Source organism: Erithacus rubecula (genome assembly GCF_903797595.1).
Source record: "Erithacus rubecula genome assembly, chromosome: 2".
Lineage (NCBI taxonomy): Eukaryota > Metazoa > Chordata > Aves > Passeriformes > Muscicapidae > Erithacus > Erithacus rubecula.
In genome coordinates, this window is record NC_136685.1 from 8,584,554 (window position 1) to 8,656,642 (window position 72,089).

Genomic DNA, 72,089 nt, shown 5'->3' on the forward strand with positions numbered 1-72,089 from the left:
ATTATTTATTATTATGATTATATAATATATTACCAGTGTAATATATTTATAGTGTACCTATTAAAACCCTAAATCCTTCAGAGTTCTTAACTGCCAGTTCAATGTAGTCATGATCAATAACTGCCTACCATAGAAATGGAAGAGGAAGTAATTTGTTTTTGGCCCTTTCCAGTTGCCTGTCCTTTGGAAGGGTGGAGCCAAGGTGTTGTTACTCTCTTTTTTCTGTTTATTTCCTTCCCACCTGAGATGAAAGATATGAATGCTGTACCTGCCCATGTGTAATGCTAGGAAACTGGCACTGGGGAAAAAACAAAACTGAAATCCAGTTATGTCTGTCATGGTCTTATAAATCAGCACATATCTGAGCCATGAAACAATACTGGACAGAGCCACCACTGTGTCACCAGCTGAAATTAAAGAAATTTAAGGGAACCTATTCTTTGGAAGTGGAAAGATTTCAGTACCAGTTATTTATAGAGTATGATGATCTTGCAGTTAATTAGCAACCTTCACAGTGGCAGCTCTGTCAGCTGAAAAATGGACATGATAATAATGAGATTTTAATAAATTTGTACTGGTTCCTGGTAGCACTAGGACCATTATCTGGGAGGGGGACATAAAAGAATTCTTTTCTATATTTAGTTAGGAGTGCATTTAAACACCTGTTGGTGAGTGTATACTTGCTCACTCATTTATCTCACTTTTCTGGCTAGAGTTTATCATTCCCTCTGTGAATTTTTTTCCCCCTCTTATTTTTATCATCCGGTGGAGAATGAGGTGAGATGAGTACTTGTGATGTCTAACTCATGCTAGACAATGGAATTGCCCTAGATATAATGGCTCAGATTCAGTTTTATTGAAAACATTCCCAGCACTATCTCTTGGTGCTTCCTCTCTGTTACATGGGTGTGGAGGTGCCCAGACAGAGGAGACACTGTAGGTGCAAGTGCAGTGTAGTAGTTTTTAGCTGAAAATTACTTTGACAGATAGCCTAGTGGTTTTTTTTGCAAGGCCTGTGAAGTATTTGTACAGGGAGCAGGAGCCTTATCAACAGTGCTGACTCCACTGCCATTTATCAGTATTGTGCATGTAGGTTAGAACTGGTGTCTGTGAGTGAACGAACTCGAGCCTGAAACCAGTGACTGCCTGTACCTCCTGTTTACCTCAGCCCTTATCAGAGAAGTTATAAAGGAGCTGCTCTGCCTGAACTCATCCACATTATAAAGAAGCAGCAAGAAATACCACTTAGCTTTAATTGCCAAGATGCCAGATACCTGAACTTTGCACATAGCAAATCTCTGTTGGCTGCAACCTTTGCACAGCACAATAAATACGTCTGCAGCGTGGCAGCTGCTGAGCTCATGGAGTTAGTAACAGAAAAACAGGGAAACTGCTTAAGTTAGTCATGTAAAACTACACCTAAATGCAGGAGGAAACAACAGAAAATGTATGGTCTAATTTGCTGAATAAAACAAAATTAATAGAGGAAAAAAGCCTTTGTATTTCAGTATAATTAAATAATAGGAGCTTGAATTTTACTCAGGCACAAAAGTCAGTTGTAAATAAACAAAAAAAAGTACCTTTTGCCTGAAAAACCACTTAATATGTGCCAACTGTAGTGCTGGACTGATATGCTTTTTGGAACACTAAGACCAGATGACTAATTCAAATTCTGTTGTATTTGTTTTCGTCTGAAATGTTTTGGGTTGGGTTTTTTTTGTTTGTTTGGTTTGGGTTTTTTTTTTTTTTTTTGGTTTGCTTTGTTTTTTGGTTGGTTTTTTTTGTTGTTTTGGTTTTGGTTTTTTGTTGTTGTTTTTGTTTGGGGTTTTTTTTTTGGGCTTTTTCTGGGAAGTGCAAAGAAAATTCACGGAACATTTCAATAAATGTCACATTTGCATTTTTCAGTCAAGTAAACAGACCTAATGTTATAGGTTTAAGAGCTGGAATTTTAAGGAGAACTGCTCTGGAAAGAGAATTCCTTAAGGCACCCAGACAGCATAGTATAAGTGACATAAGTGGGACTGCTTGAAGTAGTGGCAAAAATGAAAAACTGATGTTTCCATTAGGTACCTTTATGTATCACAAGAGTCTTAAATGCATTTGTGAACTGGCTGTAGTCATCATTCTCTTTTTTTTGGGGTTTAATTGCTTTAGAAAAGGAAAAAGCAGAAAAAGCAGTAGTAGCTATTAGCAAATCACTATTCTTTAAAAAAAACTGAAAAATTCCAGGTGTAAGTTTCAGAAATATCCTCATTGTTAATTCCCAGTGTTCAAACTTGTGTGGTTTTTTTAACATTCATGTTTTACAGGGAGATCGTGTAGAATACTGTTCATGGAAATGCACTGGATTAGCCCAAAGCCTGAATTTCATCCATTGGCTTTCAAAGGGCAAGGAAGAAAAACACCTTTGGGTACATGATAGTGAATGCAGTTAGGATTTTAAGCAACTGAGTTCATTAGAATTGTTTATATAAATCTTATCAGCGCACTTACAATTTTGTGAGTGCTTATCATTTTAGTGAAAACTTAATTTGGTGCCAAAATGCTTTATGTCCCCTGAAGCATCAGTGTCCTGGCTTCTCCCTTCAGCTGTTTATGATTTACAAAAAAGGCATTTCAACCTCAGCTTCTCTGGGAGGTCAGTGCAACCAGGAGTCTCCCAGCACCTCTAACACACATGGACAGCATTTATTTCAACACAAAGTACAGGAGTCACAGACAGTTTCATCCAAAAGTACAGCTGGAAGAAGCATCAGAATTGTGTATAACAGTCTAGAGAGTTAAACCAACTGTCCAGGAAATGGAAGTTAGGATTTCCAGACTTTCCTCAGTCCATACATGTTCTATCTGACTTTTCTCCTCTTCCAGGTGACTGCTCAGCTCCATAGCTGGTAGGCAAAAATGTAATGCAAACCAGTCACCACTCCTCTTACTCAATAATGTAAAGAATGAATCTGAACAAAATTTTATTTTTATTCAGGTCTGTAAATTAGGTCTGTGTAGCATAGCCCAGCATTGCATGCTGTGTCAAAATTCTTACCTAGATAAGCAGCTGGGCAAGCAAAGAATACCAGGATAAGCTTTGTTTCTTACAAAGCATTGACAAAATAAAGCTAACACCATCTTTTCAATTTCTAAAGAGGTGGGAATAATAGTGATAGCATACAGATTCTTTGAATTAACCTTAATTAAGCTTAAAATACCACTTCCTGAGAAGGGATGCTTAATCTTACTTGTTCTTTAGTGGAAAAGACACTGTAGTCCTTCTACTTTCCTAAGTACACAAAATAAAAGCAAAGAAATTAAAAAGAAGCAACCAAAATAAATAGGGGAAAAAAATAAGAAGATAAGAGGAAACAAAATAGCCAAACCATAAATAGCTAAACTTCCAATGACAGCTGGCAGTGTTTCAAGGGTAAAAGGACAAGGCACTTCTTCTGGCTATTATTCTGGATATCACTATTATGAGGAAGAGACAGGGGAATGAAAAGCAGGCTGTGATGCAGGTAGGTATTCTGAAAAGGAATATATCACTTCAGATGATCTGAAGATGCAACTACATTAACTTCTTAATCTGGAGCAGCATGTGCTCCTAAAGAAAACTTCCCCTTGATTTGTTTTGATTCACATCAGAACTGTCTTGGAGTGCACAAACTGGATTCCTTTGAAATGAGGTTAAATCAGAAGTGCATCTTAAGATCTCCACTCCTTGCATTGTCTGTGGGGCCAGATCAAAACTGGTATGGAGTCTGCAGAACGTCCCTGCCATGGCTGAGTGCCCAGCATGGGCAGTTCTGGTCTGCGTGGTCACTCTTTTGGATGTGCAGCACTTGCAGGTGAAGGAGTAGAATGATAAATGCCCAGAAAGAAAGTACACCTTTCTGATGTCTATGATTGAGTCACAAAAGATTTGCCAGATCAGTGTCCAAGGACAGGAGGCTGAACATGCTCACTTAATCTCACAGGGTTTTTCTACTTTTGTGCTAGGCACCACATAATCCTGTGCCTTCTTATTGTCAATGTGTGGCAAACCCAAGGTTCAGTTCCAAAAGAGTACCATTTTGCAAGATAAATATGAAGTTCTTTCCGTAGTATTTGCTGTGTCCTCACATATTTTTTTTTTTGCCTGGTAGGAATGTGTGACCATTTTTTACTGCTTATGAAGCTTTTAGTAGTAGATGTAAAGTGCAGATAGAGCATAAGGATTGTAATCAAATTGTGGTCCACTTAAGAAATCCCTGGCCAAAATACTGTATGTATGAAAATAAAAATACTGAATATTAGTGTTCAGCTTTTAGCTCAGATAAAGACTCAATATGTCCTGGCTTCAGAAGTTATTTCATGTCAGCTAAGCTGGTCTTGCTGTTGACATATATATGCTTAACCCTATGGAGATGTGAACTTAACCTGACACTGAGCTGCATTTGCTGCAAGCTGGGAGTGAGCACATGGACAATTACTCTGGTAACTTGGCTTTTCAGCTAAACCTTCTTTCTGTTCCTTGTGGATAAACATTCATATGAAAAAACTCCTATAGCCATGTACCTTGCATATTATTTATTTTCTTTAAGGTAACAGGGATTTATATGCTTTATGATTCACTAAAGAGCAGTAGGAATGGTTCATGACCTATGCTGTATTAAGCTGCAAACTCCAAGGTTTTGAACCACAAAAGCTATTTTGCAATTTATGTTTAACAGACAATACTTCTTTTGCACCTCGTGGATAGAATAGTGTGGTACTCACTCACTGGCACTCATAGAAACAAATGGTTAATGGTGAGGATAGCAAAATAAGCTCTGTAGAAACAGTGGTCACCAAATCAATGTTTAACTAAAATAAATTTGCCCTAGATTTCTTTGGCAAAATAACCAGGACACTGAAAAACACACAGAAGTTTTCCCAGCACTTTTAATTCCCTTTTCATGAAAAATAATAGTTTAAAATTCAAGAAAAAGTGCTCCAGTCTCAAAAACACTTTGCTTTCTATTAGTATGTTTTCATGAGAAATTTTCTTAAATCTGTGGAAGGTTTTCTAGGAAAAGTTTCCTGTATTTGAAAAGCATTTAAAAACTCCTAAAATACATGGTGAATCTCTGCTTAAAAGATATTAGTTCAGTGTTTGCTTTGGGGTTTTGGGTGGGGTTTTTTTGTTTTGTTTAATTTTTGTGAGGGTTTTTTTGTTGTTGTTGTTGTTGTTTTTGGTTTTTTGGATTTTTTGTTTGGTTTGTTTTTTTTTTTTTTTTTTTGGTGATGCATCTTGAAATATTTCTGGCTTCTGCATAGTGTTATAAGGGAGCAGAAATGCAAAGCCACCACTGGGAGGGTCCATGGTAACAGGGTACATAACTACTTTTAGCAGAGGACTCCAAGAGAATTGTAATCCCAATAGATCCTGACTTTAAGTTTGGGCCAAAATCTATATTTCAGTAGCCTTTACCTGCTGTCACATATTTGGTTTGAGAGCCTCAATCTGAGCATGTTCTGTGCCAACCCTTGTCCAAGTCAGAGATCTATGAGAGTGCTGATAACACAAAGATAGAGCAACTGGGATTTTTTGGCTTAATCTCTTTCCTTAGCAGATTTTTGTAATGGAAGAGTAATGAAATCTTACAAGCCTGAAGGGTTCTTGAAGGCCCTTCCTAAGGCAAGCTCTACTGCTGTAAACAAAAACTCAAAGGATGAAATCCTGGCTCTCGTGTAGTTGATGGCAAAACTCCCATTGACTTCAATGGGGATAGGATTTCTTCCAAAGTGCACAGAGTATTCCCCAGTCAAAATGTAAGCACACTGGCTTATTAATAAATGCACAATAACACAGCAAGCCAAAGGCAGTATAAATACTTACACAGAGTGTGATTCAGTTTAAATGCCAATAACAGACTTACTTTTGGAGTCTGTGAAGGATCCAGATGCCACAGCTAAGATCTCTCACCTTCAAACATCTGGATTCACTGATTGCTATTCAAAAGGAAATAATTAATAAAGAAAAAGTGGCAGAGTGGTGCTATATATCTAATGGTACAGGACTTTATAGTGATTATGAGCTATTTTCTAGTGTTTAAGTAAGTGAGAACTGGATTACTTTTCTACAGTCCTTACTCTCTACCTTTTTCCAAGAGAAAGTGAAAAATAACAACTGGAGTTAACAGAGTGCATATGAAAATGTCAGAAAGTTTTAAAATTGCTATTTAAAAATATGAGAGATTAATTAATACCTTTTCCATTGTATAGCTATCTCTACAAATTAGCTGGCATTTATGTCTATGTTTGAGTTAGAGATGAGTATTCCACTATGAACTGCTTTATACAAAACAAGAACCCAAATCATACATGATCTGGAGGCATCTTTCCTATATGGATTTAACTGAGGCTGAGGGCAGTGGTCTGTTCATTTTCTCTCTATTTCAAAAAAGCACATCTGTTAATTGATACAAATGAGAAAATTGTCTTATATAACAGTTGAAATTTGCATGTTAATTTTCAATGTCTTATCAAAGAGGAATCTTGCAATCATTCTTCCTGCTTGTAAGTGCCACAGAAAAGATATTTCATGCCTTGGAGAGAAGGAGAGAAAGATGGAGAGGGAGAAGTCTTTTACATAAGCTGTTTTTTTTTGTTTTTTCAATCCTATCTTTGGAGGACTGGTAACCCTAACCAGGGGCTCCAGCAACAACCTTTAACAGTGACCTGATAAGCCTGTGAAGTAATCACCTTTTGTCTAATCATTTCCACTGCCATCCTATAATAAAAGCATTTGCAAGGCAGGCAGCTACTCACTAAAAAATTTTCTTTGCACTCATTGCTACGTGATTTTTAATTTAGGAAAACTGTTTTTACCAACTTGTATAATCATATGAAGTGTATCATACTAAGACTGCACTTGAAATTCTTCCATGTTCTTGTGACACACACCTTCAAGCAGTGCTCATTTCTATACTGCAGATATCAAACACGAGCAGATGCTGACTTCCTCAGTTGTAATTTGAGTGGGAAGCATCACACATGAACTCTGTAGTTTGTAAAGTGAACTTTATATTTTGTTTCTTCTTTTTTAATGCCCTTGTTATCTGTTAGGTTAACAAGTTTATGCTGTCTTTCCTTTGATCTTTCTGCTGTTTATCCCATGCACTTTGCTCCTTGAGCCCTTCCTCAGACTGGGCTCAGCTGGGCATGTGTCTGTGTAGCAAGGGCTGCAGAGCAGGGAGGTGATCTTGACCTCAGTAATCGTGGTTCTGCTCTCAGGCAGAGCTCAGAGCACCTTTGCTGCCAGTCAATCACCCAGCTTCTAAGGTGGGTTTTGCTGCTTTGTTTGACTGATAGCAACCTAAGATTGCCCTTCCCTCTATTTTACTGTTAAAAGCCAGAATTGATAATCGAATGGTAGCAAGACATGAAGAAATTAAAATCTTAGCAGATTTACTGATGCTGCAATAATTGATGTTGTGTATTTCTTTAATGTCTGAAATTGAAGAAATACATTGAGCTAACTTGAATGCAGATTCAAAAACAAAGTGTTTTTGATGACACTGCTTGCTTTCTCAGAGATATTCCATGGAAGCAGCTGCTGCTCCAAGAAGCAATTATTCTAAGCCTGTGCCTCTCCAGGGTTTCACGTGAATTCCCAGTCAACACATGACACACATTTCACATGCAATGAAATGGTATGTCAGGAGTTATTACTTCTAAACAATTTCATATACTTGAGGAAATTCCACCACTGGGGCTAAAAACTCTGAAAACTAATTTATTCCACAGTTTTTCAAATACATTAGTGAAAAAAAGCATCTCACTAGTGCCTTTTTAAATGCACCCCCAAAAAAAGAATGAAATGTGTCATCAAACATCACTAAGTTATTAAACTTTTGGTCAAAGAAGGCCAAAAGTTTTTTGAAAGGTTAATTTTTTAAAAAAATTTAGTTCCTTTTCAAAGTTAAGCTTCCAAGTCTGTATTAAGTATTGGAAACTGATTTTCATTCAATCAACTTCTTAAAAAATTAATAGAGGCTACTTGATTTTGAAAATAAATCTTTGTGATACTTACTTTAATTGGTTAACAATGCACTCATATTTAGTGCAGTGAGCAGCCTCATTGTAGTTATTATAATTTTTCAAAACCCTTTCCATCATTACCTTTTATGAGTTTGTCTATATCTATATCAGATATATAACTTCAGAATGTCTGCCGTTTAAACTGTGTTCATGACATAATGAGTTTTTCAAGTTGAATTTATGCCTGTGCTAATGTAGCACCATGTACATGTTTTCCCCCCACATCACCTGAATATCATTTCTTGATATAAGAATATAAGTGATATAAGTGATATAAGTGGCCAGCTATATGCCAATGGAAAAGAAATTTTTAAAATATTAATAAAAATTATCATAAATAATGGCAGCATAATAGAGAAACGCACACACAACCCTGCAAATGTGAGAATAGTCACTAATTTCTACTAGTAAAGTGTCAATATGCATTTACAACATTTAGTACTTTATTAAACTCTTTGCATTGCCATCACATTTCCAAATTATAACAAGAAAGATAAATTAAAGTTCACAGAGGGTTTTGTGAATTCTGCTGTCATTGAACAGTTCGTTGAGATGCTTTCTATTCCTTATAATTCTTTTCTTGACACAAAATTGTATGGATTGTCAAGTATATTCTAATATTCTAGAAAGTTGTTTTTCTTAAAAAATATTCTTAATAAAAACCACCACTGGAGGGAAAAAAAATATGAGCATTTTAAAAGAAAAGAGAGCAAAGGGCAAAATGGACCTGGCAAGGTGTGACTGCCAGTAGAGGTGGCTAACTCTTCCTGCTGAAGGAATAATCCATGGGAATAAATCTCTTTAAACTGTCCACCACTTGTTCCACATATCAAATAGTTCAGGGGCTATTATTTAAAACATTATTCATCTACATTAATTATTACTATGAAATGTTTAATAAACACTGTTTTTCGTGCAGACAGAATTGCTGGGAGCAGGCTGACTGACTTGGTTTAGAAGAATAACATTGTGACATTAAACCAGATACCTGATTGAAAACTGCTGTTTTCTACCAGTTTCAGTCATGCTAGGATAACAGGTCTGTTTTAATAATGTTTTGCCTTACAAAAGTATCTCTTTTTGTTGGAGGTGCAATGAAACCCATTACTTTAGTCAAGGCAAAATTTGATGAAAGATTTTAAGGGAAAGGGAAAAACTTATCCAACTGTAGAACAGTTAGTCTGACAGAAGTCCTAGATTTTTTGCTATGATTGGGTGCATTTTTTGTATATAACTGGTAGCCCTATGTACATCACTAATTGCAGAAATTATGGAATCTATAGGTCAAGATATAACTCTTAGGCACCTGATTTCCATTGGTAAACAGTTCTTGATGCCTTTGAAAATTTTTATTTTTGTCTATCTCTGTGGTTGTGCACTCCCTGATATAATCATGCATCTAAAAATGAAACATTAAAAATTCAATACTGGACCTGATTATTTCAATGTCATTAGACTTTGATAATGTCTGTTTTTCTGCATAGCTGTCAGCCATAGACATACACAGTTTTTTATTTCAGAAGTATTTCTGAATGCTTCTAAATGGTTGTTAGTAGGATTTTTTTGTCTTTTTGTTTTTCTAGAAACCCATTAGTGTTTGAGGAAAAATACCATTTGATGTTGCAATGAGTGTCTTCACCTTTCAGGGTAATGTTTAACCGTAGGTGTAAATGTACGCAAACAGAAAAGTTTCTCTGTAAGAACTCTCTAGTTTTAGTCTTAGAAGCAGACAATGTGTATTTTCATCATTCTCTTAATTATTTCTGCTTAGCTCAGTTCTGTGGCATTTCTGAAGAAAATAAATAAATAAATAAATAAATAAATAAATAGCAAAGGATAGTCAAAATCCTTAGGATCATAGTACTACTTCCTATCACAAGCAACTGTGTTTTCTTATGCTGGTCATAAATGTATTAAACTAGGCTCTATAAATGTTTAGATTTGGCTCCTTTAATGCCACTGTTTTTCTTCAAAGGCTCATGGACTAATGCATAGTTTCCAGTCTTCAACCTTGATGTACCACTGTCTGCTTTATTTTGTGCTTGTAGCAACACCATCCTTAAGCTTATATGGCTTTTCTCTCTTTCTGTGTCTTTACAGGGATCAATAATCACCTTCTTAGACTTTTCCAGGATAGAGGTGCCAGGCTGCTTCCTCTCTTCTTGAAAAAAAGACTTTTTCCTTCCATATTGATTTGTGTAGTCCTTCTGTTCCCATCTAGTTTAAATTCATGTTTGCTGAATATAAAGAACAAGAAGTGCTTAGAGTGTTCTACATGAAATCCCAGCAGTACCAGGGAAAATAAACAGTAATTACTGTTATATTCTAGTGCATAATAGTACCACCAGTAAAATACTTTCAGTTCTTCCTATCAGTTCCGTAATGAATGACCTTTGTAATACAGAAATGGATGCTATTCCTAACATTTGAATTCTTAAGTTAATTTAGTTCTTCCTAGGCCAGTTTCTGATCTTTTCTATGTTGACTATAGCCATCCCCAGAGAGATGTGATAGGATTCAGTCTGTTCTAGGTTTGCTGTTTGTGCTGGGTTGCTCCCCATCTCTGATGGCAGTTCCATTGTGAGTACCTCTCTTTATCTCTACAAAGTGTCACAGCAGTTCTGCTCCTCTGTGTGCCCCAAGCTTTGATAGAGAACTGAGTTTGATGCCAATTTAATTTTCAGACCAAGCTTAACAATAGTTTTCTGTCAACTACTTTTTTTCCTATCCTTCCTTTGCTTTGTTTATTTCTTGCAACATTCATACATTCCCTCGGAGTTTTGACACAACTCTCCCTCAACCTTCCAAGACAGAAATTTTTGCTGTTCCTTTTCCTAGTCATTGTTAATATTCTGTTTATTTTCATAGTATTTTCTGACATTTCTGACATGATTTATTCAGTTAGGTTGGGAGTTCTTCATTTCAAATCTTGTTCTTTTGTTTAATATGGAAATTCCAGAGTAGTATTGTTCTAAAGAAATCACATTCTAATTCCATGTGCTGCAGATCAGTCTCTTAATCTGATTTTTTTTCCCCTAACAATATTTTTTTTTAATAAATGCTCCTTGCTAGCTAAACATTTTGATTTCTAGGAATTAAAAGTCAATAATCTACCTATTTTCTTTCCCATTTCAAGTTTTTCTTCTCCTCCTTTGACATCAAAAGTCTCTGAAATTGCCCTAGAAGAATCATTGGAAATAAGACTTTCTTGACTGCTTTCCCTAAACTAAAGTAAATAGACTTGATTTACTATGAAACCAGCAGAATCATTGCTTTCCACTTCCTTACCAAGAAATTAATAGAAAGTTTTCCAGGTTGCCTCAGATTCGTATCTCATGTCCTTGCTTTTGTCTAGCATTGCATACACTTTGGTAACAAAATATGATGATTTGATGGCTCATTGACTAATTCTAGGTAAGGTGTTTCTGAGGTTTTTAGATCTTACCTCTCCTGGATTTGAGAGGAATTCCAGCATTTCTCCTCCCTGCTTTTTTTTGGTCCTTAGGTCATGGCATTCCCTTGTGTTCTCTGTATATTATCTTCTTGTCTCCTTGGACTCTACTCTCCCAGGGTACACTATCCTGGGAAGCTAAACAAAACAATGGCAATTGACCCTTACTTTTTCTCACATCTAAATAGCAGAATCAATAGCAGGGTTTAGTGCCCAGGCACTATTTCAAACTTCTCTCCTGTCAGGAATCATTCCCAGTACATTTTGCACGTGAGCACATCATGTCAGAGAGAGTTTTTAACAGAGTTTTTGATTTGATGGTCATGGACTGTGCTATGACCCTTCGACTCTGACCCAGAAAATTATCCTTGGCCCATTTTATGTGTGAGCTCATTTTTTAAAGTGCAAACAAACCCAACTCTTCTCATCACCCTTTTGCCAGACACTTTCTTGTTTGTGTCTTCCATATTCTCTACTACAGCAAGTGTTTGTCAAAGCAGTCTTTCTGTAGCAAGGGGTGTCTGAATTTCTCTTCATGCAAGTTGCTCTTTGCATTTCTGGGCATCTTTAGGTGTGTGAATCTTTGAGCATCAGATTCACTCTCCTAAATACTTGAACACCATCTTTCCACTCCTCAGATATTTTTCCTCTTATGCTCTACCTTTTTCAAATACGTAGCTTCATCCAGGTAGTCATCCAAAGATAATAAACATTCTAACTTTCTGGATCTACTCTCTCCTAACCATCATCACCTTCTCTCTATGGACCCTAACTTTAAAGAAATAGGGGGAAAATCTCATCCAAAGTAACCTGTTTGTAGTCTATTTGACAGCTGACCATTTGGTGTTTCAATCTAATCCTGTTTCTGTGCTTTGGCTGAGTTGGATGTCCATCAGCAGTGATTAAAGGCTGAAAATTTCCAGCACTGGTTGAGCTAAGAGCTGGTAAGTCCATATGTAACTTCACCTTGGAATAATTTTTTACCAAAGTGTAAAGTCATGGGAAAATTTCATGTACTTTCCCAACATCAATCTAAGTAGCTGAAATTCAACATTAGGTTTGATATTAATCCCATGAAACTGAATAATAAAAATGCTACCTTGAAATTTTAAGCACAATTTCTATTTCAAAGAATTGGGGAAGTTTTGCATTCTCATATTTACCTCCTTTAAACTCTACCATCCATCAACAAGTAATTTCATTCTACCCTCCACATTCTCCTTCAACTTATATTCTACACTTTTGGGTGTATCAGGAATTATTCCACTTAAGGTACAGAAAAGCAAATCTCTATCTATGTAAACTTGTTAAGAGAAAATTCTGTGTGAGGACATAGTTGAATCTTTTGAATTTATTTTCCACCACCACTAGAATCAGGCCTCATGAATTAGTATTTAGACTGTAAGATGGATTTTTATAGAATACAAAGTAGACTTACAGAAACAGCTACACGCTTTGCCCTCCAATGTAAGGTGATTCAGAGATGGATGCTGATGCTGGAAACTATCAGAAGGAGCTATAGAATTATCTTGCTCTGAAGGGAAATTATTAGTTCATTTGCTTAAGCATGACTACTTGAACCATTTCAAAACTGTTACCTGTGATGTAGGTGTCTGCAGGTAATCCAAATGTTTAGATTTGCATTATACTCTGTGGAGATCTAAATGTTTAATCAGATGAGCACCTAATGCAATCTGAGCTTCCTTGTGTTCCTCAACAATGGCAGCTATTTTATCAACAAGTGATTCTTAAACTTTTGATGTGGCAGCTGGGAACCAGACAAGATCCTCTAGGATATGAAATTACTTAAGGTATTGAAGTTTGCAAATACATAAATTACATCCTTCCTGTATTTTTGTATTGCTGTATCTGCCTGTTTCAGTATCTTTAGGCTGTATTCAGATCACCAGCTCAGTCAAGAAAAGAAATGTTCTTCTATGTCTTTGTGAAACACAACTTCACAGTCCAATTCCAGGGGGTAGAGCAAAACCAGGAGGTACATTAATAAATATATTTTAACCAGATATCTCAAAAGCTACATGTGGGTCATATTTATTCTTTGGTTTTGCTTAGTTAGATTAAGTTTTATGTTCAGGTATATTGCAAACTTTCAAGTTCATTGAATGAAAAAATTAAATAGGTCTGTGTATCTACTGTACTTTCATTCATGGTGGATTGTCTTGTTTGAGCTTCAACTGCTATCTGAGATGGCTGCAAATCTCCTGTAAAATCCATATATCATTTCCAGCCACCATACAAGTGTCCTTGATAGCCAGGGAGCTAAAAATACATTTGTTTGACACTGTGTCAGGAATGGATTTCACACACAGGCACCCTCCAAATGTCTTCTAGTACTACAAGAAGAGTAGACCCTCAATGCTTTTCATCTTTTCTCTGTATTTCTAATTGGTTTGTGTGCCCTTATCTTAGTTCTTCTTATCTCCTCTTCAAAGCACACAATTAGAGCCTCTTCAGTCTCTCTCAGATAAGAGATGGTGGCTCTGGCCTGTGTTTCTCTGACCCTTCTTAACTTCCACTACATGTTCCTTGAACTGGAAACACTGCTTGCTTTCTGTTACTTTTATTTTTGCTGTGGAGAACATATCATTGCTTTCATTACTATAGTACTGATATATTTTAACATCATTCTCCATTCTCTGTTCTCTTTCTTCATTTTTTTACTTCTTTTCTTTTTTGCCCACCTCTACACATTGATCAAAATTCTGAATTGCTCACAAATATATGCACATTCTCTGCCCCCCAAATCCTTACTGTTACAGTGGGATTCATCTCACCTGAATTTAACATCTGAATATTGTAGGCCTGAAGTCTACTCTACCCTAGGGCAGAGGGATATTTCAGGAAGCCCCACAGTAAAGCACTCTGAGGTTATGCATGGTTAAATGACACAAAAGCGGGCATTTTAAGGAGCTGAAAAGATGTATGATAAGAATCTGCTAGGTTGTTCTAGCAGAGGAATTCTGGAGATGATAATGGATTACAAGGGCTTAGTGAACAGGGAAATGAGATTTCAGCAGTATAGCACTAAAGCAAGGCTTAGCAAAATGCTAGCTGTGAGGAAGAAGTAAAGATAACAATGAGATAGTGTGCAGTATGGGTAATGTGCTGAAACAGAAAATGAGAAGAAGAAATGAAAGAACATTAGAAAATAAAATTCTTTAGGTGCAATTGTGGCAAAGAAAAATTAAACAGAGATACTGGATACAAGGGGAAAGATGGTGAAAAATCAAGGAATAGAAAGCAAAATGTGGAGCAGTCAGTAGAGAAACAGCTGCTGGGAACATCAGATGACACCAAAGGCAGCTTCAGAAGAGAGCCCAGTACTCATATCAGATGGATTAACATAATTCCATCATGGTCAACCAGTTCATTCTGGCAGATAAAGTGACTCTTATGTTACATGTCTATAAGGAATCCTTCCTTTTTCATTAAAATATGCCATAATTGTCATGCTGATATGTTGAAAGTGTATGTCAAAAACTCTAATTCAGAAATCTTCACTCTTGCCAACTAAATAAATAGTTAGAAGTTTTATTTACCTTGATTAAGCATGTTTGCAAAGGACTTAAAAAAATTAACTTCTGAAAGTTTTCTTTCTGTTACTAAATAACATCTAAACCAAATACTATTTGAATAACAAGATGTTCCTTTTTTTTTTTTATTTTCTGAGCTCCAGCTTCTATTGAAAGACAAACCTTAACCCATCTTTGCAGTTTATACCTTATCTTAGTGTTAAATGAAGTTTGGTCTCATTTAAGTAATCAGCATAATGAATCACTGCATTATTGATAGCAGAGACAGTTGGACAGTCATGCACAAACATAACACAAAATGTTCAATGTTCAGTGAAATCTTTGAATAAAGGAGTTTCAGCTTAAGTGTCAACTGTCTGCAGCTTATTATTATCCTCAGAGACATGTTTTCCACAGATGTCATGGACTGATTTTCAAACCCTCAGACCCCAAAACAGAAGGTCAATACAGAAGGAATTCTGTGTTCAATGTGATACTATAACCATGTAATTTGATACCTAAAATTGGAACCCTGATGAGATGTCAGTCCAGCCCCTGGGACAGCATTAAGCATGTAGGGCCAGAAAAGGGTAACATGCTTATTTCCAGCTCCAGCCTTTCTGACTGTGTGGTGGAGTTAAAAAGATCACAGATTTTACTGAGAAAAATGTGTTAATATTGGAAATAAATTTTAACCAAATCTTCAGATTTGGAGCTCCCTTGATTTTGTCAGAAGTCTGTTAATCAATGTATGGAAGTGTGTATCTGTAGACAAGAGAGGAAATCACCATTCCACATGTAAGATGTTTACAGTAGAACTCAAATTGCTGTGTGAAATTACAGAGACAAGTTAGTATTCTCAATAAATACACCTCTCTCATGCTGATACATATTCCATCAAGGTTATAGTTTATCAAAACTAAACTGAATTTTCAAGCATATAACTCTTACTAATATGGCTTTTAGGAGACACATTTCCTTCTTTGGAAATACAATAACAACAAAAAAAGTCTCATCCTATTTAGGAGGCTGATTTTTTTTTTCTTTTTAAAATCCAAACTGATAATGTCAGATTCAGATAAACACAGAATCAAAGAAAAGAAAAGAAAAGAAAAGAAAAGAAAAGAAAAGAAAAGAAAAGAAAAGAAAAGAAAAGAAAAGAAAAGAAAAGAAAAGAAAAGAAAAGAAAAGAAAAGAAAAGAAAATGTCATGAAATACAGCAAATGCTTTACTTACAAAAATGCATTAAGATGTATTGCAAAAGTTTTAGATTTGACAGCATATTTTAGATTATTTTTTCCTGTGTTAGGGAAGTATGTAAGTTTTTATTCATCACATGATTGTCCCATGAATTGTCCCATACAAGTAAGGATAAAATTATTTTATGCAAAAATTCTATTACCTTACTATTAAAATATATTAAAATGTATTTAAAATATTGTTTTCATTCCTGTTGTTGTATATTAATCTAGGCTGGCATATTGAGTTTAGAAAGGAGCTCAGACAGAGGGTAAAAAGTCCTGTCTTCTCAGATACCTTCTAAAAATGAAGAATTTTGGATATTTTCAGTGGATTTATGCTCTTTAATCAGCAAATACTCAGGTGTATGGGTAAACTGAAGATATTTCAGTGGTACAATCTATGTTTAGAGATAAAAGGCAGAGTTTTTCCTCAAATCTCTGTGACTCTCAACCTGTCCTAGAATTTAAAATCACAACCACTATAATAATGTTTTTAATTTTGAGAACATTTTTACCAGGGAAGGAAACTGAACCCACTCTTTATTAAGGTTACATTTTCAAAGGTGACCAGAAAGTGAAAAACCTTTGATGTCAGTACCAATAAGGTGCAGAATATTTTCTAACTTTTCAGAGCCCAACAGGTGCAGCTCATCCTCCAGGAATGAGAATTATTACCTGGTCAATATAGGGATTGAAGGTCAGTCCTCACCTGACAGCCATATCTGCTGTCGTCACCCTCTTGGCGTCATGAGTTTCATTTTCATTTGTGGAGCATCATGCAAAGGCACTGACTCACTTTTTTCTTCCTTGTATAGCATCTGCATCTTAGAAAAGGGAAAATTATGTGTGGAGGAGATACTGGGTAAACCTATTTCCTTGGCTGTCATGTTAGTTTTGTGGCCTTTGAGCACCTGGTGTGTGACAGGGGGCATCTCCTGCAGTATTAATTACTTAACATTAGGAGAAAGCTGATAGTGAGGGCTCCCTATGCTCTGTAAGGCAAATTAGTCTGTTTGTGGCTTTATTCCCTATTACTAATATGAAGATGGATTTTTTTTCCCCTCCCCAAGGAGAGCAGTGCCCTAAAAAGACTCAAGGATGATCTAGTAAAATTCCATGTCATATTGTGTAGTAACCTGTGTTGCACAATATCAACCAGTTGAAACTGATGGATCAAATTGATGGATCATCTCAGAGAGAGTGAAAGCAACCAGACAGACTTTGACTTTGAATGATTATTGAACAGCTCTCAAAAGCAGAAAGAAATATGAACTGCTCAGAATGATGGAAAAAAATGGGCTCCCAAAACAACAGGAAAATATTTAAACATTACTCCTTAGTGTATTTGTGAACAGCAGAAGCCAGCAAAAAGAGAAACAGCAAGGCACTATTACCATGAATGATAATTCTTACATTCAAAGCTTCCATTTAATTGAAGTGCAGAAGGCTCAGTATTTATAGTGTGATTGTTTGAGGAACATGGTATTTTATAGAAAATTGACATGTAACAGGTAAATATTGGAAAAGAAATAAGAATAATAATTTTTTTAAACCCAAAACCTAAAGAAAGAAACTGTTTCTGTTTTGATGTACTCAACTTGTAAGTCTGGAAAAAAAATTGAGGCTCTGAGAAAGTGGCCAGATGCAGAGATGAGGAAGAGCATCATAGCAAACACAGGGATGGTGTGAATTAATTTTGGGAAAGCAATTGGAATTTTGCAGTCAGGAATTTTTGCATCCTGTGTACATTAAAGCCTGTGGGGACAGCATGATCTCCAGCAGTATGAACATGATGGAGAGTTGAAACCATGGGAGAAATGAAGCAAAAAGTTGTACAGAGTTCCAAGTTGGAGTTCTGAAAAACCATGGCTCACTGAACCACTTATGCCATGAATACAATATTTTGGCAGGGCAGGCAATACTGAAACATTACAACCAGGACAGAAAGGATGACTAAATGCCAGTGGTTCAATGGAAGTTACTAGAACAGCAGCATGTAATTTCACTACAGGAAATCCCCAGATTGTCATTCTGAGAGTAAATGGGTTATTTCTTAGTCTCGCCTTTTTTGCAGATGCACTGAACATCTGTACCAGAAAGAGTATTATTAATACTAAAAGAGACAATACGTGATCAGTCTTCCAGTGGTGAGCTAAAAAGCAAGAATTTGAATAGAAAGTATGGACAAATAAGAAAGAAACAGGGAAAAGAATACTGGTTAGAAATGCATCAAGCATCACTTCATGATCTCACCTCGTTGATGAGAGAGAATAAATCAGAAGTTTGCAGCATCTTTGCAGGAATGTCTTGGCAATATTATAAACTGTATTTAGAGATCCAACCTACCACAGGTTTGGAAAGCAAATTTCTTTGCTTAATGACGGAACAAAATGGAGAAATGAGGATGTTTAGTACTTTGGAAGGAGAGTACGAATGAAAGGTTCGAAGGATTCAGCATATTTTCTTGTTAGTGCTAAAAGAAGTCAGACCCTTTGCCCAAGAATATACACAAAATAACTAAATAAATATGTAGAAAGGAAACATTTTCCACTACCTACAAGGAGAGAAATTCTGGAGGAGATGGCTTATGCCAAATATTTTTCTACTCTTGATGCCTCAGCAGGCTTCTGGCAGCATTTCTTAGACAAATAGAGGGGATGTTTATGCACCTCCAACACCTCCTTTGGGAGACACAGTTTCCCTCAATTGCCACTGGGCTATAGTTAGCACCATAGGTGTTTCACCAGAAAATACAACCATTTTTCTCTCATGAGGGACATGCTAAGACCTAAACAGATGACACTGTGAACTGGGGATCACAGTAGAGGGCTAAGACCAACGTTTCCCAAATAACAGAAGTTCTGGACCTTGAGCTGAATAAAGTAAAAATAAATGTGAGCTCCACAGAGTTCCACTCCATATTTCTTAGAAGACAAAAGAAGAAAGAAGGAAGAAAATAGACAGAAAATAAAGAATGAGAGAAAAAAGAAAAAGAGAAGAGAGAGGGACATATGGAAAGACAAAATGATACTTTGAAATATAAATAGGAAGGAATATAAGTAGCTTAGTACTAACTATAACTGTTTCTATAAATTGTCTATTTTGTTATCTTGCAAAATTCATTGAATGAAAACGAGATGCAACACTTAATAAAGTTTTTTAATTAATTAATTAAATAAGTCTTATCCTGAGACTGTGAAAAAACCTCTTCTAGGAGTACTGTCAAAACATCTGACCAATCTCCAGAGAGACAAGGAAACTTTCAGTATCACCACGCAGATGAAAAGACTACATTCTATAATATATCCTGCCATCTACAATATATGTGCATATATAATATATAAAAATATTTTTATACATACACTATAGAATAGATAATTAAAGGTCAATGGTATTTCTCTAATTACATTAGTATCAAGAAAACTATAGTTGACATTGGCACAACAGGCACAACAAAAGTAGCTCCTCACTAGAAGACACAAGTGTAGGAAGGAGTGAATTCAGATGAGTGATTTGATGCAGATTTCTCTGTGCAGTTGTGGAAAGAGGTGAAATCTGAAGACAGAGTTTCATAAAATAAATTGTTCTTTTAGGAAGCAAATCTAGATTCTGAATTTCAGGAGACCTACAGCTAAGATTTTTCAACAAATAAAGTGTTAATGCACAATGTGTTTTAGAAACAAAATTTAAACCCAAATCAGTTTAATAGGCTCAGCTAAAGTTTGAGTGTTAAATGAGTTTTATATTCAATTCTATACATGTAACAATTCCACAGTTGCTGAGGCTCCTCACTGGCAGAGCATGGGAAACTGAAAAGATCTTGACTTTGGGTAAACACTACTGAGCAACAAGCAAAACTTCAGTGAGTTGTTAACATTATTCTCATGCTGAATCCAAACCATGGCTCTGCACCAGATACTAAAGAAGAAAATTAACTCTATCCCAGCCAAAACCAGGTAACTCAGCAGTATAAAACTGTCACAGCAGATTGGTGCACTCGTTCCCTGCATGCTGATGGGCTGAGTCATAAATTTTGTAATCTTTTTGTAGCCATGCAACCTGATTTTAATTCAGCCAGGTTCAACGTCAGCCTAAATAATCACGTGAAGGCAGTGAGCAGAGACAGGCAAAAAAGGGAAATAGCTAACTCTGAATGCTGGGCACTCCAGAGCTCCATTTATCTGCACTGCTGCAGTGAACAAGTAAATAGATTTTAGGACATAGTCAAAGCCTTTATGTTTGCATGTAGAAATGAATCAAATGCTATGAACAAAATACTATCTCTGTGGAGTCTCTTTGGTACAATCATACTAAGAAAAAGTCATTTTTACATATCACAGCATGTTGGGGCAGCTGTGGATACAAAAGTAAATAAAAAAATGTCACTTTTTGGAAGGGAAAATAAAAGTCCGTATTGATTATTGTATTTGTGATTGGTATAAGCCAAGGACAGAAACCAGAATGGTAAAATCAAACAAATGCTTTCTTTCTGGTGTCTCCAACACCAGTGAATCCAATGAAAGGTTTTTTACAGGAAATGTCTATGAGATGGCATACTTTTGTAAATGTCATCAGAAAAAATCCTGATTACAAGAAAGATGCCTCCCTTATTGAAAAATATGAGTTGTCATACATCAATGGTTACCATTTGGCTGAGCTGGTGTTAGGAGTTACATGATCTCAGTGCACCCTGGGAAATGTAATCCAGCTATTAAGTCCAAGAGAGAAAGGGTACGAAGAAATATGAGACTTTAAAGATAACTACCATGATGTATGGTAAAATAGTAACATTGCAGGGTCATAGAAATTACTGCTTAGCTAAGCCAAAATTTGATTTTTGATTCAACAAGCTAAGGAAAAATATTTAAATATGTGAATGTCAAAACATTTCAATTAAATCAGATATATAAAAATTAAATTTACTGAACAAAATGTTCTTAAATATTTCCATAGTCAATTTTTTACTGCAGTTAGCTTTGATAAATATGAATAGAGAAAGGATTCAAACTACTAGAATTTCTCATGACATAAACCCTGTCTTTTTTGCCAATACACGTAGTCCTAAAAAGGGGGGGGTTGTTTGCATTTAATCAAGTTTTTCTTCTTCATAGGTTTATCTTCTTCATTCAGATAAAATTTATCATCTCATTTTCATATTTTTCCTGTTATTAGCAAACAAAAATTGAATCTAAAAATATGGAAAGAAAAGAATTATATGGAGTTTCTTTTAACAAAGCACAACCTGTTTTACCTGAATATTGTAAGTCAAGGTAAAATATTTTTTAAAAGGCATATGACAAATTTTGTTCCAAAGAAAAAAATAAACTTCAATCTCCTGCCAGTAGCTGCACAATATTCTCATTTTCTCAAGTACTCATATTCTTGGGATTCTCAACATATATGCTAAAGCACAATGCAGTGATAATTTATTCCATCTTTAGTTTATGCATTGTAATCACTTGTGTAGATGTGGTACATTTATTTGAATACATTGTTAGACCCTCTAGATGGGGGATTTTGCTCTTAAAACTCTGCTTAAGGAGAAGACCAGTGAACTGTGAGAGTGACTTATCTCCATCTCAGTCTTCAGCTAAGGCTGGGGGCAGCCTGCCAGTGTTTGAGGGAGCGAGTCCTACCATCCACAGTGTGGATGTCAGACAGGAGGAGCTGGAAGTGTTGTGCAGCAGGGATTCTGTGACACAGTGACCATCATGGGAACATGATGGGATGACTGGAATTACTGGACCCACATAGTGGAGGGCTCTAAACTCTTCAGAAGTGGCAGGCAAGGAAGAAGAGGCACTTGGGTAGCCCTGTATTTTGGGGGTGTTTGGATTCATCATATAATCATAGAGTTCACAAAATGATAGTTTTCAATTCTCAAAGGAGAAAGGATGGAGAGCTAGAAGGAATGCTCACTGAGCCATTGTCAATCATTTATGAACAATCCTGACTAACTGGAGAATCCCCAGTTTACTAGAGGTTAGCTCGATGATCTTAGAGGTTTTTTCCAACCTAAATATTTCTGTGACTATCAGTAACCAAAGCAGGGCATGGTGTGGAGCGCAGTGAGGATCTGGGACTCTCACCTTTGCACCTTTGGCAATTTGCTCTGAGCTTTCTAAACTGTTTGACTCAGCTGCTTGCTACAGACTATATAAATGGAGGTCCAAGTCAGAATGCTCACTCTCCCTCTGAGGCAGCAGGGAAGGCTTGAGGAAGGAAGAACAAAGAGGAAAGGAAAGAGCAGCAAGAGGAACCGGGGCTCGCCATGGGCCCTGTGCAGCTCTTGCTGCTCTCCCTGCTGCTCAGCAGTGGTGTTCTCACACGTAAGTGCTCTCCCTTATGGCACTGCTCCTTACTGCTTTAGTTATGAGCCCATTGAAACAACAGTATTGGGAAAAAGTTAAAAGGACCATGGCATATAGAATTAGAAAGGGTCAGTGTAGCAAAGATATAATTCCTTACCTTCATAGGAATGGGCAGTCATAGGAGCATCCCAGTGTAGAGAAGTCATGAATGTTGCTGGTGGCTTTTGAAGAGATTTAATATATTTTGCAACTTGTAAGGCATTCACTGTTTTTCTGTAGCATTGTCTTTTTAAACTCTCATGGAGCTACTGTAGCTTGGAGATACCCTGCAGACTTGGCCCAGCTGTTGCTAACCTATTTTGCAGCAAATGTGAAGTGAGAGAGCAGTAAAGCAAATTATATTTGGCAGGCAATTTAAATTCAATTTTGTATTGAAGGGATACAGTCATCAGTAAAAGAAGTAGGCCAGTAGAGGTTTTTTTTCCTAAGATGAGAAAAGACAACTGAGATCAACATGATGCTATGGATTGTGAACTGTCCTTTCTTCCCAAGAAGTGGCTTTTCAGAATACAGCTCTATAGTGTTACCTAAGGATTCAGGGAGCTTAAGGAGAAAAGTGAATCCAGAATTAGTTATTGGGTCTGACAGGTCTGGTTTTATATGAAGATCTAATTCATCATTGTTGAATTAATCTAATAATTGATTCATCTTTGTTGAACTGATATTCTGTTCCTGACTGACATTCCACAAATGGATTGCTATACAATGTACCTTGTTTCTAATTGTTATTAATAATATTATTAATTTTATTTTAATAGCAATAGTAGTATTTCTGATACTATTGTTGTTACTGTGACTAATGTTACATTCTATTTCTATGGAGTGGCCTACTTAGAATTTCTAGAATGAAAACTTGGAAAGTGTGCAGAAAATTGTGAAAAGTGTTGGCCTTTCATGTGTGATATCCCAAAGAATGACCTAGCATCCAATAAATGCAAAAAATTTAGTAGATTATGTTTAATTTAATTTATTTTATTTAAATAGAGTTATATGGAACATAACTAAGACTGATTGGAGAACTGATTCTTCATAACTTGAACAGGCTTCCAACCAGCATTCTTTTCCTCCAAGGAATGAACTCTCAATATTCAGAAAAGATTTACTGGCAGAAAAGTTTAGCATTGACCTTCAAAATTGTCCTTTTCTAAACATACAAAAACCAAAGTATAGCCATTCATTAATTTTGCAGTATTTTTGTGTGGTCAAATAGACTAAAATGTGAAAGTAAAATATGTTATATGGTACATTCATCTCATTTTACAAACTTTTTTGTAACCAGCTTTTTCAACTTTTAATGTTGTTTATTTGGGTTTTTTACAGAAGAAGAATCACCTGAAAGTGGAAATCCAGGATGCTCAAGTAAGTGATTTATTGCATTTCCTTTTGTTATCTGATGTCACTATTTTAACGGAATACATCTTTCAAAGCCTGAGTTTTCCTAATCCTTTCTTCCTAAATAACTTAAATGAAAATGATGGTAATATTCTTAAGTCCTTCTTGCCATTTATTATATGTATTCAATTATCCATTAGGATTGGTTCAAGTTATTTTAAAAATTTCCTAAGGCTGGACATGCTGAGGTTAAGTTTATGAACAATCTTAAAATTCCCAATAAGAAACTACTTTCCATTGGCTTTGTAGGTTTGTTATTTGGTTGAATTTTTAAAATTTATTTCTTAATTGTTAGATGCAAATTCCTTAATCTAGAAATCCCTGGTTACCAAATGTGAAGCTTTAAGGGAGGTTATGTACACTACACTTCAGTGTGGACTGAATCTCACATTTTATTTACCCTTCACAGCTGCTGCTAAGCCCACAGAATTGCATTTAGCTATCTAACTAAATACCTGCAGAATAAATCATCAACTCTGTCAGCAAGGACAGCAATTTCTTTAAACAAGCCAAGAGTCAGGAAATGCTGACTTCATGCACTATCTTCCTAATGAACTCTGACTGGCCCTGACTGCTCGGTTAGATACATAATGTTCCACCACAGGGTCAAAGTACCCAATGAGTTTATTTGTTCTTACTCTTCAGGATTTTTTTTTTCCTTTGTTGAGTGCTTTAGCACCATCTCCAGGCAATTTGATTTATTTCAGATGTCTAAACCACATCAGACTGTTGAACTTCATTGCCAATTTCTTGTTTATTTTTTGGATACAATTATTTATTTGTTATTTGTATTTCTAAGATTATAATTTCTCTATTCCTTTTTCATTGATTTCTGTTTAAAAGCAAGATATGGAGCAATAATTTTCACTTTATCAATGTAGATACTAGTGTTGTAAATTTTTCTGAGTACAGTTATAGACCAGGATAGCCAAAAGTGACAGGGTTAGTGATGAATCTTTTAGCAGCAGCTAATTTTAGGGTTAAATAGATAATTTAAGTTTACAAAATTTTTTAAGATGTTGATTACTTTATGACAGTTAGTTATTATTGCAATAATTCTGTTTAGCAATTACATGAAAATAATCCCAGCTAAAACATTATTAATGTATATAAAGCTTGTAAAAGTGATTAGTGCAGTGAGGAAATAAGAGATTTATAGTACTAATTTGTTTTCCTCCCTCTGTATGAAATGGTTTGACATAAAGAGCAATGTTAACTTTGCCATTGGCTTCTGACATGACAAAGATTTGATAAAAGAAGTGTAACCTGCATTCCTGCAGTCATAGGCAGACAAAGTCATGTAAATTTGATGGTGGGAATTTGGGTTTACATGGGGATTACCTATCTTTGGTTTTTTTTATAAAAGTAGATCAGGACTGTGTATGGTCACAAATGACCACAGGGGAGCAATTTAGGAAATTACCTTTCATTCAGGATCACAACAGAATCAGTTCCAGAGTTGCTCAGACTAAACCAAACACTAATTTCTGCTTCAGATTGATCTAGACTGCTCCAACACAGACTCTTCAAGTGCCTGATCATCATCTTTAGTTTGAAACAACACCTGCAGTTCTAGTGGGAGTGAATTGTGATTGAGGATATTGTTTGGCTTATGTTACTCATTCCAGGCACCAAAGGAATATCTTATATCCCTGTATTTGACATGAAGGCTACTTTTTCCTTTATATTTCTATTACTACATTCATTCCTGCTTGCAGGGTTTGAAATTACAGGTTACTGGGTCTGAGGGCAGTAGGGAGAGGTTAAATACAGGTGAAATTCATTCTTTTGAGGAAGCCTATTAGGTTTTAGGGCTTCCTTTGATAGAAAGAGAAATACTCTGGAAAATACTCCCTCCTGTGATAATCTTAGTCATAATTTAGTTATTTTCTCTTGTTCTGATATTTTTCATGTAACTAAAGCTTATATCCATTAAAAATAATATGCCATAGTAAAATTTTCTGGTCTTATAAGTGAATTAGAATAAATCATATTTTGGAGAGTCTGGGGCAGAAAGATCCTCCATAAACCCAGGTGAAATTGTATTGAGAAGTGGTAGTTTTGGTGCTCTGTCTATTTCTATGTTCTTTTTGCTTTCAGTCATGTGACTGGTAATGCAGCTCCTTGTATTTGCATTATGGTGGAAACAGCTGAGCTGAAAGGAATCTTCTTATTGCCAATTTGAAAATTACAATTTGATTGGCTCAATTTAAAAGCCATATGGCTGTTTAAAGCTACAATAATTTTTAATAATCAAGATTATTAAAATAATTTTAAAACCAGTTTCACACATCAGGTTTCCTCCTGTTTTTCTCAGTTGCTTTTTGCCCATGATTTGCAGGACAGGTGGGGTCACACTGTCAGATGCATCAGAGCAGTGAACCCCAAAACTTTAGTTGCCCCCACAAGTTTTGCCCTATGCTTCAGAAAGTATCCAAATGACATGAAGGTATCACTTTTCTGTCTGAAAGATATTCTGTGAAAAGAAATAGTGGGAGCTTGGGTCTTCAGGCTTCCTTTTTCTGGCTTTCATTTTAGTTACACAACACTTAAGTATTATATATGTATATCCCACCCAGGTCATAAAACCACTCTCATTTTCCTCCATTTGCAGAGGATGCAACCAGATTTAAACCCCTCAGAAAGTATGTTTATTCATATGAAGCAGAGACATCAAGTGGGGTCCCAGGAACGACAGATTCTCGAAGTGGTTCAAAGATCAATTGCAAGGTAGGCAAAGAGGAGTAAATACACCCAGGTGGGGGCTGTGTACTTAACAATATGGGAGCTGGCAGCTGGGGAGCATCCTTCAGTGATTTTCCAGACAAGATCATCCATTTGAAGGGCAGATATGGAGAACCATGAAGACTGAGCCCTCCCTGTTCCAGACAGAGGGCACTGAGGATGGCAGGAGTCCTTCATACCTCTGTGCCCATGCATTTCAGTCCCAGTCTGGTTGTACTTGTACATGGGAAAGGGGCAAGAACTGGTACTTCAGTTTTTCTTAGCTCCCAGGCTCAGTCTATCAATGTCCATCAAATATTCTAGAAGCTGAATTAAAATACCTCATTGATGCCATGAAACTCACATGAGAGCCTGCAGATGGTAACTCAAGACAATACCAGGCCTGTGGGAGTAAAAGGTCCCATAGGTCATTTAACTACTCAATGTCACCTTATCTTGCCCAAAACTTTCTCATCATGATGTTGGTTTTGAGGGGGTTTTCTCCTGAAATGGAATAACTGGGGAAAATATTTTTTTATGTAGCACATACTGTTCTGATAGAGTCTAAACACATTGAGCAGTGTCATGACTCATACAGTTCTAATATTCAAAATTCCCAGAAACTCAGTTGCTCATTTAGTATGAGCCATGCCATTAGCTAAGCTAATACTTGCCCTCTTATCTCCTCTGTGGAGTTACCTTAAGCAATTTAGAGCACTTTGGAGTCTTTCCCAACAGCTAGTGGCAGGGTGATCCTGACACTTCACAAAACCCACGGAATTTTAAAAGCAGTGGCAGGGTGATCCTGTAAAATGTGATAATGCTAAAAAGAATAACATAATATTTGTGTTTTCAGGTTGAACTGGAGGTACCCCAGCTATGCCGCTTCACACTGAGAACAATGCACTGCTCCCTGAGGGAGACATTTGGTGTTGACACTGAGGGAAGGGCTGTTCTGAAAAAGTCCAAGAACTCTGAGGACTTTGCAAATGCCATGTCCAAGTAAGCAATATCAATTAGCATCAATACTTGGGACCTTAACATGGAACAGGCTGCAGTATAAACAGTCCACCCTGATTATGCTTTTCTAGGCATGGAACACATTTCATGATAACATGGTAGATGTGTAAGCTGATTCCACAGCAAAACTTTCCCTGATACACTTTAGGGTAAACATAGTTCTCAATTCCCAGTAGGGAAGGGAATTTTACATACAACATTTTCACCTGCAATGGTCTCTTCATTTCTGTCATCTACATCAGTTGTTGGGTAGTGCCCTGAAATATTATTGCAAGTGTAGTTATTGTTCCTTCTTGTAAGCACATTCTCAAATGGCTGCACTCAGCCAGTTTAAGATAATTTTCCTTTGCTAGCAGACTGTGCAATAGAAAGACATTTGAGACTGAAGTCCAGATTTGCAATTCCAAGCTCTAACAGCCTGTGTAGCTAATCTTTTCCTTACTTATCTGCTTTTGAACTAGTTTCTTCTACTCCCTCCACCCAGCTAGTCTCTAGTGCTTGTCAGTGCATATTTTAGTCATGCACCATCATGATTCATTCAGTGCCTCTAGTCATCTTGTCTCACATCTATAGATCTCAAACCAACTAAAGACAGTGTTAAAATATGTTTTGCAGAAAAAAATTAAGGTTTTATTTAAAGACTCCAACAAGTTGAGAATCTTTCCCATAGCTGTGTAGCCTATTGCAGTAGTTAATAATTACTTCCTTCTAAAAATTTATTTATCTTCTCTTTGAATTTATGCAATTCCAACTTTCATCCATTGCTCTTGGTATTTGCTTGCCCTTAGATGATGTAATCTGGCGAAATCAAAATGTCCTTGGTTAGAATTTTACTGCTTCACATGTAATACCTTCTGTTAGTAAGCAGTGAATAGTAAATAATGATAGACCAAGATAAACATGATGCTTTATCCTAGCCCAGCAGGATATTGATAACATGTTCTGTGTAGCTTTAATATGATTTCATACTAATGTTGTTTTTCTGGGGGGCAGGAATGAGCTAAAATTCAGCATTCAGGATGGAACAAAAGTCAAGCTGTACCCAGAGAAGGAAGAGCCTCTGAATGTACTGAATCTCAAGAGAGGTATCATCTCAGCTCTCCTTGTGCCAACAGAAACGACGGAAAACATGAAAACAATTCCAATGGTAGGTCTTTTGTAAGCATTCATTTTACTGTGTTAACCAATGGAAAAAAGCTCACCTAGACAGAGCATGAACATCATTTTCAAAAGGCCTGGACATTCAGATCAGTGCCTTTCAAGTAGATCAGAAAATATCTGATAACATGAGCAAAGGCACTGACTTCTTTCTTCTTTCCAGGATACTGTGTATGGAAAGTGTGACAGTGAAGTTGAATTCAAATCCAGAAAAGGGAATGCTGCAGAAGATATTTCAATTACCAGGTACCTGAAAGGCTGTGACAACTTCAGTCCCATCAGAGATCATGTCAGCCCTATTGCCATTGTAAAAGGACTAGTAAGTATGCCATTAAAAATTATATAATGTAACATTTTTCACACCAGCACCTGAAATTATAAACAGCCACTTCCATGACTACGTTTTTTTTTTTTAAAACATTTTTTTTCTGCACCCTTCCATTAGATCAGACTGCATTATTGTTGGCTGTCAAAAGAGAAAAACAGATGCAGAGCAAGAATGTAATCACCTTCTTCTCTATTTTAAAGGAGAGATTTTCATATAAGGAGTTAGTACTATTGATTATTCAAATAACCTATCAGACCATAGCCAAATTTTTAGTTTTGTGGATCAAAATTTTCAAAATTCCAATTTTATCTAAAAAACATGTAGTCCTCCAAAACTCTAAAGTGTATGTGAGGTCCAGGAGGAGAGGTCTCTAGATGTCCTAAATAAGTGGTTTGACAAAATATTCAGGCTACCTGTTAATCCACAATGATCAGATGCAGTTGCTTGCATTAATATTGTCAGATTTCTTTCTGATATGATGGCACCTATGCTTTTGGGTGCTTTAACTAAAAAAAAAAAAAAAAAGGTTTCATATAATATTGAAAACATTTTATAATTTCTGCCACTTCTACAGCTTTTTGTAGAAGTCTTTAAAATTTGCGTCATGAGACTGAAATTAAAGAGGACATCATGGTTGTTACAAGGAGACTGAACTATTTCAAAAATTACAAATTGGTTTTATGAAGGAGCCTTTGTTGTAGGCAGCAGGGGATCAATCATGAAGTAACTACTAACCCAAACACTTCAATAGGGCCTGAGGGAACATTTCAGTGGGATTTTTGCCTGAGAAGAGACTTAAGTCCAAAGATTGTTACTGGCACAATTTTGTCTTTGTGTAAGAATGATTCCAGTTATGCACCTTCATTTCCAATATGTAACTGTTAATCTTACAGTAAAACTGTGTCAGCCTTTAAAATTATGGTTGTTTCCTATTCTACTCAGGAAGCTGACTGCCAAACTATTTCTTTTACAGAACACCCCATTATCCAGCCTTTTGAAGAGCACTCAGTTCTGTCATTACAATATTGATGCAAAGAAAAGGCACATAAGAGATGCTGTCTGCAGTGAAAAACACCTGTTTCTGCCTTCCTCATACAAGTAGGTTGCTCACTATTTTTCATCATTCTTGATTTGTAAATATCCTTTTTCAATGGCGATGTATCATATTCTGCCCTGACTTCATCTCTAAATAGACATTTTGTTTTTAAGAAGGCAGGAGGCCTGTCAAGACCTTGTAAAGACACTTGGACATAACTAAAACACTGAATTTTTCTTTCTTTTTTCTTTTAGAAATCGCTATGGCATCATGACAGAGGTCAACCAGACTCTGAAGCTTGAAGATACCCCAAAGATCACTAACAAAAATTTTGATGGAGGTATAGCTTCATTTTTCAATATTATAAATAAAGAGACAAAATATAAATGTAGGCACAATTTTATAGTGGTTTTTTTATAGTGAATTAATTAAAGATGAGGGGACCAAATAAATTCATAATTTTAAACAAAATTTTATCAACTTAGTAAGGAAAAGTTTGAGTTTAAAATAGGAAAGCCTGCGAAGTTTATAAACACCACTAATTGTAAATAATATTTGTGTTTTCATTTTAATTTTTGAAAGTATTCTTTATAATTGAAAATACATAATTTGCTTGAAAAGTAATTTTAATCTTATTGGAAATTAGTTTAATGAACCCTTTTCAGCTGCCCATAATTTCTCATGCATCTTTTAGCTGTGGTACCAAATGTAAACAATACATTATTATTCTGAAATAATAATGTTGTTGATCCCTGTCATAAAACATTTCTTATAACATGTATTTATTAAAAGTTGAAAAAGCAAATTATGTTAATATGAGAGGTGTTAAGGAATAATCTTCATGAAAATATAAAAGAATGTATGCAAATATTCAATTTTTGGGACAATTAAATTAAACTCCACACCATTATTTCTGTAAACTGTTCAGCTGTTAAACTTCAATAATTATCATATGAAATTATGTACAGACTTTGTATTTATACTGAATGTATGACAGAAGATAAAAATTTACATAACTCCAAAAAAGACAAAGAATTCAAAATTACAAAAAGACATTAAAAAATGCATTTTTTTTCCAATTTCTAGATGCACTGGAAGAGAAGGGACTTGCACTGGAAAGTACAGATGCCAAACTGCTGAGGCAGGGCGATGGTGTTCTGAAAACCCTGCAAGAAATGCAGAGACTGGCAGCCTCCCAGGAGAACCAGCAGAGAGCAAGGGTCTTTTACAGATTTGTTTCTGGGCTGAGAAGTTTACATAACAGCACTCTTGGCTCTCTTATTCCCAAGATGATGGAAACCTCAAGGTACATCTCAGCAGTTCACAGTGCAAGAACATCACACACACCAATGCCATGGCAGAACCATGCTGTAGCTGATGATTTGCTGCAAATGGTTTTAAATTAGAGGTGTAGTAGATCTAATGAGTGGTTTTCAGAAAGATAAGTGTTATGAGAAGGAAACAGGGAAGGGACTGTCAAGATGTGTGTACCTGACACAATCCTTTGGATGTGTTTTTATAGCCAAATATCTTTCATGCAGCTTTGCTCAAGGACAAATGCTGAAATTCCAAACTCCCAAGTGTGACTTACAGCAGAGAGCACAGTTTTGGGTGTGAGACTTTGGCAGACATGGAAGAGTGCTGTTGTTCAGTCTGACCTTGCTCTCCACTCCACACCTTTACTCTTTTGTCCAAACTGGCCTTGACCAAGTTTACATCTAGTTTATGTTCTCCATCTGAAAGGAACTAGAGCCTCAGTCTGAGTCAATGCATTAGATGAGAATACTTAATGTTATGAAAAAGTGAAGGAAACTGCCTAAGTTGCTTTCAGCTTCAAAAGCTTACATCATTTATATTAAAACACCTTAATAAATCTGCCATATATTTGTTTCAAACAGCTAACATGCAATGATAACTGCAAGAAGGGAGTTAACTAAAATAAGTCATCTCTTCTTTCAGTTCCATCACCATCCAGGCCCTGGCCCAGTGTGGGACTCCAGAGTGCTACAGTGCAATCCTCCAAATCCTGAGAACTGGAAATGTGAATCCACTGGTGGCAGACCTGGTCACATACACCCTGGGGCTGTTGCCTTCTCCAACTCCACAGAGAATACGGGAGATTCTCAACATGGCCCAGTATCAGCCAAGCAGAGCTTCGTTTTATGGCTTGAGTCATTCTGTTACTAAGTAAGTAAGGATAGTGTGCAATTGTACAGAATTACAGTGCTTAGAGTAAACATAAGAGTGTTCACTTTTACAGGATATTTTTATTTTCATGTATTTGCTCTTAGGAATAAAATATAGACATTCCCAATTTCCTCTTCTGCTTCTGATATGTTTATCTATTTCTTTAGGTTCTACAATGAGAAGAAGATTGTGACAGAGGAAATAACAGATGTTGCAGACTTCATGGTATCACTGCTGGGCACTGATTGTTCTGGGGAAGATGAACTCACATACCTCACACTTCGGGTACTTTTATTTCCTTCTTTCCTTATGCAGGCTATTATTTTTTTGTGCCATATCATATCATACCATAATCATATATATAATATATATACTATATAATATATCAAATCATGTATTATATTATATTATATTATATTATATTATATTATATTATATTATATTATATTATATTATATTATATTATATTATATTATATTATATTATATTATATTATATTATATTATATTATATTATATTATCACATATATTACTCTACTTGTCTTGGTGGAGAGGAATTTTTAATCATCTTTCTGGGTTTTCTTCACTGCCAGGCTATTGGAAACATGGGTGCAGTGATGGAGAAAGCTAAACCCAGTGTGAAATCTTATCTGAAGACATGTATCAGAAATGAAGCTGCATCACTTTCAGTTCAGAAAGCAGCCATCCAGGCATTCAGGAAAATGACAATTACTGAAGAGGTAAATTGGTTACACAAACCAGGATAAATGTTCTCAGTTCACCTTGACTGTTCACAGGAGTTACTGCATATGCAAAACTATTCCAATTCTTCTATCTCCCTTTTAGCTGTCTCCAGAACCCCTTTAGTAAGTTTTCATACACATCGTTGGGAAACCTCCTGGCTTAGTGGGTATTGCTCTTTTAAGATGCAGTTTGTTTTCATAGATAGTCTCAGTTTAAATGAGAAGTTCTGATCTGTTCCTTTTAGTGTCTTAAATTGAGTTCTGCTTATTTAAAGGTGCAATTAATTACCCCAGACTTAAAAGTATTTAAATGAGAAAAAAAATCATGTCCCTATTTTATACTGGCATTTTGTTGTCATTGTTAACAATACTGGGTAGATGTATGTTTACAATGCAGTGACGTTACAGCATCTCTTGCAGAATAGGTATCATTGTGAGACAGTTTCAATATTAAAAATTTCCTTCTCTAAAACCCATATCCTTAGATTCATTTAAATTTTTTAATTATTACTTAGTTTTAAACTATGTTTTTAGTTTTCCTGCAGAAGTAGATTTTGATCACCTTTTCCTAAATTGAATTATCTTTTTTCCAAATTTTTGCAATTTGTCTGCAGAGATGATTCCCATTGATCATCATATTTCTCAAGTAAAAATGTAACCTGTATGTATAAGATGATTAAAAAAAAAAGGATTTAGAAAAAAAAAAATAAAGCAAACCAACCTAAAAAGATAAGGGAAAAAAAGAGGGGAAATATAAAATACACAACAATAAAGGATAAGAGAAACTATTTACAAGATCATTTAGTGACAGAACAAGGGGAAATGGGTTCAAATTAAAAAAAGAGTGGGTTTAGATTAGACATTAGAGAGAAATTTTTACTGTGAGGGTGGTGAGGTCCCACTCAGGACCTCAGCACAAGTTGCTCAGAGAAGCTGTGGATGCCCCATCCCTGGAAGTGTCCAAGGCCAGTTTGGATGGGGCTTTGAGCAGCCCGGTCCAGTGAAAAGTTTCCTTGCCTATGGCAAAGGAATTGGAATTAGATGGTCTTTAAGGTCACTTCCAACACAAACAATTCTGTGATCCTCTGATTCTATGAAGATCAGTTTTAATAAAGCCATAATTTCTGTGATGCTATCTAGCAAAAGAAAGTTTAGCAAAATAACTTCAAATAAACTGTTGTGATAGGCTGTAGAAATGAGGTACAAAACTAAGTATGCAGTCACTAAAAACTTGGACTCAATGATCCTTATGGATCCCTTCGAATTAAGAATATTCTGTGATTATTTCACCCTATATATTCCCAAAAGGGTTTAGCAATATCATGCATGAGCCAGTTCATCAATACAAACCTTTCTCTATTTGCATAGGATCGTTCAGCACTTCTCAAAACATTCCAAGAATTGGATGCACCCACAGACAAACGTTTGGCATCCTATCTCCTAGTGATGAAAAATCCTTCCCCAAGTGATCTCACCAAGATTTTGAGAGTCCTCACAAAGGAGAAGAGTGAGCAAGTGAAAAGCTTTGTTGCCTCACACATTGCCAACATCCTGGACTCTAAAGAACTGGGCATCGAAGAGTAAGTGAAATTTATATATATATTGATCTCATTGGAAGAAAAAAGTTTTGACCATAGTTGCAGTAGTAGTTATCTAGCAGTGAAGTTTTTGATTGGTTTTTCTATTCATTTGAACAAGCACATCAGCTGAGTGTTCAGCTGTGTGTCAGAACAGTGCCAGATTATAGTCTTTCCATAAATCTTATGTTTACTGTTAAATATGTGCAGAGAGCTATCCATTAGCAATCAGCACAGCTGTATGAATGTCTGCAAGTGGCATAAAAATTCCCTTAACTAAGATTAAATGAGTGTTTGGAATATATACTAATCATATTTTAATTTCAATCTTCTTCCCTAGTCTAAAAAGCCGAGTTGAAGAAGCTCTGAAAGGAAATCAGCTCCCAACAGCCAAAGATTTCAGAAAATTCTCACAAAACTACCAGATTTCAGAAAGAGTTTCTGTACCTGGAATTGACCCCATCTCTGCCAAAGTAGAAGGAAATGTGATATTTGATCCAAGCAGCTATATTCCTAAAGAAACCATGCTGAAAACCACCCTGCATGCCTATGGATTTGACCCAAGCGATGTCTTTGAGGTACAACAATTTTGAAAAACATTTGCTAATATTCAGCTGCCTTCTTTCTCAGTTCTGTTTTCTTATAACAACTCTCTGTGAATAATGTATTTTTTTACAAGCCTTGGGAGAAATCTAAAGATCACTGTGACTACAAGGGGACTTTGATTTGGTCTCAATGGGCTTTAGAGCAAGCCATCCATTATGTGATGTCACTTGCCACTGACTAGATGGACGACCCTGTTGAAGTTATTAAAGGGCTCAGGGTAAAATGAACCCATCTGTAACAAGTTGACTTTGTGCTAATGAATCATTACTGGCACTCTGAAGTACTTATGGTAGATTTTAAGTGAGATCCAGGTTTTTTATTGAACCTCAACACAGAGATAAAATGAAGTATAAGGCATAGGGTTCCATACCTTCCCTTAAGAGTCGTGGGCTTCTAGATGCACTTTAAATGCATTTTTTTCTCCCCAGAAAGTCTGTTTGTTGTAAAGTTCCAAAGAAAAGGGGGCAACTGTCTCAGTTATATGTTGTCCTTTCTGTTCATTTTAGCTTGGCTTGGATGGAAAGGGATTTGAACCAACACTGGAAGCATTGTTTGGAGAGAAGGGATTTTTCCCAGACACTGCAACCAAGGCATTGTATTGGATTGATGGAAAAGTGCCAGAGCAGGTTTCCAAGGCACTTTTTGACTATTTTGGTTACTCACAGGATGACAAGCAGGAGCAGGTACAGCTTGAAAACATTCTCTGTGCAGCACAGCATTCCTATTTTTACATAATCATTACAGCACTTACTGCTTTACTCTACACATTCCTTCTCCTCTCTGGTGAGACAAACAGAAATCCTTAATGCTATTTAACTGCATTTGAAGGGATCTTTGTCTGGGGAGAAATCTGTAAGTGCATGTGCAGAATAGCTGGCATTCACTAAGTACCTGTTCTAGATATATGACTTTACATACTTATATGTGTGTGTGTGTGTATATATATATATGTATATATATATGTATATATCTATGACCATAAACACTATATACTGTTTTATTGCTTTCTGACTGAATTTTCAGGATATCACAAAAGGAATAATACTTAATCTTGAAAAACTGATAAAAGAATTGGGCAGCAAAGAAGCTCCAGAAGGAAGAGCATATCTAAGGATCCTGGGAGAAGAACTTGGGTACATGAAACTCAATGATTTTAAACTGCTGGGAAGCTTGATTTTAAAGAGTGTTAAAACTCTTCAGACTGTTCCTGAAATGGTACGTTTCTGATGCAGCAATGTGCATTATCAACTTGTTTTTCAACCAGAATTTTTTTAAGATTTAGATTGTATTTAACTATTATATAAAAATATTGATACCAGCATGAAAATGAAATTATTTGAAATAAAATATCCAGACCTATGTTGAAGGACTCTGAGAAATCTGTGAAGACTCCTCAATAACCAAATGAAGTCCTCCCACATTATTGGTGAGGAGAAGGAAAAAGGGAAAGTTCAGATCATATTATATCATCAAGATACCTATTGGAACAACTCCCAAAACTTTAGTACTAGCTATTCAGTTACATGAGCAAATTTTAAATTATATGGTGATATGGGATGATATTAAAAATGTCATCCTTGTCATGTTGAAAAGATGTAGTAGTACAAGTTAGGAGTATTTGGTAATCACCTTCTTTCATTGAACCAGTTCAGCTTTGTATGTGTGTGTTATGTTTGTATGTGTGTATGTGAGTGTTAGGGTAGATAACCTGTATGTATCAAGGCTGGTATTCATTTAAAGTTCAGATTTTGCTGGCAGTCTTTCATATATGTTTGAAGCAATGAATCTGTGGAAATTAGATTCTCCACTCCATATGAAATTAATTTTTGGATTATAGAGTTCCAATCATTCTCTGATCAGTTTAAAAAGTTCAAAATGTGCATATTCCAAAGTGTGGATTTTTTAGTGTTCATTTCCTTGTTTGATTCACAGATTGCACAAACCATCTCAAAAGGTATTGACAGGGATCTATTTGTTCACTACATATTCATGGACAATGAGTTCGAGCTTCCAACTGGAGCAGGTTTGCAACTGAAGTTTGCCTTGTCTGGAATAGCAACACCTGGGGCAACAGTAGCTGCAAAACTTCATCAAAAAAGTGTAAGTCAAAATAGTTGTCTATATTTTTTCTCCTGCTAATAATCTATATTTTCATTTATGGATAAAACTGTAACACCAGAAATATTTTTTTCACCTGAGAGGAATCATCTTAAAATTGTAGCAAGGAAACAGCATATGACATAAAATTAGTTACCCACTTTAAATTTAAAAAATCAACTCCTTTTTACAATTCTAATGAGTACCTTGCTCTAACCTAGTCAGTACTTCATAAGAATTTCTTAGCAGTTTCAGTTCATCTAAACTTTTTATTTTCTATCATATCCAAGACCTAAATAAAAAACAAGATCCCCAAGTTTAGTACTTGTTTCCCTTTAGTTTGCTTTGGAATCTTTTCCAGGATTTTGCATCCTGTCCCTTCTTTCTTAATGGCCAAAGCAAAAGCTTGAAAATAAGCTGGTTTGTGTTAAGAGAAATTAAAATCTTGGATCTATTACTTTTTTTTGTCAAACAGTTTGATCATTGTCTTTGTAAACTGCTATTTTTTTTCTTACAATGGAAAACTGGCTCTTGTCTTCAGATGTAGAAATACATGCAAGTAGTTCCATGTATAAGATCTTTCTGAAGTGTCAGTATTTTTACATTAAAAGAGGTAGGGATCCTTGGGGTTATCATCTTGCTGGTTTTTTTATATTGCAGTTACCAATTATATGGGCCATTTGATTATGTGATTGGGGAATTAGGCTTTTTGAATAGCAGAATCAATTCTATAAAACTTACCTCTGTATTATCAGGAGTGGTATGGGGTTTTTTGTATAACCAGCAAGAAGTGTATTGGGCAAATAAAAACCAATTTTGTTTTTATTAAATAGATGCAAGCAGATCTCATTGCTAAACCTTCAGTAGCAGTTGAGTTTGTGACACACCTGGGAATAAACCTGCCTGAATTTTCTGGAAGTGGTGTGGAGATGAATTCTAATATATTCCATGAATCTGGAATTGAAGCACATGTTAGTGTAAAGGCTGGACAATTGAAATTCAGCATTCCTGCTCCAAAGGCTCCAGTAAAACTCCTCAGTATCAGGTAATAAGAACTGAATGAGAACTTTCAAGGGTATGTTCCTCCTTGTCTTCTTGATTTTTATTGTGGTGGATTTGAAAGGCTAGGGCAGGCATGGAGAAATTTTTAGTTCAGAAAAATCACAGACATTGTAAAACTGAGATAATTTCTTTTGTAAGACAAATAAATATGCCAGATAAGTGATGACTTGGAGTCATGGCTTACAGATTATTTGTCACTATTTTTAAAATTTTATACAAGACTCTTAAAATTTCCATTATTTTCTTTTCTTTCACATCAAATTATTATAATAGCAATATGTATTTTAAATTGAATTTAAATTAGCTACTTACATTAATTTTAGAGAGAGCAAATGGCTCAATACATTAAATTATAATTATCAATATTAACACTTGCATCATTTAAAGTCAGATGTTATTTCAGTTAGCCCCTACATTAATAATCGGGTTTTATTCATAAGTAACTGTACTAATAGGATGTCTGAGCACTTGTCCTGGAAATAGATGACTGACTTTTCTTTTCCAGCAATACTCTGCATTTGGTGTCTCCAGCCAAAACTGAAGAAATTCCGACTGTGACAGAGAAACAAACAACCTCAACTTCTTGCAAGCGTTTCATTCCTGGTCTAAATTTCTGCACCAAAGTATTGTATCCTAATTCCACTGATACAGAGGCAGTTCCATATTTGCCATTGACTGGAGAATCCAGGTAATTTCAACTTAAACTTGTTTTATTTTGTGCTGACTACCTTCCCTCTTAGACTCCAGTAGTCTCTCACATCAAGCTTACCTTTAAAAATCTTTCAAAATTTACTGGTAGCAGCTGTTCAGAAGGAGAGCTGTTGAGAACTGTGTGATTTCTCATGTTTGTGTTCATGGACGAAAAGGTTGTTCACAAGGCATTTGTTTACTCCTTCTGTAGATTTGAGGTTGAATTAGTGTCCACAGGCCAAGTAAAGGAATATTCTGCAAGTGCAAACTACGAACTGCAGAGAGAGGGAAATGACCAGATAGACACCTTAAAGTTTGCTATCCAGGCAGAAGGTAAGAGCAAAAATAAAAAAAAAAAAAACCAACAACAGTGTGATTTTGTTCTGTTTTGAACTGACATTTACCAGAAAAGACATTTTTATTAATGAATCTTAATAGTATTCTTAAGAGTGTAAGATAGAATATCATTTTCACATTCAAACAGGCCAACTATTTAACCACATTTCCTTTCAAGTGTGCAAACTCATTGCAAGATTTTCCTTATGAGAGGCTGATTTTGTATTTTGCAAGATTTTTATAAAAATGTGATATTGGTGAATGGAAGCAAGGAAGAGGAGATGTTCAGAGGGTCTGTATAAGCAAGAGAAAAATGTATTTCTTATAAAACATGGAATGAAAGCCCACAAAACATCTATGGGATCATTTAAATAACAAAAGTATTGATGGGTTTGTGGGTCAGCCCTTCTTGTGTATAGAAGATGAGAAGAAAACAGATGACCCAGTTGCCAATCAGACTCATCAAAAGTTGTGTTAGATCTTTAGTGGGATATAATTTTCAGCTGATGCTTTTTTGTTCTCCTTTCAAGAAAAGTCCAAACAGATTCCATAGTTGTGAATAACCAAAGCACATTATATTTTCTAGGTATAAACCATCATGAGGCCACACTGACCTTCAGGTACAACAGAGGCAAAAAGATTTTGACCAGTGATGTACAAATACCAGATGTTGATGTTGACTTTGGTACAAACTTCAGAATTACTGATGAATCCATTTCTGGGAAGAAAGCATACACCTTTGTCTTAGACATCAACAACAAGAAGATTACAGAAGTTACTCTTTCTGGCCAGTTAAGGTAACTCATGAAAGCATTTAGAATTTGACAGCTACCTTTGAAAAGTTTTTATTGGATGCAAAATTGTGGAAAAATTCTATCTCATTTTGGAGAAATTTCTTAAATACAGAGACAGATAAAGTTGCCATTGAGACCCCATTTAAAAAAACTTTATTTTATTTGTAATACATGAAATACATTCATATAACACATTGATTGATCTTTCCTATCAGGTGCACAGATATATATATAATTTGTATTACAAGTTCCTTGAGGTAGCTCTTCAATGTTTGCACACACATGACTACAAGAATGCATTGTACTACTGTTATTGCAGGTGTGATAATCCAAGGCTATAAACAAGGCAAGGTTTGTTCAGAGGGGTATTATCTTTTACTGGATATGCTTGGCTCTAAAAAAAAGTTATTACATCTCCCCATGAAGAAATCTAATGGCACTCAGTAAGAAACAAAACCAAAAATAACTGAGAGCTTCCTGTAAAAATTCCCACGCTTCTCGATGAGAATATTTCCGGGCACATCTACAGGGGAGCTAACAAAAATGTTCAGCCTGCCAGGGTTTCCAAAATTGTCTGCCTCACAAGCCCATAGTGAAATGGGCTGATCACATTCTTTAATAAACCTCAATCTTCCATGGAATTCTGTGATCTTGATGGTGCCCCAGGGAGTCTTTGTCTTTGCTGTTCATGTAGAATTGCCTCTGATATCAGTGGGGGCTTTGGACAGATGTCAGGGACCTCAATTCCCTTTCATTTGCACTAACATAACATTAGAAGTTTGCTCGAGTCAACAAAGTTACAGAGATATAAAATAAATGTGAGTGAAGGAAAATGAAGCCCACTGGCATAATATATTTTGCCAAGTGTTTTGTTTTTATGTGATTCATGGCCACAGTCTGTATCCTGAGTAGAAAATTCAGCTTGAGTAAGGCATTTAGAATTTGGTTCAGCAACAATTTTACCAGGACAGGTAACTTCCTTATAACTCTTATGAAATTAACACAGAATCATTACTGTGTGTATCTGCACAGTAGCTTTACAATAGTCTGCTACAGATTTTCCAAAGCAACTAGAAGAAGCTGAAAATATTCATTGAACGAAAACAGTGTTTACAAGCTTGATCCAATCTAATTTTTTTATAACATTTATTATGCCGTTGATATAGATTTAAATGCTGAAATTGCTCCTGAAAAAATACAATTAAATATTTTTATTCATTTTTATTTATTTTTTCCTTTCACAGATATGCTGGAGTGGAAGAGGCAATGTTAAGAGGCACCATTTCTTTTCCTCGCCTGGAAACTGAACTTAGAAGTGAAGCATTGGTTAATTATTCACCAAACACGGCATATCTTCAGATCAGCTCAGCTGCAACAGTTCATGGAAACTCAATTTCAAAAAGAGTTCTTTTCAGATATGGTAGGGGCAAAAACATGATCCACATACACAACGTGTAAATTTAAGCATCTTTTTACATTAGCTTATAGTATCTCTCAAAACAAGAATATTACTAATTTTACCCTGTTCTTTTAAATTCATGATTTTTAGATGATGAGAAAGTTGAGATCGAATGGAATTCAGGTGTCAATGCTGCTGTGAAAAAACTGTCTTCTGCCTTCCCAGTTGACTTTTCAGACTACCCAAAAACCCTGGAGAAGCGTGCCAATGAACTTCTGGATCAGAAAGTGGCTCATACAGATATGACACTGCGACACATCGTGTCACAATTCATCGTGGTATGGTTTTCAAGCTGCAGTAGATATTACAGTACATAGCCCTGAGGAATTCTTGCCTCCCCTGTGAAAGCCAAAATACTTGTAAAATCATTCATCAGATTGAATAAGCTGTGTATTTCCAGCTTTGATAGAATGAGTCACTTTAGCAGATACTTAGATCCCAGTATTTGAGTAGTTCAAATAACTTTCAGATAACTTCACTGGGAAATGCTAAAACTTTTTATTTACTTTGAAAAACTTTTCTCCTCATTGCAGGCAACCAATACCTGGCTGCAAAAGACATCAAAAGATGTCCCTTATTCCCAGGCTCTGCAGGACAAACTAAGTGCACTTCAGGAACTGAACATTCAGAAACTTAACCTGCCTGTTATCACCATTCCTGAGGAACTTTTCCTGAAAAGGTAGGGAATGAAATTGGGATATAGTGAAACAGGAAACTGAAAATAGATATTTGTTCACATTTTAGTGTTTATTTTATTTTGGTTTTATAAAGCAGCATGGAATTGCTGTAAGCATTAGCATAAAATAGGAATTCTAACAAAGAACTCTAAGGTCAGAAAAATTATATTATATGGAGGAATTGAGTCACGTGTTTAATACAGATTTGACTTCATGTGTATGTGAATAGATCCCAAAGTATTGTGTTAGGTTATAATACATACTGAGTAAAAAAACACTTCAACTGTCTTTAAGCCACAGAACTACTGAAGCCATGTCTTTCATAGATTTGTAGCCTATATCCCTGTGGACTCTTTGGCCATAATCCTCATAGCTCTACATTTTCCTGTGCAATGCTGTTTTTCCTATTCCCCTACACCTACTGATTAACCTCCACCAGTAGAGCACCTGACTTCCTCCCATGCCTGACATGCTCAGAGGGAAGTTGTACACATGTGGACTAGATGCTTGCACTAGTTTGGTCCCATCTCTTCTACCTAATAGAGTTTCACAAGACTTGTATTGATGTCATTACCCTTTTCATAGAAATGAAATGCTCAAATGAATGTAAAGGACAACAGAGGCTAGTGTAAGATTGGATTCCAAAACAAATGGAGAAGAATCTTGAATTTTGTGTCTCTTAGATCTGTTTTCCCATGTATTATCTTCTGTTGTGCTAATATGATATTGTGTGTTAATGGCACACATCTCTATTGCTGCCATATTGCTGCTCCTGAGCTAAGAATAAGCAAGGAAGAAACTTTTTGTTCTCCTAGGTTGTTATCAACTGTGCTCATAATAATAATAGGGTTTTTTTACTGCTCCTTTATGTAGCTTTTTAAATCCTTTGATGTAAAGGAACAAATTTCAGAAGTGTTTGCTTAATTTTCATCTTAGGGTGTAGCTCTAAAAAATTCAAGATTTTGCAATTTGAAAGACCAGTTAGGGAAACAAGAAAACTATCTTTGCCAGCTTATTGTTCATTCAGAAATTAAGGCCAGGTTTCCTTCTGTTTTGCCTTTTCCTAATTATGCTTTTTTGGCTAATGATCCATTTTCCAGTCCTAATTCCCGATCACATGCTTAGATTTTTATTTCCTTCTATTCAGAATAAAAAAATGCTGAATATTTGGATGAAACTTTTGAAATGCTTACAAAGAGAAAGATAGATAAATTCTTAATTTTAGATCCTTACCATGTCTAGCACTAGTATGATTTCATGCATTTCTATAAGAATATATCACTTTTTTAAAAAACCATAATTGTCTTTTTCTGACGCCACAAGTGTGCTGGTGATTTCGGGGGATTTTCTTTAGCTTTATCTACAAGTCTGTTTGTTTGTGAAATGAGAGGAAAAGGCATTGAAACAATTCCCTGATACCAAAAGTATTTTTGATAAATTCTGATGAATGAGTGCTTGAAAATGTTGATATTAATGTTTGATCATTACATTTCTCTCTTAAACCTAAGTCAGGACATTGATATAAGCATGTGAGTAAGCTCAGTATCGTGGGCAGAGGAGAAAATAATGAAAACTCCTGCTTTATGAACTTAGTTTCTAACAGAGTTATCTTGATTTTCCAGTGAAGGCCGGGTCAGATACAACTTCAATAAGAACAGTTTTGTGATTGATATTCCTCTGCCGTTTGCGGGAAGATCGTCCGATGAGATATGGGTGCCAAAGACCATTAAAACACCTCCCCTGTTAGTGGAGTCCATGGCAATAAGTGTGCCATCTCAGGAGTACAGAATCCCAGCATTTACTGTGCCCAAATCCTATCCTTTCCGTGTGCCTTTGCTGGGCAAGTTAGAGGTCTCTGCTGGTGTGTACAGCAACTTTTACAACTGGACAGCCGCGTACACCGTGACTAACAGCACCACGGAGAGAGTGACCAGTGTAAAAGCTACCTATAACACAAATGCTGATTGTGAATTTGAGCTGCTTGCCTACAGTGTGAAAGGTAAGTGTTTGCAAACATACTTTAATTATGTTACATCCCTTATATCAGGTACAGTACATTTGTTTGCCTGCACTTATTTAAATACGTTTTGCGTGATCTCTAATCACTTTTCCTTTGAATTTATAGATATCATGTGTGTTTATTCAGGCACTAAAGGTGAAGTCAGTTAAATTCAGTAAAGATTTTTAGAGTCCTTCTTTTCCTGGGTATTCCTTACTGAAGAAAATGTCCTTCAAAACTGAAGGCATGACTTTACAAATGCTTGTAGAAGTTGATAAGTGAACTGTTTTCAAAATCAGGTGTGCAAGTGTATGTGTAGGTATGCCCACAATTTATTTCTCAGTCTATTACTATGTGTATATATGTATAAAAAATTGTCTTATCTTTTTTTTTTTAATGTCCATATATTGCCATAATATTGTATTTTAAAGTTAGTTCCCCTAAAATTGTTTGGGATCTCAAGCTGCAAAAGGATAACCTGAGTTCATTTTCTTCTAAACTCCTCACCATGACTGAGGCATGATAAAGAAAACAGTAAAATCTAGGAATGTTAGATGTGGGGTACACTTGAGTGCATATTCTTAATTTAAGATTAAGTAATGACATAATTTTATGTCATTTCACATTATTATAATTAGTAATTTATTTGTAGTTCATAACTTTAGCTTCAAATATCAAAATAGTAGCCATTTTTACAGAAATATTCAGTATTTATGAAAACATTTGGGCCTTTAAAACAAAATGGTATAACAGTAATTGGAATTCAAGCAGCAGCATAGAGGTTCAGTGGCATCAGATAGGTTCTCAAAGATGAAAAGGCATAGGCACACTTACCTTTAGTCTCTTTTTTCCTATTTCAGGATCTGGAGAAGCATCATATAACAGAAATGGATTCATTTGTGCATATGAAAATCACCTGACGCACAGTCTCTTAACATCAGTTTTTAAGCTGTCTGGCAGAAAGAGTTATGAACCTACTTCATTTTCAAACTACACCTTATCACTTACAGCATCAAGTACTTTGGGCCCTCAACTTTCATTTTCCAGTGATATTTTTTCTGAAAATATAAATAACATGAATACCAATAACATCAAAATGGAAGGGCAGCTGGAAGTGGCTTCTGTGTTTGCAAAAAGCATTTACACTCTATCTACCACCTACAATGAGAAGAGACGGGTTTTAGAAGGAAAGTCAAATCTGAGGTTGGATTCTTCTTACCTTCAGGCTACCAATCAGATGTCTGGCAGATACAGTGATGGTTCATTTTCCATTACTTCAGTTTCTGATGTACAAAATGGGCTATTAAAGAACACAGCTTCAGTGAAGTGTGAAAACAGCCAGCTGAAAATGTCATCTGAAACTAACGGGAGGTATCGACAAACTGCAGGTGTCAATAAGCTTGAAATAATTTTGTCAAAGAAGATGGTAGCACTTCGATCCGAATACCAAGCCACTTACAAGCAAATCCAGTATTTTGCCTTGTTTGCAGGTTCTCTCACTTCCCAGGATCTTGTTTTCAACACTGACATCTCCCTGACTGATCAGAAGAATCGAGCTGCCCATAAGTCATCACTCAATATAAATCGGTATGGTCTAGCCAGCAGTGCAACCACCAACATGCAGTTTAGTCCCTTGGCAATGCAGAGTGAACTGAATGCCAAACTCGACACTGCTGGAGGCTCCATGTCACTGTCCTCTTCCGGGCGCTATGGGAAAAACAATGCAAAATTCAATGTAGGGGGAAGAGTGAGCTTAACAGAAATAACCCTGGGAAGTGAATACCAGAGTACGGTTCTGGGTATGGACAACAAACATGTTTTAAACTTCAGAGTTAATACAGAAGGACTCAAGTTTTCAAATAATTTGCAGGGATCATTCAAAGATATTAAGTTGGAGTACACAAATGATTTGAATATTCCAGGCTTATCCTTAACATTTGTTTCAAAATTAGACAACAGCTTCAGCTTCGACAAGTTCCACAAACATGTTTTTGACCTTCAACTGCAGCCTACCTCACTAACAGCTAAACTGAACAATAATCTTAAATACACTAAAACAGAAGTTGCCAACAAAGCAGAACTCCTTCTCAAGCCTCTGAATATGAACTTGGCTGGCAATGTCCGAGGAGCCCATGGAGCAGATGAAATAAAGCACACCTACACCCTTACATGTGCTGGTCTAACTGCAGACTTGAAAACAGACACCGTGGCAAATGTTCAAGGTGCAGCAGTGAGTCACAGGGTTCATCTGGATGTGGCAGGGCTTTCTTCCTCAGTTACCATGAACACAAACTGTGATTCCAGGCCTCTCCGTTTCAGCAATGCTGTGCGTTCCACGATGGCCCCATTTGTCATCACCGCTGACGTACACACCAATGCCAATGGCAAGCTGGTTGCTGTGGGTGAGCACACAGGAGACTTGTACAGCAAATTCCTGCTTAAAGCAGAGCCTCTTGCTTTCACTTTCTCCCATGATTACAGGGGCTCTAGCAGCCATAGCTTGAAGTCTAGAGGAAAGTACACTACACTGCTTGACAACAAAGTTCATATGCTTTTTACCCCATCAGAGCAGTCAAGTGCCTGGAAATTGAAAAGTCAGCTAAACAATAATGTCTATTCACAAGATTTCAGTGCTTACAATAATGCAGACAAGATTGGTGTAGAACTTAATGGAAAAGCTTTAGCAGATCTCTCTGTAATGGACTCATCAGTCATACTACCATTAACATCTGAAGAAGTTAATTTAATTGATGCATTGGGTCTCAGGAACAGTGTATCAGAGCCTCAAGAATTCAGCATCTCTGCTTTTGTGAAGTATGACAAAAATAAAGATATGCATGCTATTAGCCTACCCGTCTTGGAAAATTTGCCAGTTTACTTTGAAAGACTCAGAGGCACCATTCTGTCCACACTGCAGGCCCTGCAAAGGTACCTGAAAAGCATAGACATGGAACAGCACATGAAAAAATACAAGGCAAATTTGGACCAACTGTCACAGGACATTAATGATTATGTGGACACATTAGATATCAAGGGCAAAGTTATCAGCATGAAAAATAATTTTGTGGCTTTCACAAAGGACTACAAAATAACATCAGATGATCTCCAAATTATGCTGGAAAAAGCCATGGAAAAACTTGAAGAAATACTGTCTCAGCTGCAGATCTATCTGATAGAAGTTGAGCAACACATCAAAGACTTCTGTGAACAGTACAACATTAAAGCACTTATTTCACAGCTTCTTGATAAAATAGTTGAAACAATGACAGCTCTAGATAACAAATATCAGGTAAGAGCAACTGTAATCAACATCATTGAAAAATTGCGGGTTTTTTTCCAACAATATGATCTTAACAAAATCGGAAGCAGCGCTTTGGCTTGGATTAAAAATGTTGATGATGAATACGAGATTACAGCTAAAATAAATGAAAACCTAGAATTACTCAAGATTCAGATTCAGAAAATTGATGTCAGAAGCATTGCGGAAAATTTGAAACGACAGATTAAATCATTTGATGCTAAAGAATGTTTAGAAAAAATTAAGCAATCTTTGCCAATCAAAAAAATTAATGAAATTCTTGAACAAATCAAAGACTTTATTCTAAATTGGATAGAGGAATATGAATTATCTGAGAAGATCAGCACTTTCCGTGGACATATGCACAAATTGATTGTAAAATATGAAATTGATAAGCAGATATATTTTTTAATTGACAGAATGATAGAACTGCTTAAAACGTACAGAATAAAAGAAACTGTCCAGAAACTGACCACCTACCTTCAAAATACTGATGTGAAGTCATGCTTTGATAAAGTTGTTGCTTTTGTTGATGATGCTGTCAAGAAAGTGCAAACCTTTGATTATGAAAAGATGATAAAGCAAGTCAACAAGTTCCTTGACATGGTTATTAAAAAGCTCAAGGCTTTTGACTATGACCAATTTGTAGATGACACAAATAACAAAATTCGAGAAGTGACCCAGAAAATAAATGAAGAACTCAGAAATCTAGAACTCCCACAGAAAGCAGAAGCACTGAAACAGTATATAAGAGATTTTAGATCTGTGATTTCAAAATACATGGAACAGCTAAAGGACACAAAGCTTGCTGCAATAATTAACTGGCTGAGGGATCTCATAGACTCAACAACATTTGCTAATCTCAAAGTCAAGGTAAATGAACATCTGGAAGATCTGCGAGAGAGGATTTCTGAAATGGATATTTCCCAGGAATTACAGTGGTGTCTTCAGAAGATAAGCCAATTCTACAATTCTGTTGTCATATATGTTTCTGACCAATGGAACACAGCTTTCAAAAAAATCACTGCATTGGCTGAAGAGTATGATCTAAAAAATTGGGCTGAAAATTTAAAACAGTTTGTTGAAACTGGATTTAAAGTCCCTGAAATCAGGACAGTTGTAGTCACTATACCTGCCTTTGAGGTTAGTCTCCGAAGTCTTCGGGAAGCAACGTTTCGAACACCGGAATTCATTGTCCCGCTGACTGATCTCCACATCCCCTCCTATGAGATCAACATTAAGAGACTAAAGGACATGAAAATCCCAATGAAATTTACTACTCCAGAATTTAAAATTCTAAATACCTTTCAAATTCCTTCCTTCAAAATTGACTTGATTGAAGTTAAGCTTCTGATTGTGAGAACAATAGACAAATTAATGTCTGCAGAATTTCAGTTACCATCTATTGATGTCTATTTGAAAGATCTGAAGATGAGAGATATGCCTTTTTCTGACATTTCTTTCCCAGAAATACAAATGCCTCAGTTTCAAATACCAGAATTATTGATTCCAAAGCTAAATCTAAATGAACTCCAGATTCCTGACATGAAGATACCAGAGTTCCAGCTCCCACACATCCCACATACTGTGACTGTCCCTACATTTGGCAAATTGTCTGGTGCTTTCAGAGTCACCTCTCCATTCTTCACACTGTCTACACAAGCTGAGCTTCGTAATACCACAACATCTGCAAACAGTCCAGAATTTGTTACCTCAATTTCAGCTCAAACAACATCTAAATTAGACTTCCTAGTTTTTAGTGTTATTGCAGATTCACGTCTCCTGGCCCCTGACATGAAAAAGCTGAACCTTAAAAATGCCATGAAAGTCAACCATAGATTCCTTAAAATTGATCACACCAATGAAGTGGTATTTTTAGGGACCTCAGTAGAAGGTGAAGCTGAAACTAGAGCAAATTTACATACAAAGAAAAATTCTATAGAACTACAGAATAATTTAATGGTCAAGCTGCAGAGGAAAATTTGGATGCAGAGTGGAATGGCATATTCTCACAGGCTGAATATTCCACAAGCTGATTTCTCCAGCCAGGCTGATCTGGTCAATAACATGACAACAGAGGTAGAAGCAGGGTACATATCATTTACCTCAGCTGGTAAAGGAAACTGGAAATGGGCTTCACCTAATTTCTCCGATGAAGGCACTCATGATTCACAGGCCACTTTCAAGATTGAGGGGCCCAGTATTACATTTTCTGCCAACAACAGAATAAATGATAAGTACCTGAAAGTCAACCAAGCTATAAGATATGAATGTCATTCCTTACTGTCTGCAGCACTTCAGATTCAGTCTGAAATTGAGTCACAGCGTGTAGGACGTAGCATTCTGAATGTGAAAGGCACAGGAGAGCTTCTAGGAATGAAAGTAGAATTGACAGGCTCTCACAATGCTCGGCTCCATGGACGGATTACTGGAACTGTAAATAATGAGCTTTCCTTCTTGGCATACCCTTCTGAAATTCGTCTTTCAACAAACAATGATGGAAATGTGAAAATCAGCTTTCCAATGAAACTGACTGGCAAAATTGACTTCCTGAATAACTATGGGTTTGCCCTCAGTTCTTCAGTTCAGCAGGTAAACTGGCAAGCTACTGGCAGATTCAATCAATACAGATATTCCCATAATATGTCTGCTGGCAACAATGATGACAGAATTGAAGCTCATATCGAAATGAATGGAGATGCCAACCTGGACTTCCTAAACATTCCTCTAAGCATTCCTCAGTTTCAGGTTCCCTACACTGGAATCAAAACTCCTCAGCTGAAAGATTATTCACTGTGGGAGCAGGTAGGCCTAAAAGAATTATTGAAGACAACAAGACAATCCTTTGATTTAAATTTGAAAGCTCGGTATGAGAAAAACAAAGACATGCATGTAATCCCACTTCCTTTAGCAAAAGTGCATGAAGTACTTAATAAAAACATCCTTTTATTCAACAAGCACTTTGAGAAAGGAAGAAATGCAGCTTTAGATTTTCTCACAAAGTCATATAATGAAGCCAAAACAAAACTGGACAAGTACAAAATACAAACATCACTGAACAAAATACCACGGACCCTCAAGATTCCAGGATATACCATTCCAATTGTGAATATTGAAGTTTCTCCTTTCACTGCTGAGATGCCAGCCTTTGGTTTCACTCTTCCAAAAGAAATAAGCACAAGAGGATTCACAGTCCCAATGATTGGATTTTCAGTTCCATCTTACACACTAGTTGTACCTTCTTTTGAGCTTCCAGTCCTTCATATCCCCCAGGATCTACGCACTCTAAAGCTTCCTAGATTCAGAATCAACAGCTCAGCAAACAACATCTTAGTCCCTGCCATGGGTAATGTTACTTATGACTTCTCATTTAAATCTAGTGTAATCACTTTAACTGCAAATGCTGGGCTGCTCAATCAGTCAGATATTGTTGGACATCTCAGTGTCTCATCCTCTTCTGTCATTGAGGCTCTGCAATTTAAGCTGGATGGTTCAACAAGTTTGACAAGAAAAAGGGGGTTGAAGTTGGCCACAGCATTGTCCCTGAGTAATAACAAATATCTAAGAGGAAACCATGATAGCACTATCACTCTCTTAAAGAGGATCATGGAAGCTTCTGTGGCAACAAATATAGAAGTTGACACACCAGTTTTAAAAATGAACTTCAGCCAAGAACTTTCTGGAAATACAAAATCTAAACCCACTCTTTCCTCAGGTCTAAAATTAACGTATGATTTTAATACTCCCAAATATGGTACCAGCGCTACGGGAGAAATTGCTCACAGATTTGCTTTAGAGAGCCTTACATATTACATATCAGTAGAATCTTCTACAACTGGGGATATTAATGGAGTATTTTACACTGGAAATGCATTTTCTGGAAGGTTAGACCATGAGGCAAATGCCTATTTGAATGCTAATGGAGCTCGGTCATCCCTCAAATTCGAGGCCCACTCTAAAGCAGATGGACTCTGGATCCTTGAAATCAAGGAATTACTTGCAGTTGAAGCATCTACCCATCGTATTTATGCAGTCTGGGAGCACAATGGGAAGAACTATGCACGCTATACATCTCGTTTCACAACAACAGGTACTCAGAGATGCAAAGCAACCTTAGAGCTGGCTCCTTGGGATGTATCAGCAGATCTTCAGATTCAAGCCATTCAGCCAAATCCCTACCTGGGCATGGCATCAGTTAATGAGGTTGTTGTAGTGAAAATCAGTCCTGCAAACCAGAAAGCTGGCTGGAAGGGTGAAGGCCAAATTCACTCACTATCTGTCAGTCATGATATGCAGTTATCAAATGAAAAATCAAAGGCAGAATTTGTTATTTCTGGATCTTTGGAAGGGTACATGGACTTCCTCAAAGTCATCAAGTGTCCCATTTCTGAGAAGAGCTTATGGGACATCATGAAGCTGGATGTCACAACCAGTGATGACAGGAAGCAGTACTTGAATGGCTCAGCATCCCTCGTGTACACAAAGAGTGAGGATGGTTACTTTTTCCCCATACCTGTGGATAAGCTGACTGACGGCTTCACTGTCACTATTCCTGAGTTACACCTGAAGGCTCCAAGCCCTGTCCTCAGCACTCCAGAGTTCAACCTTCCTTTCACCACTCTCCAGGTCCCAGCATACACTGTTGACTTGCGCAACATAAAAATTCCACAGACGCTGAGCACAATGCCATTTGATGTCCATTTACCCACCCTGCCAAAGCTAAGATTCCCCAAGGTGGATGTAGGAGCAAATTATATTACATTAGAAGAATATAAAATGCCATTTTTTGAGGTCATAATACCTGAATACCAAATAACTATGTCTCAGTTCACTTTACCAAAGAGTGTTTCATTTGGCAGTTTCTCTGTAAATCTAGATGAGGTAGCTAATAAAATTGCAGATTTTGAAATGCCTACAATTACCATTCCTGAACAGAAAATTGGGGTCCCCCCTCTGAAAATATCCTTGCCTGCTGGAATTTACATCCCATCATTTGGTGCCTTGACTGGATCTTTCAAAGTTGTTTCTCCATTGTACAATGTCACCTGGAGAACAGACTTGACAAATAAGAAGGACTCTTTTGAACATTCCATTGACTCTACCTGCAGCTCAACACTGCAATTCCTGGAATATGACCTGAATGGTAAGACATTAAAATTCTATATGCCATGATTTTTGGGGAAAAAATTGTTATAGACAAGGCTTTTTCTATCTTTTTCCCCCAGGGCTTTGCATATTAAAGTGTTTCTGTCTATTTAGCATTGATGTTTGACAACTCTTCTTTTACCAGCAGTGGCATTTTTTCATAAATAACTATCAGAGTCTCAGTCAGTCACCCTGAAGACTAATGATTGTATATATGCATGTGTCATATCCATGTTGAGATATAATGTGAATTTTAAAATGATCCAGTTAAACAAATGTTTTCATGTCTTTTTATTTGGGACATTATAGGCATTCAGTTTCTGGAAGCATAATTTGACATAACAGTGAATGATGGCCCACAACTGGCCATCTAAAATAGAACTGGGTATGTCTTTTGTATTTTTTGTTGGTAATATGGACATTTGAAATCTTTTTCACAGTTGTTTCAAACTACGAATACAAAGAAGGAGTGCTTGTTGTGAAGACAACTGGCAGCTTTGCACATCGTGACCTGAGTGCAAACTACAATGAAAATCTGACTATTTCAGGATTTGGGTAAAAATTTGCTCTAATAATATAATTTACAATAGGCATAATTGCAAAGGATGTGTTGTTGTTTTGATCTCTAATGTCCCAGGGTGCTTTGCAATAATTAATAAGAACCTGTATATCTACCCTGCCATTACTGGCTGTGCCCTTTTCCCCCTGAAGGTAACTTGAAAGCTATTCCCTCTCAGGGTTTCTAGAACAGCTTTTTTCACCATCCCTATGTCAGAAAACCACTGAGACATAAACACAATATTTTATAATCAGAGCAATGCTATATCTAACCTTCAACATAGTTGGGTTTCTCCCCAGTGGAGCCCTCTGTCACCACAAGTCACTCCAGAATAATTTTTATTCACAAGTCCCCACACCAGGGATTAGACTTGTCTCTCTTACTGACTGTTTTGATCTGCAAGTGTTGTGTTGATCCCAGGGACAGGATCAGTGAAGGTAAGTATACAAATGTAGATAAACAGTAGTGCATAGTAGTGCACTTCTGTTGGTGGAGAAATTGCAATCAATTTTAAGAAATCTGTAGAAAGCTGACAATGGTACAGGTACAGGGGTTTTTTATTGCCCTAATTTAATGAAAATTCACAACAGAGCTCATTATAGTTATATCTAAAACAGGAAAAATTGGAGCGACATGAAGTTCTGAATGTGTCAGGTTAAATCCTAAGAAATGTAGATAGTAAACCCTACATTTTCTTTTCATGATAAAGGCATTGTTTACTTACATATATATATATATGAAATTATAGGTGGTACTGTGTTCAGACATGCAGTGTTGGGCTTGTGCTTTCTGCATTGCTTCATAGCTGTGTATTTAATGTGGTTGCAGAGCCATGGAGGACACTTTATCACTAGACATCATCAGCCCAACTTTCACAGATGTTCATGTGCGTTACCAAGAGAATGAGAGGAAATCCTATGGCTCAATATCCTCACCCTCAGCTGGGACCCTTGCTTATGTCATGGAAGTGGATGATGAAATTTTCCTAGGCAGAGTTTACTACCAAACTCAGGTAAGCTTTATATGAGCAATAAAAAACAAAAAATGTTTGGTGTGGTCAAATGAAAAGTTCTCTTTTAAATTTTGTGTGTGTTTACGTTGAGATATGAATTAATAAATTTATTAATTAGCATATATTAATTAAATAGAATTAAAGATATTAATTACCAAATAAAAACTGACCTTTCCAGTACTAAAAATAATATCTGTGTAAAGAGGTGTTTTCAGCTTCTTCACACAGTTATTTTTTCCATCTCCTATGGTCAAGAAGGCACACCAACTGAAAGTGAAGAATGGACAAAATCACTTTTAGATGAGCTACACATCAGGTTTAATAGATAGCCATCAGGCTACTTAGATTGACTACATAAGTGACCTTTATAGGAATAAGGCAAATAGAAGAGATCAGGCCATCTGTGAAGTGTCTTTTTCAATCTATTGATATATTACAATACATGCTCTTATTATTGGGATACTATAATAATTTTCAGAATTAAAATCTGACCTTCAAAAATTATATACTAATTTATGGATCACAAGCAAGTTATAATTCACTATTTATTATAAAAATGGGAAAATTATACATATAAATATATTCTCATTTATGGATTTATTAACTGCTCTAACTGTCTAAATTGTCTCATTTATTTAAATGATTACAAAATTGAATCCTCTCATATTTTCATATGAAAAAGATGTTTTTTGTATTCACTTTAATTGATTTCAGGAATGAGTAGAAGGCTCATTTTCCTGAGTAATTCACCTGCCCTATGAGACATGATAGGCATTTAATACAAAGGAAGGAAAAATCTTATTTGCAGTCAGATATTAAAGACCAGACTAAGTTATGTTCTAGTCTTGCTCTTTGGAGAAGCTCAAAGTAGCTTGGTATAAGATAATTTCTTCCAAAATGAACTTTCAAGATGAGAGCAAACAGACAGCAAACAGACAGTGGACAAAAAATTGGAGAGTGCTTGTCTTAATAAATGATAAAATTAAAGAAGTAACAATGAGGATGTTGAAATGGACTCATAAATAATATTGGAGTTTTCTAACCCTGTTTTGTATTTTCAGTCTGCTCCCCAGAACGACATTGACATACTAAAAGGTGAGATATCCCTCAAGGAACCTGACCAGATCCAAATGAAGTTCAACTGGAATGAGGATGCTGCCAAAGACTTGCTGTTGGGTCTGAAAGAAAGAGTGCCTAAAATCACAAATGCAGTCTATGGGTATGTTAATCGGTACCATAAGGAGCATATGGGGCTGGAAATTAGTGCTGCCACCTTAAAGATGAAGAGTATAATGCAGAATAATGCTGAGAAAGCATACACTTTTGCTGCAAATCAGATAGATGAAATAGATGCTCAGCTTCGCACAGCCGCCAACGAGGCCTCTGACAAATACCAGGAGCTGAAGTTCAAAGCCAAAAGGCTTTATAGAAGAGCAGCAGATCAGGCTGAACACTTCGACTATCAAAGAGTAAAAGTGAAAATTTTGGATGTTTTAATTGACATTATAGAACAGTACCACCAGAAAATAAAGCACGTAATTGACTCAGCCACTGAATTCCTGAAAACCACAAAATTTCAGGTCCCTGGGCTGTCTGAAAAGTACAGTGGTGCAGAAATATACCTCATGACTACAGAGAAGGTGGCAAAAACTGCTGATGTATGCCTTTCTAAACTTCAGGAGTACTTTGATGCCCTGATTGCAGCTATCAATGATCTGGAAGTCAGACTTCCTGCTTCTGAAACAATTCTTAGAGGCCGGAATGTACTTGATCAAATTAAACAAATGCTGAAAGATTTGCAGGACAAAATCAGGCAGACATTTGCTACTCTGCAGAAAGCTGACTTTGCAGGAAAGCTGAAGCAACTGAAACAAGCAGTGCAACAAGTTTTTCAGAAGGTAGAAGAAATGGTTAGAAGCTTGCAATCCAAAACTTTTGAAGACATCAAAGTTGAAACACAAAAGCTGTACAAAAATGCAATGGCTTCAGACTTTGCCCAGAAGCTTAGATCCTTGACAAAAGATGTTAAAAAATACATTTCTCAGTTCAAAGACTTTAGCCAGAAGACATTCCAGGACCTTTCAGGAAAGCTGCAGCAGCTGCTCCTCTATATAAAGTCGTTGCGGGAGGAGTATTTTGATCCAACTGCACTTGGATTGTCAGTGAAATACTATGAGGTGGAAGACAAGGTACTGAGATGGCTGAAGAATATCATAAATATTCTCGTGGATTGGCACAACCAGTGTGTTGAAGATCTTGCTGGCATTGCTACTCGCCTGACAGACCAAGTAAGAGAATTGGTGGAAACCTACAGTCAGGAATATTATGACCTCATAACTGATGTTGAAGGAAAAGGAAAACAGAAGATCATGGAACTCTCATCTGCTGCTCAAGAAAAAATCCGATATTGGTCTGCAGCTGCCAAGAGGAAAATCGATGAGCATAACCAGCAACTCAGAGAAAAACTCCGGGAGATCTATGGGCAGCTTAGTCAGTCCCAAGAAAAGCTGATCACTGAAGCCAAAAGGTTAATTGATCTAACTATAGAAAATTACTCTGCTTTCCTGCAGTACATCTCAGAGCTTCTTCGCTGGCTTGAGCAAATAACAGCTGAGAGCATAAAGCCCTATGTAGCTGTTGGTCAAGGAGAGCTTAGAATACAAGTGCCCATGTGACTGCCAGTCCATTTACCAAATGCCCCAAAAAAGCAGATAGGCACTCAGGAATAAAGTGGAAATGACACACATACTGATTCAGCAAGGCATCAAGAAAGGCTCCAGGAAATGCAACACTTCACAGATGAACAACTTGACACTGAGCAAGTGAGTCCTCAGGATATTATGGAAAATATTCAGCAGCGCATGAACACCTGAATGGGCATGTAGAAGAGAAGAAGAAACAAGTTTCTACCAAAATGTATTTAAATATAACAGCAATCAGTATACTGGAGCTTCAGGTAGATATGTTTGAATCTGAATTTGTAAATGAAAACTTAATAATCTACACTAGGTTATTTTAATATGCTTAATAAGCCAATAAATGAGTTCTTTATTACATTTTTGTGTCATTCATTACAACTACTTTTACTTGGAGTATAAAACTTTATCCAACAATTTTCAAGGTCAATAGGAAGTCTTTTATTTCACAGTATGTTGGATCAAGTTAATGATGTGCAATGCATATTGTAAATAGTCACAAAAGCTATGGAATACATAGAATAAACAGGTTTTAAGATAAAGGTCACATTCATAAGCCAGTTGAAGGAAGACTTGGAAACATATCTAATTCCCAGCGCAGAAATACCTTCACAGATAAGTAAGGAAAAGAGCATGTATAAAAACATGCATTTAAAAAAATTTAAGTTCTGAAAATGGCATAAAAAAATTACCATAGAAAATTAACATAGAAATATGAATATATGTAAAAATCTGACTCCTGGAAAATTGCAGATAATAATACAAAGGTTTTCTTAATTAAAATAATTTATGCCTGTGTCAACTTTCAGACAACAACACAAGGAAATTTCTATCAGTTTTCTTTCTACTGGCTAATTTATATTTCATAAATACAGGGTTTTCTCACCTGTTTCCCCATGATATTTCTGGCTTCACTTTAAATTGTCTATGTTTTACTTATGAGTTTAGTCAATGGTCAAAGTTTCACAGACATCACTGTGTATGATGGGAGTCAAAAAGTTTTCCCCTCCTGGGCGGAAGCCTAAACCATTTAAAAGAATTCCCAGTTTAAAGATGAATTCAAAGCATGTTGAAAAAGTTCCTCACAAAATAAGACTATTCTTAAGTGGAAAATATGTTGACCTGCAACAGTGTACTAAATAACAGTCCCAGAGAAATGCATGCTCAGGCTGAAATAATGTTGCCTCTTTGAGAATAAACTTTTTGACAAACACTAGAAAGTTTGTGCACGTCTGTTTTGATCCAATCAGTTCACTTTGTAATATGTTTGTTGTTTGTTCACTAATGGGAAAACAGAGAATCTGTTTTCATTCTATGGTATGATGGAGTTCATGCATGAAGCAATGGAGCACCAAGACTTTGGTATCCCTATTGATAGATAGTATTATTATCTGAGTAACTTTGGCAGTAATGATTCTTACTGGATAAGCTACTTTAACCCTGAAATCAGAATCTCACAAGCATGGTATTACATATACACCTACCTAGCTCTCAGCAAGTGGGTATCTCTTAAAAAGTAAGGTAAATCCATTTTCCCTTCAGAGCCTTCAGAGCCTTCAGCCATCACAACTACAGCAAAAAATCTCAAAATAGTCCCTGTGAACTATAAAATAAGTTTTGCTTCTGAGTAGAACTAATCTGTATATGTTGCCCATAGGCAAACACAGGTCTAAAAGGTATAAAATTCAAAGGTGTAAAAATCCCTGTTTACATATTCTACTGACCATCCCAGTAAAAAAGATGTTGGCTGCAGAGCCCTTTTACCTTCATTCACAAGGAAGCTGAAGCCTATGGGTCATCTGATCTTTATTGGATGTCAGATTGCACAACTCATTTCCCTGAATTTCACAAATGTTTAAGCACAACCAGATTTCTCAGACACTGACTGATTGTTGCTTCCCTTCATCATGACAAACAGCCCTGTGAAACAAAGGACAATAGAATAAATTATAATAGTTATGGGAGAAGAGAGATTTAAAGTTTTGTTTTCTTTTGTTGTCCCCCTCATGTCTATTTATTTCTGTCCATCATCCATCCTTCTTGGAAGGATTATAAATACTAAAAAAGGATTTACTTATAAGGAATGGGTTAAATGAATAATAAATATGCCAAACAGTATAAATACTGGCTCTTATTGGCAAGAGAGAATCTTCCCAAGAGCAAACATGATAGTTTGCACACTAAACTGTGGTTAGAGGTTAGAGGAGATTTCCAAGTCTCATAGCAGCATTGCCAAGTGGATTAAAGCTCTCAGTCCTGTAATCGATGTGCCATCTTGCAGCCATCCCACAGCTGGAAGCAGAACATTGCTCTCAAAATTGATCTTACTGGAATTTATTGCAAATCCCCACACCAGAGAGGTTATCTCAAGCACTCCTTTGGAACTCAGGCAATATTTTGACACAGGAAGAGGTTGTTTATATTTGTGTGTGTGCATCTCACAATCACATACAACCAGGTATCACTTTAATTTCCATTTATTTTCCTGTTATTTGGTTGATGTTGCTGTTTTCTTTCAGGATCTAGCAAATTTTAGCCTTATTTGCTACGTAGTAAGTTACAGAAATAAAGACAAAACCACAATTATTCTAATTGTGTTGCAACTTATGAAATGTCTTCAATATAATAATTTGTAATACTATTAGTTTGATTTTGGCTTCTTTTCAGTCTAGGTTATATAATGGGAAATATTCTATTTCATTAAATCAAATTGTGTGGGAGATAACAGGGAATCAGCAACTATCTGGGACTCAGTGACACTGCTTGTTTTCTTTTCTTTTTCTCTATAGTCTTCATCATGTGAATTCTCATAAATACCAGAGGGGCTTTTCTTTATAATTTACAGCAGGTATCAGACATAGAGCAGAACTGGTTGTAAAAGTTTAATTACATGAAACATTTTAACAAGAAATTGAGAGAACAATATGCCCTGCTCTAAGTGATTGTAGAAATAACATTGACAAGAAACGTGTGTGTTCCTAAATGAAAAACTTTTGCAGACGTAGGACAGCAAAAATGTTCCAGAATTTTAGATTATGCAACCAACTAGAGTTGATCTTTTATTAAGTGATTTAAAAGTCCATGCATAGTTTGCTGCATATGCAGAGATTCTACACACTTATCCACATCCACACACACCACCATCCACCTCTGGCTCTAAATTGTGCTATTGATACTTTTAGAGAAACTGCCATTATGGCCTACTGATACCTTTCAAAATTTATATTAAAATGTTTAGTTGTTCAGTAAGTGACACCAAAATTTGTACTACTCTTCTGCTGGCAGATTTATTGCCCAGGTGGGAAACCAGAATTTATGGAAGGCCATGTGGACATACAGAATTGCTTGTGTTCCATTTCTACACAGCCAAATCCTGGCCCAAATGAAATCAATAGGAAAATGTCTGCTGGCCTCAGCAGGAGCAGGCTTTGGCCAGTTAGGTGTATAACTTGAGAAGCACTCTGGGATCCTGTAGGACAAAGCTATATTATTATCTATAAAAATCTACACAAAAATACCATTGAAAAAACATGCATACAAGAAAATTAATCACTAAAAATTTGAGACAGATCAGAATGAAGCTTGCCTGTACAACATTAACCAGATCTTCTTTATAATTTTTTACCCAGTATTACTTACTATCACAGAGAAAGTCTGCCAGGGCCAAGAATTCTAAGTTCTGGTCCCAGGCCTTACACATGGAAATATACATCTCCTATACATGTAGATCTCATCACTTTTTCCCTCATTTCATTATCCATTCAAGGCATTAAGGGAAACTGGGACCTTACAGAACAAAAACTTGTGTAGGATGTTTGTAAGACCCAAATGGGCAAATTCTTGAGCAATATGATCTGAGTTAAAGCTTGTCCCTGTTTAGAGAAGCAATTTGTACTAGAGACCTCCCAAGGTCCCCTACAACTTGAGTTACTTTGTGATTCTCTTGTGAACAAATTGATAAGGTTTTAGCTTGCCATTTCTAACACTGTACCTGTCCTTTGATAAATGGTATATGAGCAAATGGCTGCATCATGATTATTGTAATTTATCATTATACATAGACAGAAAAGTTTTATAGTACCTCTGCATGTAATAATATCCTCATTCTGATTGCAGTCATGAGGCATCCTAAAATTCCCAGAAGCAGTCCAGCAATGAAGCCTTCTCTGTTGGTTCTGCATCTTTCCTCTTGTATGTTTTTCATGTGACTCCTCTGCTGTACCATGCCAAAGACACTTTCCCAACATGCAGGAACTGTTGTTATGATTATTACCATTCATATTCTGACAGCATGTTTGTCATAGCTGTTAGAAGAACAGGATCTTCTCAGAGTGGCTGGAGATGCTAGGCTGGGCATTGTCAAAGTGAAAAGATCAAGTACATAAGCAGCAGATACACCAAAACTTGGGGAAGTAACAAAGGTCATGCAAAATGTCTACACCATGCATCTGTTGTGAATAATTTGCCAGGTATTTGCTGTAAGCAGAGACCTACCACAAGTTATAACCTCATATTGATTTCCCAGCAAATGAATTCAAGAGGACATGTTAAAAGCAATCTTGAATTTATGGATAAATCTATTAATCTACCTGCCTTTGGGACTCAAGGAGCAAGTTCTGGTCTCTGAACAAGTGATACGAACTAGCTCAAACATTATATAGCATATAGGAAATAGGACTTGGAACAACTCTCTGTTCAAGTGTCCAAGTTTCCTCTAAGAGTGAGCCAAAAGCCATATGCAGCATAGGTGCCTGGGGGACCTGAGACTTGGTCTGAAGCAAGGAGTGAACCAAATGCACAGCAGAGAGAGCATGAAGAATGAAAATATTCACTGCATCTACCAGAGAAATGGCATGGTTAGATACTTAGAGGAGGCTACAGGGGTGAGTAAAGATGGTCTTAATTAAGGCCATACAAGGGGAAAAGTATCAGACATACAACTTTGTAAGTGCTGCCTGCCACTTGTATTACACTGCTGAAAGAGCCTGGTGACTCCTGGGTTTCTGGGCAACCTGTTTGTTCTTACAGGGATAATATTCTCCTCTGGTTTCTGTACAGCTTTGACTAAAGATGGAAAGGAAACACTTAGCCTCCATACCATACTTTTCTTTCCCCACATTTTCCCTGCTGTCACTACCTCTGCCACAGTTAAGATGTATTCTGATGTTGCTGCCAAGTAGAGGAAAAAGTTAACATACTTGTTAACTTGTTATTTTGCTGCAGTATATTTTCTGGTATTTGCAAAGACTACAGGACTTTATTTCTAAAAAACTTGATGTGCTTTTATTCAGAACTGTTTTCTGTAGAAAGTGTTTTATGAATGTCTTTGTATTCAGCTCTACCACTGCTTTGAAAGCAGTGGTAATTGTAGTTCTCTTGGTAGGTTTCATCTGTGGAAGGTTTTTGCACTCGAACCCTCAGAAATCTCTTTGTCTGCTAGCATGTTGTTTTGTCACCAGCCTCATAAACAGTCACACACAGTGCCAACCAGTCACTCTGGAATGTCATTTGTTTCTTTCCTTCTAATACCTGCAATATCTTTAAGTTTTAGATCAGTGGCTCTCCTGGCTGGAAGCAAAGATCCAAAGCCAGTTACAAGATGTGATTAGGCCCTACACTAAGGCCACCAGGTCAAACTTCTGCATTTAGCCAGAAACTCCCCATTTCCCAGGTATATGGTCACTCCTTTACACTTCACAATCCCATTAAGACTGCATCATATTATGCTGTTTAAAAGGAAGAAAAACTGAAAGGTGGTATCACTATGTCCAAAGTTCAGCACTGGTGTCAATTTAATTTATTTCAAGGTTACTACCTTTGAATGTTCTCTAAGAGAAGCTGGATTGAAAAAAAAGCTCTCACCAGCACCTACTACCTCAGTGTTGCATGACACTTTGCACAGACATTTCCCATTGTTAGCAGGCTGTTAGTCTCTCCATAATGCTCTTTCTCTGTTGTTATTATATTTTTTTTAATTTAGCAAGCTTTTGTTTTTCTCTATGGAAATGACTGGCTTATAACTACTTTCAAACAATATGGACAGTTATGCAAAAGCATTTCATTTTAAAGCTGAAGAACAGAAAACCAGCCAAATCTGAAGGAACACACATCTCACACATAGCCCATACTTCAGCAATACAAACCCCACAAGGTCTCTCTCTCAGACACATCTGTCTGTATGTGCAAACGTCCATGCAAACACACACACACGTACTATGTGCATTACTGTCAAGTTAAAAGCCTAGAGCTAATCCTTAATCCTTAGGTCATCCCCTTCATTTCAGCACATTGAGCCAGCCAAGCCTTCCCAACATGCCTGTCAGCAGTAAGCTGATGTAACTCTTCCCACTCTGGACCCATTAATTCAGCAATTTCACCAGTGGTATTCCACCAGGTTCATCTTCCAAAACTTCAATTTTTGTTTAAACACAGAATCCGAAAGTTAGAATTTTGGGGTCCTGAATGGAGGCAGCTTTCCTTTTTTTTGCACTCCATTTCATCTGAAATGTGCTGATGAATTCATTGCATAATTTTGTGAAGTGATACAGTTGATCTTATTCAAGAATGGCCTGTTCCTCCTCTGAAAGATTGCGGATAAAATTTTCCAATCCTTTTAGAAAACATGCTTTTTTTAAAGAAAAATATTGTTGATACTTAGCTAGCCCAGTAAAGACCTGGTGACTTCTTTGTGGCCATATGTATGTGTGTCATCTGCACTCCGTGTCATCCCTCTTTAGTTTTCCACTGAACATTACTCTTTTTTTGCTTTTTACAAATCTTCTTCATGTATACCCCATGCCTGACTTCCCTTAAAATATGTTACCCACTGAAGAGACAGGGTCAAGTTTTAATTGCTCATGTTCTAGATTGGGGTTGTGTTCCCAGGCCAGTTTTTTATCCACTGCATCATTCATCCACCTAATTTTCTTCTATATTAGTTTCCCATAAGTAAAATGGGAATTATACTTCTGCTTTTCAGTGGAATTGTCAGAATGAAACTAACTCATTTCCTGGAGATATTCTGATAAGTCTCATAGTGCTGAAGACCAGGAAGTAGATAGACACACTGTAATGGCAACAAGACATCAAGATACATGTATTGACTTCTCTCTCCCATCATCATGTTTATTGTTTCAGAAACTTGGAGTTGATTTCATGTGCTAAATCACTCAGAAACACTCTAGTCCACCCCAAAACCATCATACATACCAGGCATCAAACATATAACACTCTCATACAGATAAATGATCCGAGGAATGGACTCAACGGCTGCTAGCAGTTAATTTATATCGTGGTTTCACCATAAACTTTTAACTTTGGAAATAATCTGCCGCCCGTTTCAGTTTTTGGCTGCCACATAATGCACCTTTGTGAAGTCACTTTTCTGTCTAATAGAGATATTTCTTTTTACGGGTGAACATTTGTTTAAAAATAACAAATAGTAATCTCATTTAGCGTGCACAAAGAACGTGCTACTTAACTGTATGTAACCAAGTCCCTTTTCGTCTGGTTTAATGTTTAGCAAGGCATGCAAACTAGTCAATATTAGGGAGAAGATGATTTATTTAATAAAATTAAATTCCTTTTTTTTTTCCATTATAAAAACAAATAATTGTAACAAAAACAAAAAAAAAACCTGTTTAAAGTAGAAAAGCATAGGCTGCCAAGATTGATACTGAAAAGTCAGCACATATGAGAAAGTCTGATGCTAAGCTCAGCTGCTTCTTCAGCCCATCTCCACTTCTGTTCTGGGTCTGGTGTGCAGCCAGTCTCTGTTTCTGAAGTCGAGTACTCCCCTAGTGATTACTGATATCCACCATAATGTAGTTAGCAGATAGCCCATTTGTTCCGCTCTGGATAAGGTTGCAAGAGAACATTTTAAGCACACTTTGTTCCTTTGGGGAGGATAAAATTTAGGATATATATAGTTATAATATGTAATGTGCAATGTCTAATATATACATTGACATGTTATATCTACCTGTCTGTACTCTCCTTGTGACAAGAAGTTGAACAGGAGTCAGCAGTATGGTCTTTTGCCCCAGGGCCAGCCACCTACTGGGAAATTGTAGCTAGCAGATCTGTGAAGAGATCCTTCTCCTCTATTTGGCATTTGTGAGACCACATCTGGATTACTGTGTCTGGTGTGGGGATCCCCAGTGAAAGAGAACCGTGGACATATCAGAGTGAGTTCAGCAGTGGCCAGCAACCTACTCAGGGGACTGGAGCACACAGCATGCAAACAAGAGGGAGATGGATGGGTTTTCTGAGTCTTTAGAGGAAAAGGCTGAGGAAAGACATTATTTCTGTTTTCCATGACCTGTTACATGGTTATAGAGAAGACAGAGTAAAGCTCTTCTCAGAGCAGAAAGACAAAAAGCAATAAATAAAAGCCGTATGAAGGATACAAAAAATTGCCCTGTGAATAATCAAACGCTAGCTCAGATCCAGGAGAGGTTGTGGGATGTTCTTCTTTGGACATGTTCAGAACTCAGATGGGAATATTCACAACTTCATCTGACTTCAAAATTCAACATACCTTCCAAGTTACCCATGCATTGTGTAGGGTATTGGATCAGATGATTGCAAGAGGTACTTTACACTCTGAATTATTCTATTTCATGACAGCCCTAAACCCTTTTTGGGGTTTGCACTCCAAAACCACTGAAAGGCTGCAAATTCACACCTATTTAATGACAGAGATTTCTCAAAAAAAAGCTTGGTTATGAATGTCCTACACAGGAAAATCTTCCAGTGGAACTCAAATGCAACTGTGCAACACAAATGTGTATTAAACATGGCTTCAGCAATTCCTGTGCTCCCAAAGCTATTCATGTGATATAAGTGGACTCCTTACCACTAACATTTCAAGTCACAGAAAATTGCCCTACACAACATTTAGTAGATATAGAGTCTCTGCTTTGCTGCTGTTTATCTCCAACACATGTAGAAATTTTTTGGCAAAAATATGGGCCAGTAAATGTGATCTTTTCTTTTGACGTAATGCATTCCTCTTACTCATTAGATGCCTTTTTGAGATTAATATAAGAATGCTGCTCTTGCAGTCAACCAGATAACACTTCCTTTTTCTTTTGGGGAAGGGAGCTATGGGATGTCTACAATTTTTTTTGGCTAGAGCAACTCTGATACTTTATGCATTTGGGCCTTTGTTCTTAAAATAAACACATAAACTTGGCTTAAAGTAAGAAGTAGTAGAATTGTTTGTTATTAGAATGCACTTGTGATTAGGAGAACCATTAAACAGCAGCTGTTCTTATGCACTGTGTGAGATGACCACACTTTCCCCACATATTTTGGAGGGCAAGAATGGCATGTGCTATGATGCTAAGGATCTCACAAATGTCAAGGATGCCTTTTAAATTACATTTACTGCTCTGTGTTTCCCCAGCCAAAGAAGCCATGTAGGAAAACAAGGAGACCCTGATCAAGACAAAGAACCTATGTCCAATTATTTTTACCTCTGAGCTTGCCTTTTCCTATCAGGTTGTCAAGTATAATTTTCGTGAGATGGTGTCCTCTCAGAGAAAAATACACAAGAAAAGACCATTCATGCAGATATGCACATCTTACTAAAAGTGTCTGTAGCATTGCTGTGTATACAACTGAGGTCATGAACCTTTTCAAGAGGGCTGTAATTTCTTCAGTCTCTTCTAGTTAAGATTTTTTATGCCCTTTTCATGTTCGTTCACATATTGGCCCAAAAGCATCTGCTAGGAAGCCATGGTGGATTTCTCCATATTTTGCCCTTTGCTGGCAAGTGGTCTTGACCTTTAAGATCACTGAGTCCAGCCATCAATCTGACACTGCCAAGTCCACCACTAAACATGTCCCTAAGTGTCACATCTAAATGTCTTTCAAATACCTCCAGGGGTGGTGACTCAGACACTTCCCTGGACAGTCTGTTCCAGGGCTTGACAACTTTTTCCATGAATAAATTTTTTCTAAATAGCCAAACTAAACATCCCCTGTTGCAATTTGAGGCCATTTCCCTTTGCCCATTGCTTGTTATTTGGGAGAACAGACTGAGCCCTACCTGCCCACAATCTCCTTTCAGGGAGTTGCAGAGAGCAATAAGGTCTCCCCTGAGCCTTCTTTTCTCCAGGTTAACACCCCCAGCTACCTCAGCATCTCCTTATAAGACTTGTGCTTCAGACCCTTCACCTTTAGGATCTCTCTATTTCAGAATATCTAGTCTTCTTGCACTTCTCTGCCCTTCAGGCAGAGGCATGGTCCCAGCTGGGAACATTACCACACTGTAGTGCTGACTGTACCAGTAGCTGACAGTTTCTCATAGCCATGCACCACATTGCATCTCTGTACCCCACCACAGTCCTCCTGGCAGCTGTGAGCTCCATTCACAATAAGCCTGCCTGGAACAACTGAGCAGACATCAAGCCAATGTCTTTAAACTAATGACCTATAAAGCTAATTTGTCTCTAAAGGCAAGAGTGATTGCAAATGGGGGAAAATATAATAGGTATATAGATTTTAGGGTGCAAAACTCTTGCACAACCATCAGGGAAGAACAGATTCAGGAAAAACAGAGAAAAACAGATTCACGAAAAGCAGTGCAGCCCATGGAAGTCAAATAGTCCAAGGCTCTAGGACAGGATCATTATCCAAAAAGTTACTCATTATTAAGGGCATCCTGTGCTGAAGAGTGAGACAGCAACAGCAGCAGTGAGAGCTCTGGCCTTATGCTAGGCTCTATAAATACGTGAATTCAAGGCATGGGAAAAGAATCTTAAACCAGTATTTTCCCCATATTCAGTACACGTACAGACCTCACATTGTGGCTTGACCTTCACTGGTCCTGAAACACTTGAAGTACATTACTTTTGGCAGCTCTACAGTGGGGTCAGCAACCTCCAGCAAGAGCCAGTAACAAAGAGCTCAGGTGCAATAACATCTTAAATCACCACAGCTGCTTGTTTGGTGTGCATGAGTCACAGGCCCAAGTGGATGAGTATAAAAACCTAAAGGTTAAATCTATATTAGTAAACTAAATAGTGTCAGGGCCATCAAGCCATCTGGAACAATCTGACGCATCCATAATATTAAACTCTCTTAACCTCCAGCACAGGACAGCTGCCTGCATGTTGCCTGCTGGCAGTGGTCCCTGGCCTGAACTAACTCACAAGCCATACCTAGGAATTGCTTGGGAGCTTGTTAGTTGATCTAGGCCAAAACCACACCAAGAACTGCTCTAACAATTGAATAGTGTGGATGAGTAAATCTCAGTGCCTGTGCCCATGTCTTGACACTGTTTAATTTACCAGAATAGATGTACCCATAGTTTTCTGAATCTGTCACTAATTCATCTGCTGTCTCTAAGTATTTTGGTCTTCGAATTTATATATTTGAAACATATGCAGCCTGACAGTACCTTTTTACTCTACACACTCTTAATTGGTGTGTTGGCATACAGCACCCAAAATTTCCTCTATAAATATACATTTTTTTGATGACTGCAAATGAATACATCTCTACTTGGAATAAAAGCCTTCATGTTTGGTCAAGCCAAGCATACATTCAGAGCTGGCACAGTCTGGAATGCACATCTGGAATGTGTGATGGTGTTGAGAGATCCTAAATACCAGAAGATCAACAAGTCAGGCTTCTGAACACAGCAGAATATTTGTTGCACAGGCTTTGATATTGTCTGGTTGTCAAGCCTCTGTGGACACCACACTGGTATGAAGAGTCTTGGTGCTTTTTAACCCATCAAATTTTGGTAAAATTCAGCAAGGTCTCTTGTTCTGGTCCCACAAATGTGGCAAAGGTAGACTTTTTGTACAACACTGCTTCTGGAATTGCTAATGATTTTTCCATTTACTACCAAGGGCACCATTGGTTTGAGCACATTTCTGCCCCTGCCTGTCCTTTCCCATGGACAAAGGCAACAGGAATTAAGATAGTAAGTGCAGAAACCTGAAAATCTGCAAAACAAGCCCAAAACATAACTCTTCTCCTTTAAATCTTTGGGTTCTTCTTTGCTTTAATCTGCTTTCCTTCCAAATAAAACACGACTTTTTGAAACACTACCATGCAATCATTCAGTTGTCATTCAGTTAGTCCATTCCTATTACCAATCCTTGAGTAGGTTTCAGTTCTTTAGATATGAAAAAATCACCTTTCACAGAAAAGCCATGGACCATAGATTGCTCCCCAACTCTCTGCAAGGAAGCTTCAGGAGTAGGAAGTTTCTACCTTTTAAATTTTTTCTCCCAGTTGTTTTGATTATTTTTAATGTGGTGTCCATAAATGCATTCAATTTTGGAGCAATGTTGGTTTGAATAAACAGGAAAAATTTCAAGAATAACCTTTCTCTTGTATATGTTCCAATAAATGGAGTCATGTTATACTCAATAGTAATTATGAGGTGACCCTATAAATTATTGTACAGTGATTCATGTTATTCTATAGACTTTAGGTCATACACTTCATTTCAAGCTGAAAGTGCTGCAAAGGATATATTAGGCTCTAGAGGAAACAGGGAAAGAATATAGTGTACACTTCATATTGGTATCACGGGAGACCTGGCTGTGAGAAAGCACTTTCCAGCAAAATACACTGAAATTACTGCAATGAACCTAAGTTGAAGAAGCAACTGCATGTTTCCCTACTGACTTGAGAGAGGGAGGACTTCAGCTTGTCAGCAGAAGCACTGATTGGAATTAAACCTCCATAAATTCTTTGTCTGTTCAGCAATAGACAGAAGATAAACATCATAACATTAGCATGGTTCCATTTCAGATGATTTATGGTTATGTGACACTGTGTAAGAATTGACATACTTCTCATGACATTCTCTCATAAAAATTTTTTCAGTCTATTTAAAAACACTTTCTGTAGGAGGCAAATAGACCTAAATTTCAGAGTAGGAAACAAGCATGAGCAGCTAAAAGTGAACTAAGTAAGTGTCCCACAATCACTTAGAATGTGCAAGTATGCTGGCCAAGGCACATATTCCATCCTTCTGATTTTCTCAGCCATTTTTTCTGTTCCTAACCTGTGTCTCCCCAGAGGAATAAGTGCATACCTGTCAGGCCTGCAGCAGTTAGACAATCCCTCCCTGTTCAGCTGACTGACAGACACCCAAACTTTGAGAATCCATCAAAGCTGGCAGAAGGAGAAAGAAAGCCACCACTAAACTAGGAAATCTTTGCCCATCTCTCTTCCTTTGATTTTGGAGTCAACTGATTCTGTGTTTTGCCTTACATGATCAGTCCAGTTTAGCCCAGCTGGTATCTTCCTGGTTTTCTCACACCTCTAGTAACATCACCAGCATTCTGGCACTGGATATATGGCAGGGAGTTGGCTGCCCCAAGGATGGCACTTGAAGTGGGCTGTTCCACTGGCAATTTGTCCAGCTTAACTCTTGCTTCCCACCCCACAATGTGCAGAGTTCAGGAGAAGTGAGCTGTGTGACCTTCCCTGCAACAACAGGCAGTCCTGAAGGGCAGAGAAGTGCAGGAAGACTGGATATTCTAAAACAGAGAGATCCTAAAGGTGCAGGAGCTGGTGAAGGGTCTGAAGCACAAGTCTTATAAGGAGATGCTGAGGTAGCTGGGGGTGTTAACCTGGAGAAAAGAAGGCTCAGGGGAGACCTTATTGCTCTCTGCAACTTCCTGAAAGGAGATTGTGAGCAGGTAGGGCTCAGTCTGTTCTCCCAAATAACAAGCAATGGGCAAAGGGAAATGGCCTCAAATTGCAACAGGGGATGTTTAGTTTGGCTATTTGGAAAAAAATTCTTCACAGAAAGAGTTGTCAAGCCCTGGAACAGACTGTCCAGGGAAGTGTCTGAGTCACCACCCCTGGAGGTATTTAAAAGACATTTAGATGTGGCACTTAGGGACATGTTTAGTGGTGGACTTGGCAGTGTCAGATTGATGGCTAGACTCAATGATCTTAAAGGTCTTTTCCAACCTCAATGATTCTATGATTCATGGCTTCCAGACAGATTTACTTTTTCCTCTTCAGAAGGTCAATCAGTTCAAGGCAGGTGTGAGAACTGCTGCACAAAACAGCCAAAGGGTTATACAGTGCACCTTTCAGTGTGTGGTCCCGCCAAATATTTCTGCATGGACTTTCAAGTTGGCCCTAAAATGGTTTCCAAAACAAGGTCAAGGGAATGCATTGGAAACTACTGCTGCCATCATTCAAAGAACAAACAGCATCAAAACATTAAAACTGTGGAGTAAAATGTACCATATGTTCCTGCTCTTACCTCTGGGGCTTTATTAGCCCGACAGATCCAGGCAGCACGTGGAAGTCTTCAGCTGAAATGCACTGGTCAGTCAGACGATGGCACTACAGACACAGGTCCACCAGCTGCACTCATTAAAACTTCTGCTTGGCCGTTCATTATTCTGGTTTCATTCTCCATCCCAGTTTTCCCCTGGTTACCTGGTTGGAAACTGTACCCCCTGATAATTCATAGGCTGGCGCAGACAGCCCATGGCAAAGGTTGCTAAGAGAGGGACTGCCACCTGTTAAGAATCCATGGTTTGGGGACGCAGTGAAGTGTGCTCCTTTCCCACACTAGTATTTTAAAAGGTTATAGATCATGTGTGCATAATAGGCAGAACATTAGGTCACTTGTCTCACTTACAACAATAATCCGTTTTGATATGGGTCAGGTTGACACAAAGGGTCCACCCATACCAGATCTATTGATGAAACTGATCCCTTTCCCCCAAACTAATGAAATTTTCAACTAATGGGTACTTAAGTTAATAAAGTGTGCCACACATCTGCTAGAAGCCATTTGTAAAATAAAGCACTGGAGTTCAATTTTGAGAACATTGACATAATGTTTGAGT

The 72,089-nt window shown here is 36.9% G+C and overlaps 1 protein-coding gene across 1 annotated transcript; it reads left to right on the forward strand.

The window, feature by feature from the left end:
• The first annotated feature begins 22,452 nt into the window (after nucleotides 1–22,452).
• APOB (apolipoprotein B) lies at nucleotides 22,453–57,603 on the forward strand. The gene is made up of 29 exons (XM_079297827.1): nucleotides 22,453–22,606; nucleotides 23,969–24,007; nucleotides 26,655–26,770; nucleotides 27,621–27,766; nucleotides 28,778–28,931; nucleotides 29,106–29,261; nucleotides 30,244–30,368; nucleotides 30,561–30,646; nucleotides 31,393–31,612; nucleotides 32,266–32,493; nucleotides 32,661–32,778; nucleotides 33,087–33,233; nucleotides 34,605–34,816; nucleotides 35,154–35,391; nucleotides 35,926–36,102; nucleotides 36,443–36,634; nucleotides 37,352–37,519; nucleotides 38,350–38,561; nucleotides 39,084–39,266; nucleotides 39,480–39,601; nucleotides 40,191–40,401; nucleotides 41,643–41,818; nucleotides 41,948–42,135; nucleotides 42,391–42,536; nucleotides 44,157–44,533; nucleotides 45,394–52,974; nucleotides 53,417–53,531; nucleotides 54,364–54,547; nucleotides 55,609–57,603. The coding sequence occupies exons 1-29, from the start codon at nucleotides 22,549–22,551 to the stop codon at nucleotides 57,220–57,222; spliced, it is 13,689 nt and encodes a 4,562-aa protein (XP_079153953.1). The 5' UTR covers nucleotides 22,453–22,548; the 3' UTR covers nucleotides 57,223–57,603.
• The last annotated feature ends 14,486 nt before the right edge of the window (nucleotides 57,604–72,089 follow it).

Bases quoted from the DNA above. Each gene is read 5' to 3' on its own strand.
- APOB (XM_079297827.1), top strand. From the start codon at position 22,549: ATGGGCCCTGTGCAGCTCTTGCTGCTCTCCCTGCTGCTCAGCAGTGGT. The intron at 39,602-40,190 runs GTAAGAGCAAAA...TATATTTTCTAG, and splicing joins GTTTGCTATCCAGGCAGAAG to GTATAAACCATCATGAGGCC. The intron at 53,532-54,363 runs GTAAAAATTTGC...ATGTGGTTGCAG, and splicing joins CTGACTATTTCAGGATTTGG to AGCCATGGAGGACACTTTAT.